Genomic DNA, 72,089 nt, shown 5'->3' on the forward strand with positions numbered 1-72,089 from the left:
TTTTTATGGATGTAATCTTTCCATATAGATTCATATGTGGGTTGAGGACCTTCTCTTTAAATGAATATAACGCCTTAATTTGATTTGCATTTTCTTCTTACGGTGAAATATTTTTTAATTAAAAATATATTATAAAAATTAATTGAATAAAGCTTTTTAAAAATTTGGAAAAAAAATTTTTAGAGAAGATAGATGAAATTTTATTAATTTAATAAAAATGGTGGTCTTCCACGATGAGAATAAATAGTAGTTTGAGAGAACAAAAAAAACTATATAGGAGAAAATATGGGGTAGTAAATAAAAAATTATTCACTGTATCTTAGATATACGAAATTGAAATCTGTTTTTATATTAAAATAAAGATTCATTTATAAAATATTAGGAGTGACTATCTCTAATAAAAGATATTAGTTAAAAATCAATTTAAAATGGTATATATCATGTTGACTCATAAACTCTTGTCTATGTCATCATATTGCACATTTGATCATATTTATTAATTAACTGAAAAATAAAAAAAAAGTTGTTTTTTAATTAATTAATGCAGTCATATGTACAATGTGATGGTTGCATAGACATTGACGTTAATGTTGAAGGAGTTTCTAAAGGCTTTGGCATTCTTTCATATAATCTTTTTTTTTTTTAATATTGAGGTACTTCAATATGACACAAAGTAGCAATCATGTAAGGTGGGATGATTTTCTTGAAAAAAATTATTTTGTTTTTTTATCAATATTTATGATCCATTAGGCATATTATAAAGAAAGAGACTATGGCACCACCTTTGTTTGGATTACAATATTTTTTTTGTTGGGAATTCATTCGAATGCTGATATTTTTGCTCGAAACAAAAGGTGTGGTGTATAAGGATGATCAAATCAATTACAAATTTTGAGTTGGGATTGATAAAAGCATTGAAATAAATGTTTAGAAATTAAATAAATAAACAAGATTACTCAACTTGAAAACTTGATATAGATCTATTATGTCAAATGTTTCAAATTGATTCATAAATGTTTAAAAAATTAAGAATTATCATATGATTATCTTAGGGGAAAAGAAATTTATTGTGTACTACCTAGGAATTTGAACCTTGCATACAAATTTGAACCTAGATCATAGAGATAAACTTAGTTGATAATTATGTTAAGAACGTGTTGATGTTAAACTCATAAGAGCTTGTTAAACAGGGAATATTCTTTTAATCAAATACATGTTACTAGTTCAACAATTGTGTGAAAAGATTGAAAATAATAACTAGATGATGTAGTGATGATGTAATAAATACCCTTATTTTGATAATTATTTGATGATGTGAAAATAATTAAGGTTTTTCCTTAAAACAACACCCTACCACTCAAGTTAATGAATATGTGCTTGAGTTGACAAAAAATGGCTAGATAAACCGTGTTTGTGAGGGTTCAATTTTTTATTTTATTTTAAAAGATATATGGTATTTTTTTGTCAATGTAGAACTAACTCGAGTCACTTATATATTCTATGAATTTAACCCAAGTAAAGGAATGGATAAGGATCAAGATGAACACCTAAGGATATGTGTAAATTGGATTGATTGGTTTAATGTTAGGGCTAAAGTGTAATAATGCATCTCTCGTTTGGGTCAAATCCTAATTTTATATGTACAAAATTTTGCACCAATTTTGCAACATTAAACAAGTAAATTGTTTATTATAGAGTACATTCTTCATGTGTATATATGTCATTTAAACATTCTATGAGCTACAATTCCCCTCCAAACCACATGCATTAATGTTATTAAACAAAAATTGTCACTATGGCCCAACAATTTTAGGTCAAATAATATCATACAAAAATTTAAAAATAGATATGTAAATCCCTATGTTATAGATTTTTAAAATATATTTTTTATTATATTTTGTTTGAATATTTTACATTTTCCTTTATTTAATAAATATATTTTGGTCCCCTACCTTACACACGGGTAATGTGGATAAGATTATAGAGTTGTGAGTCAAAGTTAGGGTTCTTCATGCTAAAAGTGTTAATTGGATTGTATGGGCATCATCATCATGGGTAGGTTGAAGTTTATGATGAGTTAAGTAATTATAACAAGCTTTGGAGGGGGGCCAACATAGAGAAATATATGTATGATTTGTTAGAAGAATCATGTTTGTAACTTGAATAAAATCAACCATGGAAAATAACATGTTTGATATTCTATAATAGAAGTTTGGTTTTCAACTTGGATAAGTACCATTTTCAAATAATATCTAATAACGATACTCCAATTTCAAAAGGACATAAAAATTTCTTAAGGCCTTCATATTCAAGATGTTTCCATTTACCAAGTATTTGAGGAGATGGTAAACTTGAGGAAGTAATTAGAAAATTAGTTTTATGTATAGATATTTGTTAAGCAAAGCCAACACAATATAGGTCTATAACTTCAAGCATCATTGTAGTTCATAAGTATCATTTTGGATAAAGAGCATACTATCATCATCAAAGTTTGGATTGATAACAATGGATTCATTAGGAAGGGAAACACAAATACTAAGTTGTAGAGTGAATGTATTGAAGTAGGTAGCTAAACACATCAATGGTTGCACATAGAGAAAGGGTGCAAGAGAACAACCTCTTTGATGAACAATTGTAATGAAAAAGAGTAGAGAGGTAACCATTATCTATTATATATGCATTAGCCTCATCCAATAAGTGTTGCACATAGAAATTGAACCTGTGACCAAACCCTAATCATCTAAGCAACTTATGAACAAACGTCACTTGATCCTTTCATAAACATTATTGAAGTTTACTTTGATTAATAAATCATCCTATACTAATTGTTGGGACTGCTTAATGATCTCCTAAGAACCAAGTTGATTATGATGCCTTATAATTGCTCATATCATTTGCTTGATCCTCCTGGTCAAAGCTTTTGTTATAATATTGTTTAAAAGGTGTATAATATGGTTGTAGGCCTTCCACTTCCACCTACACAAAGAGCTCTCATTCTTGCCTTTAAAAAGAAGGGTGATAAAAAATTCATTAATGTCAGAAGTAAAAAAAAATTCTCAATAACCTCCTCATACACAAGATCACCTTGCTACAATTAATTTCAAAGAACATTTGATTTAATGACAAAGTCTATATTATAAACATTTAGATAATACTATGTTCAACGCTTCTATAAAACTAAAACAAATAAAAATTACAATCAATAAAAAAAATAATATAATGATAAAATAGTCCAGATTCTAAACTTATACTAAAATGTCAACTTATTCTAAAAACACCATATCAAATCTAGAGATTTCAATCGCTTTTTCTATTTCAATCATGTCCAAAAAGAATGCTTAATATTTAAGAAAAATATATTTCATTTAAAAAAATTGCAAAGATTTATTCTACAAAAATCTAGAGATTTCACTAAATTGTTAACGATTTTCCTTGGCGAAAGTTACGGTGACATATTTTTCACTAATTATATCATCTCTACATTATAACATGCCCGAACAAAGTGATGTGACGTGTGCAACAAATTAAAATGGACAGGTGGCAATTCTCTAAAGTTTGCCCCTAATTCTTCCCACCTTCCCGAAAGGACAATACCTTGACAAAAAGAAGCTTCACATATTAACACATGTGTTTAGCTTAAAATACAAGCTACATGTGTCCCAATTCCGTAATTCACTATACTCTACATAATAATGATATAATGTTTATGAATGTTTGAAATTGGTTAAGGGACTGTTAAAGTATAATAGGAAAATATATAAAGATTGTAATTGAAATTTAAAATAAAATAAAAATAAAGTGTATGGAAATATAAGGTAAAAGTGGGTCAATTTGGGTTCTATAACAATAGACTAAATCATCTAATAATGGCGTTCAGTTCGGTAGCACTATGCTTCTCCAACCCGCAAGGGCTTTACCTCTGCTTGGCCTTTGGGTGGTGCAGGCCAATTTTGGGAGGCAGCAACAGTTGGTCTACGGATAGTGGTAGTGGTGGTTACCCTGATTCTTCTAAATGGCTCCCTTGACTGGATCTAGTCATGTCTCCTAAAAGAGCAAAAGATAAAGAGGAAGGAGAGGCTTGAAGAGGGGTGGACCTAACATGGCGTCACCCCAGACCCCACTAATGTAATGGGTAAACCGGATGACTAAGAACCCCCTCTGCCCCCCGTTGGCTACTTAATTATGTTGTTGTTTTGTGGGTTGGGCCCTTTGCTTATTTGTTTCTATTTCTTGCTCTCTGGGCTTTGCCCTTTTAGACTCTAATTTTTGGGCTTTGCCCATGTGATTTTGAGGGGTGACCTTGAGTCCCTCCACCCCCTTTTTGTGGATATGTGTACTATATTTTCTTATTAATAGATTCTAACCCACTTTTTCATAAATAGTAAAAAAAAAAGTGTCTGGAAACAAATTATATCTTTTAATATTTTATAACTTTATTATGGGTTGTTTTTCATTCAATTTTGAATAAGAAATGATGTTCATTAAAGAAACAATCTTCCAAATGTAGACTATTGTACAAGTACCATATTTTAATTTTGATTAATTTTATTAGAGTCAGTCTTATATAAGAAAGTGTGTAATAAATGAATGAAAGAGATGATCTTAGTTTGGATATTTTGAAATTAAAGTTAGGTGTATTGTTGTCATCATCACTCTTGGTGTTGTAATTTGGAAATGAGAAATTTAAGTGTGGCTTAAGAAAAAGGACCCTTAATGTATATATAAAAAGGCGATCTTGAAAAATTGACTTTTATCTATGATGAAATTAAGTTTGGAAGTACATGTTGAAGTAAAAAAATCATACCATTTATTATCTAAAGATTTACGTAAAGAGCCTATGTACAAAAAGATGCTAAAACATACGATTACCCAAAAAAAAGATGCTAAAACATATAATTGTCTATGTAGACCTTGTTTTAAGTAATTTAATTTAATCAAGATTAGAACTGATTCATATAATAGAAAACAAATGTAGTGTAGAGAAGATTAAGGAGTGTGAAAAAACACCTCCCAAAATAAATGTTACAAAAAATAAAAATACAACAAAAATTATAAACTAAAGACGATACTTAAAAATTTAAATAATATTTCTAACATTCTAAATAATATTATCTTTAAATAAAAAATAACAATTCACGAGTTTTATATACCATGCAATAAATAGAGAGAAAATAAAAATTATTAGACTATATACTCTTCTTCGTTTAGTCTTTAAATAAATATAAAAGTACTAATAATAATATATTTTATTGAATAAATTGTATCTATTATTAATAAAAAATAAAACAATACAACAATACAACACAATTGTAAGAGACATTTAACATTCAGTCATAATAGCGCTCTCTCTCTCTCTCTCTCTCTCTCTCTCTCTCTCTCTCTCTCGTGTGCACTCTAAATTTATTAAAATAGGTATAGATAAATGTTATTTACAAGCAATATTTTTTATTTTACCTAAAAATTGAATTCTTTTTGTTAAACAACTTTTTATTTTACCTCAAAAAATAGATTCTCCTCATTACACTTCCAGTATGATCATGATATTAAATTGGCATATCTCCTATATATACCCTACCTATGTCTTAGATGTCACCCATGCATATATATGACTAAATTAATGATCTTATATCTTAAATAAGAGTTGAGGTAACCTCAAGATAATTACTCATAACCTTATGTACATTATAGGATTAAAGGTGTACCATTCCACTATATGACTTTCATTATCAACTAATAATATAGAGTAGCTAAGGCATGCACATTTACCCGATGGATTGAACCGTCACTTATCAAAAACCTATCATTCATAAGATGTTACATATAAATGTCAACTAGGGACGTATTTCTTGAGGTGATATCAATATTGTATGCATAGTTGAGAAATTCTATGATTTCGTAGAAAACTGGGTATAGCAATTAAATAACTGAATTGAAAAGCAATAAATGAAAAATTATAATTTTTGCTACAAATATGGTAAAAATTTATTGTTGTAGGTTATCACTATAGATTCAACTACAAGTTCTACAATTGACACTAATTAGTGGTTGCTACATGTGATAATCATGAACTATTAAAGTAGCTAATTAAGAATCTAATGTAGATTGTTAAAGAATTGATTACTAACTCATAATAACATAGTTGCAACATACCTCAAGTGACTCTTACATGGAGTAGTTGCACTCTTTCAAATGGATGCACTATCAATCAGTCAGTTCCCTATTCACAATTAATTCAATTCTATCTAACATAAGATTTATTACTATTGTTTTTTTTTAATAAAGGGGTAAAAACTTTATTAATAATCAAAGACCGAGATTACACAAGAAAGCCAGAGCCACAAGGCTCCAGAAGAGAACAATATCTACCCAACCAGAAATCAACTAGCTTCATAACTATCCATATCCTCAACAAAGATCTTATGCAAGTCCTGGCAGTAATTAGGGAAAAGATGCTCCCAACCCTCAACTTTCCAAGCATCACCATGTTCTGGGGCCCACTTAGCCAAACAATCTGCATCTCTATTCCATTCACAAGGAATGTGGATGAAAGACACCTTCTCCATCATAGCACTAATTTGCAAAATCTGGTGCACAATCCCTGCCAACTGCCAATTAATCCCCCTCACCTTTTGCTCAATCAACAGATTAACAATAATCTATGAATCCGATTCACAAATAACCTTACGCCACCCCAACTCATATGCACACTCCAGGGCATAGAAAATTGCAAGTCCCTCCATAAAATTATTAGACTAGTGCCCTTTATGAATAGAAAAGAAGAAAACCACATCCCCCATACAATCCCTACCAACACCCCCAATCCCATCAAGACCTAGATTACCCCAAGAGGTGCCATCGATGTTAATCTTAATTGAATCATCCTAAGGGGGCAACCATCTTCCCACCCTTTGAACCTTCTTCTTAGCACGTCTACCTCTCCTGACACAAGATGAGATAGGAGACATCTCCTGCAAACTCAACCTACTCACAATATCAGCCTCTCCTCTATCCAGATGAAAATTCACCTCACATTTAGCTTCCAATGTCTCCTAGATCATGCCAATGATTCTATTCCATACTTGTTGAACTAACAATCTAACATCCCTAAAGATCCTCCTATTCCTCTCTAGCCAGATTTGCCAAAGTATGAAGATGGGCCCAATGTGCCAAATAGTCTGGAGAAAAGAGGACAAAATAGGAGGCATGCCCAAACTGCTCTGAAACTCCACCAAAGAATCTCTGTGAACATAGGGGTGCTTCCACACACCCCATCAGTAATGCCAGAGCAGCAATGAGAAAGGGCATCTGAAGAATAGGTGAGAGGAATCCTCCTCCCCTTAACCACACAAAACACAAATGGAAAGCACGTGGAACCCACGCTTACAAATATTGTCCCAAGTTAGATATCTATTCAAAGCCAAAGTCCAAGCAAAACAGTTACACTTCGGCCAAGAGAAATTGCTCCAAACATATTTCCAGTAGTGCACCTTCCTCCCCTCCAAGCGACGGAACAACAACTCCTGGTACCCATTGGCAACAGTAAAAACACCCTTAGGATTCAAGGACCAAGAAAGTCTATCCCTATCCTTAAAGGAACTACAATGTCTACTAGCCAAAATGCCATGAAGCTTAGTGCAGTTTTGCTCAATATCAACAACTGGCCATTCATTAGGAACCTTCCACCGCACCATCTTTAGTTGCCCACACCTATAAATAGACTTAAAGTCACTCACTCTAAACCATTTTGCCTCCAGGAACCTCTAGCAAAGATTCACTAAATTAGGAAACTGACAAATAATGGGGGGATAGTCATCCCAAGAATCGAACAAAAAAAGAACCTATTCCCCCCTCTTACAGATCAAAAAAATGCCTTCCTTTATCGGTGTAGCCCCTTTCTTGAGATTACTCCAAATCATAGAGCGTTTTCCCACAAGCGGATATCTTGGGATTTCCTCCTTCAAGATCCTCTGCATATACTTGAAAGACAAAATCCTATCCCAACCTCGATCCTATTCAACACACCACCTCTAGTACAATTTAGTCGCCAAAGCCTCCCCAAATAAAGAAGATTGCCTTAAGCCAAGCCCACCCAACTGCTTCGGGCTACACACCAAGTCCCATTTGACAAGACACCAGTTATAGGAGGACAAGTTGCCTGCCCATAAGAATTGCCTTGCCAAATAATCCAATTCCTTCATAAACCACTTTTGAGCCACTTGGAGCATACACCTATGAATCGGAAGAGCATGGACCACCAACTAGATCAGTTGAACTCGCCTAGCAAAGGATAACCATCTATGAGTCCAATGTTCAACCTTCACCCGAATTTTGTCTAGAATGCCTTGCCAAGAGTCCCTGGGAGGATTACTAGCAGAGATAGGAATACCCAGGTAAGTCAAGGAAAGAGAACCGACCTCGAATCTCAAGATATGAGAAATCCTCAACTGAATAGTTCCAGGTGTGTTGAAGAAGATAATGTAAGATTTATCCTCATTGATCAACTGTCCAAAGGCAACAAGATAGACATCCAATATTTTACGTAAATTCATAGCTTCTCTGATCCTAGCCAGCCCCATCAGGGTCGTATCATCCACAAACTTCAAATGGGACTGAGGAGGTGTGTCATTACCCCAACTCCAACCATGAATAATACCTAGTCCCACATTATACTTAATCAATCTCCCTAGACCCTCAACCAAAAGAATGAATAAGTACGGGGAAAGAGGGTCCCCCTGACGAAGACCCCTGGACACACCAAACAACTCATTATGATCTCCATTAATTAGCACAAAGAACGAGGTAAATAAAACACAACTCATAACCCATTCGATCCAGTCATCAACAAAACCAAAGGCCCTAAGAATCTTTTGGAGAAAGGATCATCAAACTCTATCATAAGCCTTTACCATGTCCAGCTTGATAAACATAGCTTTCCCCTTGGAAGCTACCATAGAAAGAATGGTCTAAGTAGTGATGACCACTACATCCAAGATTTGACACCCCTGCACAAACCCACTCTACTCTTCAGAAATGACCCCCCCAAGCCAATTCTTCAACCTTTTTGCTATCAGCTTAGAAATAATATCATAAATCACATTACAAAGAGAAGTAGGATGAAACTGGCCTAACCGGTCAGCCCCATCACACTTGGGAATTAGTGCAATGAAAGATGTATTCAAAGCCTGAAGCATCTGCTTACTCCTTTGGGACTCTTGGACCACCTCCAATAAGTCCAATTTGATAATATCCTAGAATTCTTGATAGAACTTGATCGACAACCCATCCGGTCCAAGACTCTTCACCTTCTTCATGTGAAAAACAATCCTCTCAAGTTTGTCCAACCAAATAGGTCCCGGAAGATGCTCATTCATCTACCTAGTAACCAGAGAAGGAATACAAGTAGGAACCTGATTTTCCTCTTCCGATTCCCCCTGAGAATCCTCACTAAAAAAGGTATTGGAAATACTGCATAGACTCCCTAGAAATCTCCAGCAAGGATAAACACTACTCACCTCTATCATTAAATAGAACAGGGATAAAATTGCCATGACTTCTTGCTTTCACTGAATTGAAAAAGAATGCAGTATTCTTATCCCCCGCTTGAAGCCAATCAATACGAGCTCTTTGTTTCTAGTATATTTCCTCCCTAAGCTCCCACTCCTCTAAATCCTTGATTGCCCTGACTTCCTCCCTAAGCAAGGCTTCTAATAATCCATGCTCTCTAATCTCACTAGTAATGTCATTCAACTCTAATTGAGCAGTTGTCTTAGCATGAAAAATATTACCAAAACACTGATGATTCCACCGTTTAAGCTGAAACTTAACAAATTGTAGCTGCTTAGCAAAAGTGTACATGGCAGTGCCAAAGGCTGGCCTCCCTTTCTTCCACCACTCTGCACCATGAACCTGTAAAGAAGAATCTTGTAGCCACATAATCTGGAATTTGAATGAAAGAGTGTGAGCGACCTGTGCAAAAGAGGATACCAATTTTATGCGCCAGTAGTCTGAACCTTTCCAATCTAAAATCTCGGAGCATGTGGACCATCCCCCACCAACCCAAAAACTAGAAACCAGAACGCGATCCAGCCTCTTAGAAATCCATTTCTCCCCTAGTCTCCTATTGTTCCAAGTGAACAGACCATTACCAGGCTTGATGTCAACAAGATTTAAGGTTGATATACTATCCCGAAGAAGGAAGGAAGAAGGCTCCAACTGCATAACACTATCCTTCTTCTCACTTAACTCTAAGATGACATTGAAATCACCCGCTATAATCCACAGATGAAAAGGAAAAAACCCACACATAAAAGTAATACGAGACCATAAATTATGCTTACCCTGAAGATCAGTGGGGGCATAAATGTTAGTAAGCAAGATATATTCCCTAGTCTTAAGACTGAAGGCAACCTTGGATAAAGAAGATCTGGAAGAAACCCACCATATAGGACGAACCCTCAAGGGGTTCCAAAGACAAGCCACACCTCTAGAGGAGCCAAATGCCCCAATACACTGACATTCGCCTCTCCCTCAAAGCTTAGGCACCATACCCAACATACTTTCCACAGATAATTTAGTTTCCTGTAAGAAAAGGACATCAGGAAAATGACTCCTAATCAATTCCCGAACAACTTTTTGTCTAGGGCCACTGTTCAAGCCCCTCACATTCCATGAAAGCATAATCATTTCAAGAGATTAGAAATATGAGAATCCAGAGTTTTTACTAACCCTGACTCAGCCAAGTTCTCCCCCATTAATTTGATCTTATCCAAGCCCTTCTTTCTGCCAACCTTTGAACTCTTCTCCGCTGCACCTTTCTTAATGTCTTTCTGAAGAAGACCCAGATGTAAAGAGATCTTATTACTTTTAACCCTAGCATAGTCCAATTTTTGTGTTGCATGAGAAACATCCCCACCAGCCATCTTCACTTTAGCACTAGAGATGGGACCCTTCTAAGCCAATACCTATTGATCCATCTCCATCTATTGACTGCCAACCTCCTGCAAACCTTGGGTAGGATCCAAGTTCACACTATCAGGCATCAACCCTACTGCACTAAGATCCAAAGGAATCATACCCGGATTCACCTCCTATTGGCTAAGATCATCCAAGGCTTCAAATCTATTAAAGGTATCCTCCTCCTAACTCTCCTGCAAAGACCTCTTTTGACCTCAATTTCTATTCTTTGTCTCAACTGGGACAAAACCATCAACACTCACAACCACACCAAACATGGAAGCTTTACCTTTATCATCCCCATCAAGGTTACGAGATGACTGTTGAGGCTGATGCTCAACCGATTTAGACCTAGGGCACTTGCGTTGCAAATTACCATACTCATGACATAGACGACACCGGAAAGGTAAAGTCTCATAATCAAGCTGTTGGGCCCAAGAGCAAGAGCCCACACACATATCTATAGTATCTAGCAAAGGCTTACTAAGATCAATTTCAACACAAATGCGAGCAAAAGTCATTACCTTTCTCCCCAAGCTTTGCATTGAAGATCCAACAGGCTTCCCAAGCAAGGAGGATAGCATTTGCAACACATCCTCCCGACAACATTCTACCAGAAAATGAGGTAATCAAACCTACACTGGGACCCGATTCGGAAGCTCCTCCAAAAGGGTTAAATCTCGCATGCCAAGGTTTGATGAACAACCCCACCTGGTTATAAAAATAAGGCCCTCTTTCAAACACCCAATTGCGATCATCCATGCAATTAAAAGTGACCATGAAGTAATTGTTTGCCAACAACATAACCTCCATTTCCCCTTCCAGGGCCCAAGTCCTTTCAGCCCAATTTTCCAAAAACTGTAAAGAAACTCTCATCCCCAAAAAATTGCAGCATAACGAGTGCTTTAAGAAATATTCAACATCTTTAGCAATCATCTCAAGTGGGATTACAAATTTCGGCCGCTCTTTGCATCTCTCAAGGTAGTCATTAATCTTCGAAATCTGAGCACCATTGCACATGCTTGCCCAAATAAACCCCGAAACTGGAACAAATAGATCATTAGCGAAGGTCTTGGTACCTTGGGATGGGGATTTCGAGCCCAACACCCCTCTGAAATCCATACCAGGTGAGTCCCCTGAGGCTTCTCCCCCTGCATTCAACATCTAACCCAATGGCAAAACCCACACCCAAAACCAAAGTGGGTGAGGAAGCCTCACACCCCAGCACACATCATACACCCACCCCTCTTAACCACCACCAAAGGAAAACTCGCCAAAGCCCCCCACACCCCACAGGCTTCCCACGAAATAGCTGCAAACACTAAATCCCTGTCGTGCCTTGAATAGATTCTCCACCCATGATCCACCGCACTAGTTGCTCAGCAAACCAATCGGCTCCCCCTGCACGAAGCCACAATCCTCTTCCATTTGTGCACTACCAAGCACAAACCACCCACGAGCTAGGGCTCAAATGCCCTAGCTCAAACCCTGCAACCTTCCCTCGCACGTGAAGCCATCCAAAATTTTTACCAATCAATCAATATGATTTATTACTATTGTTGTTGAGAAAAGAAAAATAAATTAAATGTTAGAAAATTAAATTTTACATTCTTATTGTTGATATTGTAATATATACTAACCATTTCAAACAAAGTAGGCTCATAGCTACAAGTGTTGACTCATTCAATCATAATAGTAATATGACTATTCTTTCAAGAAGGCATAAAATAGAAACATAGAGAAAAAATCCTAATATAATTCTCCTATATTAAATGAAGAAATTGATCTTGTAGGCACGAATAAAAAGTGTCAAAGACGTTCATAAAAAATTTTATTTACCATTATTTATACCAAGGAGTTCTCATTCTTATAGAAAATCTCTCATTAGTCGTAGAAATCTAATTTCAATGATTTGATTCCTATAGAAGTATCTTACTCAACTATAAGTGTCTACTCTTTTTACTATAATTCTACAATATTTTCATTGTAGGTACTAATTTGCATAGCTATAGGTCCTAATTCCATGGCTACAAGTCGTTGATGGCCTATAGATTGCATGCTTCTACTTCATTTTCTTTTCATGATGGATTAGTATCTTCAACAAAATATTTATTAATTAAAATTAACACAATTTACCATAACATAACATCACAAATTAGCATTATGTCTAGCGCTTCACAAATTAAACATACAATTCTGGAAATATTTGTGAATAGAATAGAAATGTCTAGAGATATCATTAGAATATAGGAAATAAATATTACTAAAAGTGGCAATTCCAAGTCTGAGTTGCCCTCTTCACCTTATCAACATCATAATTTCCTCACATAGTGCATATGATCTTCAAATATGCATCAACATTCACCAATTATGGAAGCTTTTCCATAAAATCTTCATTGTCATTTGTGAAATATTTGACCTATAAATTCTTCTATTTTGTGATTGTCCTAGTACTCAACTCCTTTGAGTATGTCTAAGAATATAATCTAGGCTTTAAGATGGGTCTTCCCTCTACATTCATCTTAAGTAGCACTATGTGTGTTAATATTTTGTGTTGATTAGCTTGTGACTTCATTTTGTTATGTCAAATTGCCTTGTTCTCATTTCAACTAGAGAGTAACTCTTGTTGGTGTGCAATGTGGTCCTCCATTGCACTAACCTTTTGGTGTCCCTTCAAAACAGATTTGAGGGAAGGTAGATGGTACCCTGTCACTAATCGGGTGACTTGTCAAGGATCTCTTTGGGAGGCAACCCTTTTGGCCTATTTGTTAAATATCTTGTAGATTTAGTAGAGTAGGGGTATTTAACTATTTAACTTCCAATGACAATAATTGAACCACACCTCTATCTGCCCTCTTTTTAAATATCTTTTGCATTTATTTTGAGTTTATCACATGTGGATATTTTGCATATAACTCCCTTCATTCAATTATTTTACCCTCTATGAGTAAAACCATATGAATAGCTCTTGGAAGTTCATCTTAATTATTCCTAAGGTAGTAATCCATTAGACTCCTAAAATAATGTTTTATCTATCTATGGTGATAGAAAACATGGGACAATCAAGCACGTAGTCTCCTATGTTGAGTTTGATATAATGATTTTTTTAAAGAACTAACTATACCTCCATATAAAATAATCACCTAAAATTATGGGGTTGGATAAATGAAATAAGTCAATTGTGTTTCTGAGTGATTATTGATGAATTTACATGTAGTCCATGAGTTAATCAATATTGTTACCTTATGTAATTCAAGGAAACCCCTTACATTGAGTGTTTGTTGGGCACCAATACTTGATGATGCATTACAAAATATGCTTGGAGATATTATAAATATTTGATAAATATTATTGTCGCTTCTTCATCCCTTTCTTCATCATCAATGTGATCAATATAGAACAACTTCTTCTCAACACATTTATTCCCTCTACTATATTTACCATCACATTTGAAACATAACTCTTTGGACCATTTTTCTTCAATTTATCGAGGAGTCAAACATGTAGATCAAAGGGATGATAGTGAAGGAGTCTTCCCATATTTGTTGCTTGAGAATGTATTCCTTATAGGAGGTAAAAATATTTCCTCTAGCCAATGTTCTACGATAAGTAATTTAAATAAGTAAACTAGTTTAATATTCACCTCATGTTGGATGTGATTTAGGTTGATCCCACCAAGAAATAAATCATTCAAATTTTCATTTATGATTGTTTTCACTAGCAATATCAATAGATGTTGAAACTACTAAATATAATCCTTGACATATCTTATTTGGTGTAATTTTCTTGATTCATTGAAGTAATACTTGGCCACATATATCATAATAGTGTGACTTAAATTCATTAGTAAAAAATTAACCAATTGACCATAAGACTCTTCTTCTCCTTATCAATACAAACACATATATACCAAATGTACTACTTTGTTTCAAGCATAAGGAATCCATTGTCACTTTTCTTCATTTTAAATTTTATATGCATTAAAAAATATCCATTTAATTTATCTAAGTTAGTGGGTCCTTACTATCAAACTTGCACATATCCACCTTTGGTGGCAAATATTTAGATCTCATATGAGTACTAGAATTTGGCCTAGATTTATTGAAACATCATGTTACTCCTTTGGTTAACATATAATGTCTTCCTTCATACTAGTGACTTCTCCCTTCACTTTATCAACCATTAACAATATTTCTTTAATTTTATTAGTTTCTTCACTTACATATTCCATAGATAGGGTATCCATATTCGTTACTAGTGAATCACCTTTATAAGAGTCTTTTTTGGAGTGTAGCAATTGTTGCCACTATGTAGTCTATGGTCATGTTATGTTAACAATTAACAATGAAAAATCTATCTTTTATCGTTGACCAAATCTATCAATGCATTCACCCCTCTATAATTTTTTTAAAATTTTATTTTCTACCTTAATAGTTAAATGTGTGGTAACCCTAATCTCATAATAAATCCCACAAATATCTTTCAAATGGCCTCAAATATAGACTACGTAATAGTTTTGATATATCTTTTGCCAACCCTCCAAAATTTAGAAACTAAGTTGTCAAATGGAGAGAGATATGCACTTCACAATTTGACCTCCTAAATTAAAAAAAAAAGAAAAAAGAAAATCACTTTGTTACCTCTAAGGTGTAACTATCATGCTTTGATACCACTTGTAATGAAAATAATTACACAATGGAAGTAAATATTAGGAAATGTGTTGCAAACACTTGATAATAATGAGAATATCAAGGGATAAACCTCCAAATATAACTAAGAATAACATAATTCTCCATATATGATGATGATAAACTAAAGCATTAACTCCTATATAAGCCCTGTGTATGCCTTATATTCTACCTATGCTAACATATCTACCTATATAAAGACTATATTAATAATCATATAGCTTAATTAAGAGTTTAGATAGCCACAACCTAACTACTCATAACCCTAATATGCACACACTATGATCAATGGTATAGCACAAAGATTGAGAAGCAAATCTTCCAAAGCAAATGTACATGATATAACCCAGGTTCACTAAATGAAGCCCCCGTACTTTCAACATTCTAATGTTTGTTGAACTTTCAACGTTCTAATGACTGCTAAAAATTTGATTAGGCTTGTCTACTCTTTTTATAACTACTTACTGATAACTTTCTTTGTAGAACTGCTTTATTCAATATAAAAAAATTCCTACACTTTTTTTTTTTTTTTTTGAGGAAGAAGAATAAAATACAATCTGGTTTAACAAAACAAGGCTGTAGCAGACCATAAAAAAGCTATAACGGTCCAAAATGCAGCAAAAACAAGGAAGCAAGCCAACTGTAGTTGCTCACTAAAAGGCTGCCCCAAACTTGACTAGACCAAACTAGACAAAGACAGTAACATCAGGAGCTACAACAGATTACAATCAATTTAACATTCAGTTATAATGCTCCAACAGGCAAAAGAAGATTATAGCAGATGTGGTTGGACATAGTCTCCAATTTTAGCTTGTTGAAAAAATCTCTTTGGAGATGATAGTTGGCCACGTATCAAAATTTCCCCAACCCAAGCCCTACGACCAAAATAGTCACGAGGACCACCAAGTGTCCAACTCTATGATGACATGTCAGCACGGCTTTGATTTAGCGGCTAAATCCCCACGTGATGGACTCGGACATCGAGGCTCCAGTCTTTTGCCACGTCTCCCATTAAATGCGTGCTCAACATAAAATCAAAAGGAGGAGGAGTTGAAAAAATAAACTTCGGGGGCCCCACATGAACGTGATTCGTTCGACCGACCAGGTTGCCCGATTGTGATAGGCTGTATCCCACTTTCGTAGCATCCACGTCACGGGTCCCACTTGAACTGTTTTAAAATGTGAGAAAATATATATGTTTTTACCCATAATATTTAAAGGTTCACACTATAATGAGGGCGATTCTGTAAACTTCTATACAATTCTCTTGAACATTAATGTATATTTATTATAGGGTAAGGTTTCTTCCTTTTGTCTTCATTTTATTGTTTGTAATGTTAAAAAGTATTTGTAGTAGATTTTTTTTGACATTATGTAAAAAAAACTTTCAATGTTTTGGATCATAATATATGAATCATTATTAGGATGGAAATTAGAGAGTCTTTACAGTAATGATTCAAACGTTGATGAGAAAATGTATACATATGGTAATTTCGAAATCTTCTACAAATCTCCACGGAGTATGTACAATAAAAATAGTCATGTTCGTAAATCATGTTAAAAATTAACTTATCATATGATAATACATAAGATGATTTATACTACATAACTTGATGTTGGTGTGTCAATCTATTCTTTTTTGACATTTTTGAGCAACTTGACAACAACATCATTAATGCTGGAAATTTCAAACAATAGCTTTCAGCTCTTAATTCGCCTACAAACAAATGTTGAATTTTTAGCAAAATTGAACTTACTGTTGAGAAGCTTTAGAGATACTTCTTGACTATTTTTAGATTGTTATGAGTTAAGAGGATTATAACTACATGATGTATTGTCAAAATTTTGAAGAGATATTTTATTGTCAATTTTTTTTATTTAATTCATTTTTCTTTAGAAGTAAGTTAAAAGTAATAGACTTATAAATAAAATAAATATGTGAATCATTATTCAAATATAATTTCTTTTTTCATATATATATATATATATATATATAAGTAAGTTAGATTCAACTCATGTGAATGTGAATGGGTCTTTGGTCTTTTAGGGAAGTTGAATGGTTTTAAATAATATCATTAGGGATGAAATCTTCATGAATGCAAGGTCTCGATCCCATAAGAGATGAAGTTGGGATTGTGTTGTATCTTTCACAAATGGATACCCTCAAATCTGAACTCTCAACCCCAAAAAAATCAATTTAAAAGTCTACTTCAATATTAAATAACAAAATAATCTTATTAATAATATAAAAAATTTAGTATACTTTTTTTTAGTGCTAAAAGGATTTGAATCCAACATCATCTAGATGCCTACAACATGAATTTGCCATTAAACCAAGTAAGGCAAGAGCACTTAGCATTACAGTTCACTCCTTGCTCACCCAACCCCGCAATTACTAACTATGAAGAAACCGAAATAATGATACCTAAAAGGCCATCAATGAATTTCACCATAATTGGCCCAATTGTGTACCTTTATTGGTACTATAGTGCAAGACTACTTGGGCATTTGCGCATATGTATTGGCAATTTTAAGTGCACTGTTATTGGGACATCTCTAAGTAGGTATTAGGAGGCACATTGAAATGTCTACATTTTTGTATCCTTATGCACATAACAAATTCCACAATGTGTGTTGTTACTACCCAGAAACCATAAAAATAGCTAGAAGTAGTTAAATCGCATTTAAAAACAATAAATTTTTTTTGAAAAATCCAATAATACACAAAATTAACTATAACAACAATAGATACGCTTTCTCCTAATAATATAGTTTTTTATATTTAAGAACCACTATACTTGTACAATTTCATCAACACTTCCACAACATTTAGAAATCATCAATGCCATCCTCATTCCATCTTATAATTTCTTCAAATAAAATCTAGGGTACACAACTTCTTTGAAAAAAGAAATCAGTGATGTATTTTTTATTATTCTTTTTGCTTTTTTTATTTTCTAGATTTGTACTTAGTCGCTTTGCCTTGAAGAATGATCTGGACCACTCATACATTGATTGCTTTAAAAGAAAGGATTTTGAATGCCATTGTATTGGACCCACGTGGGGAGAAAAATGATTGGTGATAAGTGACTGCCCTAAGGATAAGATTTGTGTGGCTCATATTCTCACACGTTACTTAATGCCACTGCCCACACTCTCACTTGACAACATTTTTTCAATATTTTAAGGGATTTTTTTTAAGTATTGTAAGGGAATTTTTTTAGCATTTTAAGCCTTACATTGTTAGGGACTATTTAAGAGCTGAATTATATATATACTTTTTTATGTTGGGGACTATTTATTATTTAGGAATAAAGAAGAGCCCAATTAATACAAATGTTGTTTGTATTTTACCTAGGATTCAACTTTCACAAAATGTGAAAGAGAAGGTATATTCTCAAGAGGAACCTTTGGTTCCCATCTATTGTTGCCTTGTCAAATCATAATGTTTCATTAAAATATAATTTTTGAATCTTTTATGTTTGAAGTACTACCTACCTAGCAATAAGGTTGTTTGAATTGAGTTGTATATACAACAAATTATTAGTCCATCTCGTTGAATTTAATTTAATGGCCTTCATCTATCTATAGATTAGACTTGACATATGCAATTTTAATTTATTTGGAATTGGCATATGAACAAATTATTTAATTTGTTCCTCCAATCCAATTCTAGATGAGCCTTGACTAGGGTTCATCTCCTTTTATGTCAATGAGTGTATAGTTTTGTTTCATTCATCTCATTGGCTTAGTTGTTCAAATATATATATATATATATATATATATATATATATATATATATATATATATATATATATATATATATATATATATACACATGTACATATACGTATATATGTATATATACATATATATATACATGTATATATATATATATATGATATATGATATATGTATGTATATGTATGTATATATATATACATATATACGTATATATATACATGTATATATATATACATGTATGTATGTATATGTATATATATACGTATATATGTTTATATATATATACATGTATATATGTATATATTTATATTTCTATATGTATATATATACATATATATATGTATATGTATATGTATATGTATATATATGTACATATACATATATATATGTACATATACATATATATATGTATATGTATATGTATATGTACATATATATACGTATATATGTATATATATACATGTATATATACATATACATGTATATATATATACATATATACGTATATGTATGTGTACATATACGTATATATGTATATATATATACATGTATATGTATATATACATGTATATATATACATATATACGTATATATATGTACATATACATATACATATACATATATATATGTATATGTACATATATATACATATACATATACATATAGAAATATAAATATATACATATATACATGTATATATATATAAACATATGTATATGTATATATACATGTATATGTGTATGTACATGTATATATGCATATACATATTAATATACATATACATATTAATATATATAGATATATATATATATATATATATATATATATATATATATATATATATATATATATGCTTTTTAATACTATGACTTTGAATTTGGCATATATATTATTGTATCTAGAGTAGAATATGTGGTATAGATGGTATATAGTTTATTATAATAAGTAGAATGTATGGTGTATAAATTATTATATATTAGCATGGGAAATAAGTGAATGGACGCACTAGTCAAGGCAAAACACTTTGCTGGTAAAATTAAGTTTTGACAAAGTTTTTGATAGGATGTGATGGAGTTTTATTTTAAAGATGCTCCAGTGGTTGGGTTTTGGACATAATATATGTAAGCATGTCCAGACGTTGTTTAATGACGGTAATGCCATGTTGATGATCAATAATTCAATATATGATCCATTTCCTCTTCACCGGTCAATTAGGCAAGGTTGCCCTTTATCACCATTCCTGTATGTTTTAGTTGTTGATGCTCTTGGTTTTATTCTACAAAGATACAATCATTTGGGCTTAATTAAAGGCATCATGTTTCCTAATTATATTACTATCATAAACTCACATTTTTTTGATGACAACTTGCTATTTATACATACTTCAGAACAAAAATTAATAATGTCTTGGAGGCCTTGGATTTGTATTGCTCGATTTCGAGCTCTAAGTTAGCCTATCATAAATATTGTGTTTTTAATGATCCAGCCTTATCTTGTGGCACATTGTATCCCTAAACAATGGAAACAAGTCAAACACGGATAGATTACATGGTACCTTGGTATTCCTTTTGGGCTAGGTATCTCCCTCCATGATATGTGGAATTGGTTTCTCAAAAAATTGAAGAGAAAAATCTTTAATTAGGGCAATAGGTATCTCTTCATAGCTAGTAAAATTCAAGTTGTTAATCGGATAATTTTGGCCTCTCATGTTTACTATTCCTCTTATTGGATGCCTTCTAGAAAAGGTTATGAGGAACTTAACAAAATCATTCGACATTTTTTGTGGACTAATTGGGATGGTAAAATGTGTTTCAGATCTTCATCATGGCTCCATTGCATTCAACCAAAACATAGAGGTGGGCTTGGGCTCTTGGATCCTAAGACTCAAGGGATATGCTTATCTGCTAAATGGATAAGGAGAGTTGTTTTAGGAGATTTGCAATGGAATGAACTGGTGCGGCATAAGATATCCACCGCTGATATGAACAATAAATGGCATCCAATGATTTGGTTGGATAAGATTTTTCTTGCTCTCTTTTTTCGTATTAGAGATTCTTTCCCTTTGCAATCTATTTGGAAAGCCTAGAAATTTGTTTCTGATTATTTAGATTGGAGGAAGAATTCCTTGCAACATCGTTTCAACTTTTCTATTTCATCTATTTGGTGGAATCGACCTGTGCATTATCACAGTCAACCATTAGCTGTGATTTTTTTTTAAAGGAGCTAATTATATTTTTAAGAAGGAGGTGAAGCAGTTTAGTGATATTTGGGATTTTGAGTCACATGATTGGATCAACTGGCAATGTGCTAAGAACTCTTTTAATTTAAATAACAAGTCTAAGGGGTTTTTAATTTTCATTAAGTCTCTAGTTCCGATGGAGCTTATGATGAAGTTATGTATGCCTTTACAATGTAGTGTCTTCAAGGATTGGTGATGGGCTGGAAAAATATCATTTTTCTTGCTTTCCCTTAAAATAGATTTATCTATATATCTTGCCAACAATGAGATTAAATGTGAGACATAATCATAAATGAAATTATAAATTTAAAGAATGAAAATGGAGGACCTTGAATGCTCAAATTTGGCATTCCAAGGCTGAGGCAAATGCTCAATTTTTGTCATGGAAAGTATTACACCTTAAACTTCCTGTTGGAGATAAGCTAAGATTTTTGAATTTTATTTCAACTAAGTGTCCTTTATCCCATCGTAGTGATAACTTAAAGCATATTTTTTGGGATAGTTTTATAGCTAAAAGGAAATGGAGCTTCATATTTGACCAATTCCCAACCATTTTCCAGCATGCTTTGAGATGGAAGGAAACCCTTTTTGTTATTGGTTTTCGTAAGAATGTGATTGTAGACTCTATGAGACAATGCATTTTGCTACACATATGGAAAAGAATATGTCAATCTATGTTTTCTAACCATATTTTGCATCAAGAAATAGATATTCTATTGTTTTACTTAGAAATAATGTTCCAACTCAGTTCCTTATGCTCACAACTAAAGTTTGGTCAAAGAAATGGTGGTAAACTCAATAGACAGTTGGATGAAATCAAATATCGATTCTTACAGCTTCATGGTGGAGAAATTAAATGTACCAAGCAAATTCAGGGGTTCCTCACTTGTTTCAAGTTTGATGCTATGATGATTCAATCTAAAGTTGTATATGGTTGTTTGTTCATGGTCAAGTGTCTCATTCATATTATGTTTTTAGGCATCATGTTTAGTGAGCTGATTGGTTCAACAAGGCAAAACTAATATTTTTATTGTTTCTATTTTTTGTGACTTCCTTGAATATTCTTGACCATGTTCAAGTGTCTCAGTTGTCATGTTTACTGAGTTGTTTGGTTCGACAGAGCAGTCTTATTTATATGCTTGAATGGTGAGCCAGTGGATATAGTCTTCGTCATAACTTTCTTTCTCTTTTTTGCAGTCTCTCCTTGGCCTGCTATTTCATTTTTTCTTTTCTTCTCTTTTCCTTCGATCAATATATATAAAAAAAAGTGTTCTAATTTAATTGTTTATTTTTTATTTTTGGAAGATTTTATGAAGGTTTAGAGAAACAACCACTTTCTTTGGTTAGTAAAAATTAGTCTAGAAATATGAATATAAAAATATTTATTTCACTGAAAAATAAGTAAAATCTTAAAGCATTTATTTATTATTAAGTAAAAAAATAGGTTATAAGAGAGATCGCATATTTATTTCCATTTTCATTTAATTTTATGTTTATTTTGAAGGAATAACTCAATACAATTACACATCAACATGTCACATGTTTTTGTGTTAACCTTGGTTCATTATCTAATCCTTATATAATCTCATTTTATATTCATTCATATTTTCATATATTCAACCCTCAACTTTATGCAACCCCTGACTACTAATGTGGTTATTCAATGTTGGGTTTAAGACCAAGTCAAACAACCATTAGACCCACTTGCTTGGCTTGAAGTTTGTTGGGAAATTATATGATGCATTATCCAACTTGACCATCAATTCGGTCTTCGACCATTATTGCTTAGGCCTTCAACTTGCTAAGTTGTCACTTACATTTTAGTTCACCAAAAGTCAAGTTTGCAGAAATGTTGATCTATTAAAAAGAAGAAAGAGTTTGCAAGTGTCATTTTTTCGGCCAAAATAGAAGTTCACAAATCTCTCGGTTCATCAAAAGGATAGCTCATTGAAATACATTCAAAATCAACTGACTCTTAAGTTTGTGAACCCCTTGGTTTGTTGAAGATGGAGTTTTTTGAAAATCTTTCATTGAAAGAATAGCTTAGTCCACCATGTTTTAGTGAACTCTCATGTTTTTGAACCACTTGGTTCATTAACGAAAGAATTAATTAGAGTTTCAATTCACCAAAAAAGAGGAGAAGAAGATAATTTCATTTGAAATGAAGTAAAATCATTATTAGTGGGTTCTTTAGTTCACAAACTCACAAAAATACTAAAAACCAATTTGCAAGAGGATGATTTCGCTTTGTAAAAATATTTTAAATAGAGAGATAAGGGATTACATGGTTACTAAGGATGTTGAAGTCCAATAGATCAGGGGAAAGTTGACTCTTGACCCTCGATTTGCAATTTGTTCACTCTATGAATTTTGCTAAGGTAATCAATCATCAATGATCAACTTTGAGGCATACCTTGTTTGTCACTTATTAGTATTTAATATGGGCAACCTCAACCCTCAACTAGTCGACTTGTATGCATTAAGTTTGATTTTTTTCTTATTTGAAAAAGGGTAATGTATTTGTCCAACCTAATAATGGTCATATTTGGAAAAAGGTGGTCTCCTTATGAGTTAATTGCATTGAATTTTGGTGCCCCAAAATGGGTATATAAAGTAGAAGTATTTTTTGCAAGTTGTGTGTGTGTGTACAAGTGTAATTATTTATCATTTGAACATAGAGCATGGGTAGATTGTTGGAGCAAAGATAAATGCTTGTCATTCATTGAAGAAACACTTTTAGAAAGTAGAAGAGGTTGGTACCTCCTAAACAAAGAGATTGGTGTCTCTTTTTTAGTGTGTGCTTAGTTGTGGGGACTAGTGTCTCTAGTAGGTTGGCGCTTGCAAAATTTAAAAGTGGGGACTAGTGTCTCCATTGGGTTGGTGCCTACAAATGTGGCGTGATATTTTTTTTTATCATTTTGTGTAACTAGATTTGAAAAATAGACCCAAGCAATCCTCCTCTATGGTTTTCTCCCAAAAGGGGTTCCACTTAAATTTGGTGCTCTCAATTATGTGAATCTTGTGCATTTGTTTTTATTGCTCATAATATGGTTGTTAGGTTTTAATAAAGTGAAAAGACTGTCTTATATTGATTTACTCCCCCTCTCAATATAAGTGGGTGCTCATCAATTATGTCCTCTTAAAACATGTCAAATTCTTGTCACATTGATCAAGAAAAAGTTCATTAACTCCTTTACATTGAGTTTTATAAGAGATTATTGTTTGGTATTGATAATCAATGTTTAATTATCATGAAAATTGGTGTTTAAAACCTTTTAAAAATTGTTGATGTATGGTTGATGATATTTTATTAATTATATGATTGTTTGTATAATACTTTTAGGATTTGATAACTACTAGTTGAATACACATATAGTTTTTGTCAAAGTAAATATTTTATATATATTATTTCTTCACTTAATTGCATTAATTCACTAAATAATATGTGGCTTAATTAGTAATTAACTATTGACATTTATTATTTAGTTAATTAATTACTATTTATCTCCATGCATAATGCAAACTAGGAAAGGCAAACTATGTTTAGAATTTTGATAGTTTCATGCATTAATTAGTTTATTATGCTTTTTGTTCATAGATGACTGATTCGTGCATTCTATTTTAACTCTCAATCTATCTTGTAAACTCTGCCATCTAGGGTTTCTATATTTAGAGTTATATTTCTATATAAGGATGTCATATCCTTCATTGTAACTTAAGTAATAAGCAATAAGCAATAAGCAATAAGCAATTTCAAAGCAATACATTCAATTATTGTTAATTGTATTCAATTATCTTTGATGTTCAATTCTTTCTTATTGTGTGATAGGTATTCTATCATAAGATAATTGGGCTAGTGGGATTCACATTTCACGAATTCTAACATGGTATCAGAGCTCTAGATCTGAAGATCCTTGTTCGCTTCTTTTGGAGATTATTTGCATGCACAACAAATTGTTCATATTGGGTTCATTTGGAGTGCACAATTAGTTCCAAAAGGCTCAAGAAAGTCAGGATCGCCTTTCGTTTCACTGAAATCCTATACAGACTCCTATAAGGGTTCAAAGTTTGAGGGTTTTCTCTGTTCTAGAGGGCACCTAAAAGTTCAGAGCGTTTTGGGTCCAAATGGACCTCGTCATTGGCTTCAAAAGGCCTTTCAGATGAATTTTGATATATAATCTGTACAGCTGTACCTACACTGCGTCAGAATTATTTTCCAAAATAAAAAATCAACTAGTTGGTAAAAAAAACAAAATTAATTGGGTTTTAAATTTAGAAAAAAAAAATAAATTCAAGTTGGTGCACATTGTTACAAAAAGATTATTTTTTTAATTAAAAAAAAAAATCAACCATTTGCAGCAAAAGTACATTGCATCAACGCTAAAATCAACATGACATCATCCTAATGTTAGTGGTACAGTCAACATGCATGGCCCTTTGAACCCTCTTTGTGCCCTAAAATTTTTTATTTTTATTTTTTGGTCACAACTTGAGCTTACAAAGGCTTTTTTTGGCATACCATATATTGTTGGAAATCTCTTTCCAAGAGCTATCTAGATATGAAGGTATTTTTTTTTTCTAATTTTTTTCATTTTGCAAGTTTTTTTGTCAGTTGAAGTCAGAAGTTGTTGTTTGCACTCTCAGGGGCATATCTTGTGCATCCGAACTCCGTTTTTCGCAAACAAGATATCGTCGGAATGATGATTCATATCTCTATGCAAATATCATGTCCATTTTTATAGACTACTTACCAGATAAATATCTCTTCCTTCCGAAGTCAATAGTGACTTTTTTTTTGGTCCTATTCTGCCCTTCCTATGACCCGAACTCCATATTTCTTGTCTTACATCTCTATTTTTTTTAGCATCACGGTGAATAGAATTGAGATTCAGTGTACCTATCATACCTCTCCCTTATCAGTATTGTGGGGGGCGGGGGGGGGTTCTACTATTTGTGCTAATGCTTCCACGATTTCACGTTGGAGTGTTCTATGTATTATGTATGTGTTCCTATGTACTAGGAGATGCAGTGCAGCCATTTACCCATGCATTTCGTGAGATGGAGCACTTACACTATCGAAACTCTTGCATTCCTATTTTGGGAGATTCTTTTTTCAACATCATATCAATCATTTTATGACAGTGGTTGCAACTTCTTCATGCTTGTGTTTTGTTTCTCTTTTGGATAGGAGTTTTGTTTCCATTCAAGGTTTTCTCCTTTGGTCCGTCTCTAAGAAACTTCCATGTTTGTTGATGGGTACCTCATTAGGCTTTAGGCCAGGACCCATCTTGCATTCATCTTTGCATGTTTTTTTCCTACATCTTTTTTGCCTCTCCTGGTTGTGCATTCAGGGGGGTTGTTGGAGTAAATAATTTATATATTAATTATTCACTTAATTGCATTAATTCACTAAATAATTTTTGCCTTAATTAGTAATTAAATATTGGCATTTATTGTTTAGTTAATTAACTAATTATGAATAATTAATTAATATTTATCTCCATGCACAATGCAAACTAGGAAAAGCAAACTATGTTTAGAATTTTGAGGGTTTCATGCATTAATTAGTCTATTATGCTTTTTGTGCATACATGATTGATTCATGCATTCTTTTTTAACTCTCAATATATCTTGTAAACTCCACCATTTAGGGTTTCTATCTTTAGAGTTAGATTTCTTTATAAGGATGTAATATCCTTCATTGTAACTTAAGCAATAAACAATAAACAATTTCAAAGCAATACATTCAATTATTGTTAATTGTCTTCAATTCTCTCTTATTGTGTGACAGGTATTCTATCAAAAGATAATTGGGCTTGTGGGATTCACATTTCACGAATTCTAATAGTTTCCTTAAGATCATTATTTATAAAAACTTGATCTTTAAATGTTTATATGGTAGTTGGTCTAATATATAGATGGGATAAGATATATATGGTTTACTTCACCCTTCAATGAACTGTGAAACTCAATTCTTAACCATTTAATTTTAGATTCTTCAATTTATCATGGTTTTGTATAGGTTGTTTGGAAATCTTTTCATCAAAGCTAAAATTTGGTGTTCAAGGTAACCTCTTTCAATAATTGGGCATGAATTTATTTGACAGAAATAGGAAAATCATCTGAATCCATATTGTTGAGAAGACCCCCCTCACCCATATTTTTACCTGCTTGGATTGGAAGGACCTTTACTATACCACAGTAGACCTCCTTTCCTTTTAGTTGCTTATCATAAACTATCTTGACTAGACATAAAAATACTAATAATGTTGTTCTAGAGATGGTTGTACATAATAAACTTGATGGGAATAAAAACTTTAAAGTGTGAAAGTTGTTATATTTCAATTGAATATATGTGTAACTATTGGAATGATTTTAAATAATTAGATAGGTACATGAGGTGTATTGTTGTGTTCTACATTATAGATGCGTTGTGTATTTTGATTCTTATGATACTAGCACATTGCTCTCTCTTATCAACTTCACTCATGAAAAGGTAGGGCCACCATTGAGTAGGATAAGTGTGTAGTGGAGTTTACTAAGGTTTCTTGGTTGGGAGATAAAGTTGCTCCATGGTGAATTCTCCTTCCTTTCAACATGATGTTTTACCTTGTTAGCTTCCTAAAAATTGAGATTCATTAATATTAAAAACTCTTGATGCATTTCATATATTCATTATTTATCTTTTAGAGATGGAATGTTATTCATGAGATTTAATTCTTGTACTTATCAATAATCCTAACAAATATAATCTAATAAAAAAAATGAATTATGGTCATTGATGTGATTTTTGAGTCTTATTATTTTTATTGTTATATAAATTTCGATACATTGTAAATTAGGAATCCTCTCTCATAATGAAATGGTGTCATGTCATGAGCATCTCACGGGGATGATGAAATCCATTGTACTATATATTGTAGGTTAGTTATAAGTAGTAAATGATGATGTCCCTTAATTAATCATAGTTACAATTATAATGTTGTTGGTTAAATATGACAACCTACATATAAAATTATCTCTTATGTTGAATGGTTCATTTATAAACACACCATCTATTAAGATATGCACATTTCAAATCAATTAATATATGACTAAACATTTTATTGTTCTTATGAAAAATTTTATAGTTAATTCTTATTTATCAATTATAAGTTGCATGTAAATAACATAGACTAAGATTTCGTAGCTTCACTTAATTTGATGAGTTAGTATGAATTTGATTCTTGTGCCATTTTGGAAAATGATAAAGGACTACTAAAAAATAATATATTGGTACATATTTCCTACTTTTGGTTGAAAGGTTCTTATAAAAAGCCTTAGTGGATAAAATTGTGTGACCTTCTTACATGCTGAAGCAGGAGTTAATTGTGTGACCTTCTTGTAAGTCTTTTTACTCTTCAATAGGGTCTCATTAAATTAGAGGCATGAGTTAATTTTCATGACTGACTTAACATCCATGGTAAGGAGTGATTAATTTGTTCCTTACTTTGATAAATTGATTGATCTTCCCATTTTTTATTCTTTGTTTTCTACATTTTTTTGAATAATAATTGTAGACATATAAAAATGACCATATTCCTAAATAAATATTTTATGTTCATTCCTCTATTTTAGTTAAATCTAATTTAACTAAATCACCCACATTCCTCTATTTAATTAAGTAAATTATTCAATTTATTTAGTTAAATTCACTTAAGCCCTTTATGTCATTTAATTTAATAAATCATTTTATTTAATTAAATCCCTTCTTCTAACTTTTTAACTAAATTTACATTTAATTAATAGTTTATACCCCAAATTGAATAAATCTAATTTATTCAATTTCCCAAATTGCAACCAAATTGAAATAAAGTAATTTATTTTAATTAATTCTATTTTCCCTCACCCACTTGCATTTTCCTACATCTCCCACTTGCATCCTAAACCCTATTCCTAATTTCTTCTAGAATCCATCTAATCCTAATCAATTACCCTAATCCCCTCCATTATCTCTTTTCCCTAAATTTGAGAAGGTCACTTCTCAAATTTGGAGTAAAGTCTTCAAAAGGCATTAAAGCCTTTATCCATTCAACAAGTTAATACCCCCAAATTTGGAAGGACTCTTACAAACCATTAATGGTTAACTAACCCTTAGTGGCATGGTTAGAGAATTTTTGACTAACTTAACCTCCATCTAACCCAAGGGTCTCATCAAGCATTTATTGCTTTGACCATGATTATTCCTTTAAACCTTTGCACAAGAGTTTACCTCTTGGGTAAAAGCTTTATCCAATGGATAACCCTAACCTAACCTTAACCCTTACCTCCTAAGGTAACCATGAGGTCTTCTCAAGCATTTAATGCTTCTTACCTCTCCTCTCAACCAGCCTTATGTTGACAATTGTCACCATTTCATTGGTGAAAATTGAAAACATGGATTGACAACTTTCAAACTTGACCCTTGATTAACTCTTTCAATCCTGACCATCCATTGCCCTATTTTTATTATAAATAGAGCTTTCATTCCTCCATTTTAAGGATCCATGCAAGATTTTAGTATCTCATTTATGCTCAATTTTATTAACACATCTAGCTTCTCTTTGTAATAGGAATTAATCTAATAAGCATTTTAGAGTATTTCCTTTATCATTAGCTTAACTCATAAACTAGTATATCATGTTAGGATAGTATTGCTACTAATCTTGTCATCTTATAATCTAGTTTATTGCATTTGTAGAATCATGCATAGATAGGATGCATTTTCATGACTAAATCAATCATAAGCATCCCTCGTTCTTGCATTTGTCATTCCTAAGCCACTTTGCTTAGTGATCTGAGAGCAAAGGCATTGGCTTGAGGGACCTTGTGAGATAGAGAACCATGGAACCATCCTTGGGAAGTTGATTCATTCTTCATGACTCCATAACTTGCACCAAGAAGTCCTATGGGTGTGTGGACAAGCCTCTTTGAGCTTCATTTTTCACATTTTAAGTTTCATCGCCCCGCTTTTCCCGCATACAATAATCATAAAGGGGTGATAATTTGATCAAAGTATTGTGGAAATTCTTGGCCATTCTTCTGTGAGATAGTTAATTCATTATGAGCTGGTGATAAGACACATATATTGGATAGAAAATCTACTAGTTAGTTTTCCTCATGGAAAGCATGCCTAAAGTTGATGGGATCAAAAGACCTTGAGTTTTTTTTACTTATCTTAAGATGTGTTTGACTTCTTTTCATTGTCATATTGCTAATTATGAAGGAGCCACGAGGTCAACTTATTAAAGCCTTTATACTCAAAATGAGAACTAGTTTACAATCTTGATAGAAGCTAAATCTCAATATTTTTAATTCATTTCTAGTGAAATGTACTTTATGCTATTCTTAACTTCATGTCTCAAATAACATTTCCAGCATTTTCTAAGATTGATTGTTCTTAGAGGTTATATAAAAAACTCTCTACACCAATCATAGACGATACTTAATATGATCTATTTTTCTGTATATTATCTAATGTAGGTTTGGTTTTCAGATCCACATCCCATATATTTAGTCCTCTAAGGTCCAATATTTCCACCATTAGACTTGAAATCTCATAGAATCTTGATTATGGACCAATTGTGAGGCTACTACTTTTACAACATGCTTCAATGCTAAGATGTTAGTTTGGGGATTCAAACTTGAGTTTCAATGGTGACAACCCAATAACTTAACCATTGAACACAACCCCTTTAACTATCTAATATATTCCATTTACACAAGAATTTTTTACTCCATTAACAATGAATAACATATTAATCTTATGACTACATTTAATTTAAATAATATTTAAAATTATTTATCTTTAAGAGAATAGTTTCATATATTAAACTAGTGTTTCATTTATAATGATATAAGAGAAAATAGATACAATTTATCATATACTTTTATATCTTAATATTTAATTTATATCATTTTATTGATAATGGATGCAAAAATCATTGATCTAATTCAATTTAGTGAAAAGACTGAGGAGTATATTCATTGTATTGAACAACTTAATTATACAACGCATGATCAACCATGAGAGATGATTGAGAACAAAAAGTCCTAAACCATTGTATCGTAAAGAAGAAATTATCAAATCATACAACTTTGCTAATAAAATTGATTATTCAATTCCAACCATAACACATAGCAAGGTGTGCAAACAAGCTTAACTAAACAACATACTATTATATACTAGAATATATCCATTCCTCTAGAATCACCTAAAACTTATCTATCATAATGTTGAGCCTTCACACAACAAAATTGATTTTAAAATAGACTTTATAAACTAAACATTCTCCTGATGAACCAACTACACTAACACATTTATTTTTAATAAAACCCTAAAAATTGTTAAAAGATCACATCCAACAGAAATAAGATAGGAAAATTTCAACCACTAATCATGGACTGCTACATATGTTCCATTTTTCTTTCATTACAACCATTGGCTAAAGAACATCCAATGTTAACATTAAAAAACAAAGGACCCCTCCTACATCTATAAAACCTTACAAAATATTAATCATGGATCCCACATAAAAGGATTATTTCCACCAGCCAGGTTGTATCTTTGTGGTTGGTCATATTCTCTAGGTCCCACACATTAAAATAAATATTAAAATTTCTCTTTTCCCACTTTAATGATAACCTTAATAAAGAAAAAATATTTATAAAGTGCCCATATAAACTTTTTAGTGTCTCTAGTGAACTCTAGTGAAATCATTTTTGTTCCTTTAAAAATGATCCATTTTTTTTTCTTTGAATTTTCACTTTGTTCGTTTGCTTTGTTTGGATTCCACCTACTTGCTTTGCCTCCAAGATTGTTCCCTAGTGGTCCATTTGTATTTGACATATTGAACTTATCCAATGTTATTCCTCCAAAATAATTCTCAATACAACTATGTATGGACCATTTTTTATTTCATGCCCACATAAATGATTGAGGCACATGGACTATGATGATGACACAACATATGTGACCCATATGAGTTAATATACTCAATCTTATACCATTAATTTTAAGGGAGCTTGATCTCATCAGTCATGGACTTTATAGTAATATTATATTTATGTTTTATGTTAAATTTAATTCAATTTAATGAGTTAAATTATAATTTTTTAATGAGAAACATTCTATTCAAAATAAATGACATAATTATTAGGAAAATGATTTTTAATATTATATTAATTTTTTATAAAAATCCACTGAAAACAAAATAGGGAAAAAGACTTGGCATGCAACTGTTGTTTGTATTGTAATTAAATCAATAGTTTATATAAGATTCCTTTTTGGCATGATCAATTAAAGTTCTTGAATATCACTTTGTCCCCTAACATGAGATGCAATTAATGTAATAATATTTTATTAAGAACATATTTTTGGTCATAGCAATCCCTCACTCTCATTTAATAATTTTAAATTTAATTGTATTTTGTATGTATCTTGAAATAAGAATAGCTTTCTTAAGCTAGAACAATATTTTATTCATTCATCCTATCTGATGAGATGAGAATTGATATGGGCGGTGTTGTTTTAATCTATCTTTAGAATTTGTTTAATCACTCCATCTTATTGTGCACTTTTGTTAAAACTTTTTTTTTTTTAAGTGTCGCCATGGAATATTTACTTCTATTGGTTCCCTACTAGTATGTTCCAAGCTCCATTGAATATTTAAAAGGTTTTAAATGTTAATATTTGTTTTGATTTTTTATTTGTAATTTAATTTAGGTTGTGAAGTTTTATTAAATTTTAATTATATAGTTTTTGAGTCAAAATTATTAGTTCATTTTAATTATAGTTTATATAAATATAAATTATGAGCCCCTCTAGTAGACATGTTTTTGGGAAGTCACCAACAAAAATCAAACATATTTTGCAAGAAGAGACAAAGACATCTCTAATCCTCATAAACCATGAGAGCTTGGAAAGAACCAAGTGAATGTTCAAAGAGATAAAAAAAAATGTTTTTGATCTCATAATAGGGAGAGCATTTAGATACAAAATATTCCCCCTTATCTAGTTATATCTAGCAAATATAATACTCCTAATGAATATGGTGGTTTGTCTCAATACAATGTTGATGGGAGTAAACCTTGAGTTGTGCATAGAGGAAACTTTAGGCTAAAAGGTAGCTAGAGTATAACATACCCTAAAGGGACATTAGTTCATCATTAAAGTAGAGATATTGATTTAAGTAGAGATGAAGTTTTGAATAGGGTGGCTCTATAAGTGTTCTATACGGATTAAAGGTATACTCTACAAATCTTAATATGAGAACCCTTGCTTATCGCCCCCTTGGAGAGATCGTGAATATTCACTAAAAAATGCTATGATGGCGGTCTTGCAATATTAATGTTCATGGGCCATAGGAAGGAGGATGCACTTGCATACCAACAAGATTCAAGGGCAAAAGTATAACCCTATGCCATACTTTTATAAAGGAATTGACCAACACAACAAAAAATTGTCAACTCCGACTACATAAAAGTGGCCCTTTGTTTTCAATTTTTTTTTTATGAATAGGCCTTCTCTATTAGATAATAATATTAAAGTACATATTCACAAAAAAAGGTTGGGGGATACAAGATCACCCTGTGAGAGTCACACGGCAAAAAGTCGGAGCCAAAAACAAAGCTATTCATAAAAAAAATCCCTCAAGCAGCCAAAGCAGTGGCAACCGAGGGTGGATGATCTTGATAATCTTTCTTGCCCCATACATTAGTGGGGTCAGGAGTCGGGTCTGACATGGACCAACCATTTTCTTGGTCTTTTTCTTCTTCTTCCTCCCACCTGGGAGGTGAAATAGCCAGAGCTCGGTGAGGAAATTTGGAGGTGGTGGCAGTAGGCCACCCATAACCATCACTAACAACAGGAGCCAAAGTAGCAGGAGTAGCAGAAGCCCACCCCGAGGCAGAGCCAAGACGCAAAGGAGAACCTGAGAGACGCCTCCACGTGTCATCTCTCCCACCAAAGGAGTGACAAGGAGCCTAGGACCGTGAGGTCTGAGAGCGTCGGATAGAGGAGCTTCGACCACGACGAGAGCCACAGAGTAGAGTGCAGTCGACATAAACAAAATCCGGCGGCACTCTGGAAACTGCACAAGGGGCATTGCCCCAATGCTAAAGGAGATCCTGTAAGTGGCCCACCTCAAGAGCCACTTTATCTGCTTGTACCTGAATCTGCATTAATACATTATTACAAATGCAAGCTTTAATATAAAGCAACACATTAATATCCAAATAACTGTGAGTAAAAATAACAACATTTCTATCTTTCCAAAGAGTAAATAAGATCTCCATTCTAAAAGCCTGCCATATCTGGGAAAACTTGAAGGGGATTCTAGGCTAATCTCCCAAAAGAGCCATATGCTAAGAAAAGGGTTCAGGCCGAAAAGGCTGTAAGAAATCACAGATCTACCTCCAATATTGTTGAGCTCTTCTACAAAACCAAAAAATGTTCATAAAAGTTTACGGGTGAAAGGGACACCGAGGATCAGGAACCCCCAAATGTTTAAGTCTGGAACCTAAAGGCAACCCTTGAAAAAGAACACACCAAGCAAAGTGTGAAATCTTGGGTTCAGTGGTGCCAAACCAAACAATAAGAAACCCGAGTCTCCAGGATTTCTGAGAAGACTGCAAATGCCATCGTTGATTAAGAATATGGACCATAGGCAAATGGGGCACCAACCAGAGATAACCCCATTTGGGTTTGTAGCTAGTGAAAGGAGTCCAAGGATACCACTTCCAATCCTCCCACCAAGGTCTGACAGACTAAATGCCAAGCTTATGTAACATATGTGAGGGTAAGGCCGAAACTAGAAGGTCATAAGTCCGTCGATTTGGTCTAGACAGACGAAACTGGACTTGGAGGTCATCCTATGACCAAAGACTCAGAAACTCTAGAAAATAGGTACTTAGGTGTTCGAATGTCGCATTTGTGAAAGCACATAACACTAACACCCTGGATTTTGGCTAGAGGTAACCCTTGCATTTGAAAAAGAGGCAACCACCAGAGGTTGTGTTGATTCATGGAAATCCCATCACGAAAACCATCACCTGCCCACCAAAGCCAAGGCTTAATAGGTTCCCAAGCACGCCAGATGCTTTTAACAACAAAAGTACCCTGGATATAAACTAGGTATTTAATAATGAGAAAGTTTTGAAAACCAATCCCCTTCCAAGCCGACTTATTGGTAGGAAACCCCAAAGAAATACAATGTCGAAGAAGATTTTTCCAAGCCTCATCGCCAGATAAGGCTCTGATAATCCATTTAGCACATAAAGCAAGCCCTTGTTTCTGGGTAGAAATAAGGTTGAGCCCTCTAGACTCCTTGGGAAGGCAACAATACTCCAAAGCGACTCTATGAAAAAGCTTGATGGTTGGAAACAGAGGCCCAAAGAAAAGCCCACAAAACTCTTTCCAACTTCATGTAAGCGGCCTTGGAAGGAGCCCAACATGAAGAGTACTAGACATGAGTGGCAACCAAAACCTTCAAACAAATTTGAAATTTTCTAGCTAGAGAGAGAGGCTTGGTTATCCAATAGGCTAATTTTTTCTCAATCCCAGCTAAAACAACATTCCAAAGATCCATAGGCAAAGCTTGAAAGGCAAAAGGAATGCCCAGAAAGAGAAATTTTTTTGCCATGATGAAGCCATTTTCAGCCATATTGAAGATTCCAAGGCAGGGTGGGAAGAAAAGACTGCCTATAACATTGCGTCTTGTGCCATTGAATGGTCGAGCCGGAGGCCAAGCAAAAAGTGTCAAGATATTGAAGAGCATCCTAAACATTATCTTCTTCCTCAATGAGAGTGAGAAAGGAGTCATCTACAAAATAACCATTGACAAGTTGACCAACAAAGATGGTGTTAGAAAGTAAGTACCCAAAAATTTTGCCGCAAGAACATAGAAAGTAGGAGCCAGAGGATAGCCCTGGAGACTGGATCTCAAAATACCAAAAGCCTCAGACTAACGACCACTGATGGTGATATAGGCTATGGCATCTTTGAATAACATCTGGACAGATTGGATGAATCTAGGGCTGAAGCCAAGAGCTTTGAGCATCGCCAAAATAAATGGCCACTCAATGCAATCATACGCTTTATCAAAGTCAATCTTAAGGAATATTGCTCATTGTTTGGAGCATCGGACCCAATCCATCCCTTCCCAAACAACAATTATATTATCTAGAATAAACATGGACTTGACAAATCCAGTCTCCTCCGGACAAACAATCAAGGGAAGGAGATGACAAATCTTGAGAGCCAATGAATTGGCAATGATCTTATATGAGATATTGAGCAAGGTAATAAGCCTCCAATTGCAAATGTCCTCTGGATCCCCAGCCTTAGGGATAAATTTAATGTTACCCTGGTTAAGAATTTTTCCCAAGGACTGGGAATGAAAAGATTCAAGATATACCTTATGTAGGTCAAGACCAACACAAGGCCAAAGGGCTTTGTAGAACTCACAAGGGAAACCATAACACCCAGGGGCTTTATCATCCACCATAGAAAAATGGATTCCTTGAGATCATCAATTCAATAAGAGATCACAAAAGGTTTGCAGAGACTTGAAAAATCCTTTTGGGAACAACAATTAAGCAATCTTGCAAAGCTTGGGCTCTACCTGGAGAGTTTCCCTGCACTGTGAACACCTCATAATGACGGACAAAAGCTTGTAGAATATCAAGAAGCTCGGTGAGAACAACATGACCCTTTTTTCATCTTCTTAATCCCTACATAGGCATGACGAGCGTGCAAAGCGAGGAAAAATTATTTGGAGGCCCTATCACCCACCTTGAGCCAATGTAACCTGGCTTTGATTTGAGCTCCTATGACAGAGTAATTATCTACAACTTGTTTCTGATGAAGGAGCTAGGCTAACTAAAGTTGCAGGTTAGAATCAAAAGGATTCAAGGTCAGAGCTTTTGTGGCAGCACAAAGATCTTTGGTGGTCGCATCATACGAGCGCTTGTTGTACATGGCAAGTTATCTACCATAAATGTGCCAAAACCTTGCAGAGTGGTTAATGGCATCATTCCACCACACAATCCAACTGGTGTGATGATTAGGCCTTGGTTCCAAATTCCAAACCCTTTGAATGTGGGCCATTGTGGCCTGTTGATGTAGGAGAGACGTGCTGAGGTAGAACTGCATCCTAGAAGGATGCGACCTAGTTGGTTGCCATTCAATGCTAAACTTTATGGGGAAGTGATCGGATAGCATCACATCAACAAGAGGAGCGACAGACAGATCTTGATCTTCAGAAAAAGAAAAAAAAGATTGCACAGTTATCATAGCATGATCAAGCCTTTTAAATATTTTGCCTAAGCCAGCTCTGAAATTAGACCAAGTGTGTCAGACCCCACCAAGGCAGCGTCGATTGGTTTTGGGGTCAAAAAGACCCAACTTATTACGCATATAGTACCGATCTTCCCTCTCGCCAGCTGTCCATCAAAAAGGCAAAATATCATCCTTGTCGGTCACCACCTCAACCATATTGAAGTCACCACACATGACCCAAGTTGCAGGTGGCAGAGTATCAACAATCCAACACCATAAGTATAATCTATCAACCACATCATTGGGAGCATAAACATTAGCAATCCCAATGGAATGATTATCAATTGACAACAAAACCCATACAACGCTCTGCATGGGATCAAAACCGTGAGAAATAACCGCAGAAAGCCAACGAGGTGAAAGGAGAGTAGCAACTCCACCTTGACCAACCTCATGTAGGGGAAGAAAAAATAAGGCTATCCAGCCAAATAAAATGGCATGCAACAGTAAGCATGAAACCAACAATTTTAACTTCTTGAAGGCAGAGAACATCCAGGCCTAAAACACGTTTATGAACATCTCTAACAGAATAATTTTTGGTTTGGTCTATGAGACCTCGAACATTCCATGAGATGTAATTAATAAAAAATCTTGCATGTCATCCTCGTCCCCAAGAGAGGAGAAGCTATTGCGCAAAAAATCTGAACTAAGACCGATAAGAGAGTCTGCACCAAAAATAACTCTTCTTTTCTTTGAACCACCATGTGCAATCTCAACATGCCCAAATGGGCTGCGAGAGTGGCACCAAGAGTGTGGAGCAGAATACGCAGATGCATCCTAAGGAGTGTGAACCCAAGGGGGTTGAGTGGCACCCTCAGAAGAATCTTTCCCCTACTGACAAGTGTTTGAAACCAAAGTGGACGATGTAGAGACCACCTAGGCAGGCGATGCATGCGTAGGAGGCTTTGTCATTAGCTGAGAACTTGAAATGACATTTGGCTTTGGGGCAGAAGCCAAAGAGTTCTTGCCTATGCGAACCACAATGGTCCATTCATCCTTCTTAGCTCCCTCCATAGGTTGAGAGTCGGTCTCCTTAACAGAGGGTTTTATTTTCTGAATAGCCAAGGGACAATCCTTGATTTTGTGCTCCGTCGACTGGCACCGATAGCAAGTGTTGGGAAGGTTCAACTAAAGCACCTTATGGGTGAAGGTATTTCCATCCACTTGAATATCAACAGTCTCTTTCAGGTCACGGGAAAGGTCGACCTCAACGCAGACCCTCTTTTGAGGGCGAGTGTTAAAAAATCGGTCTTGCATGAAAGGCCAACAAGGCAAAAGAAGACCAGAGAACTCAACCCAGATCGAGACTCTCAACTTTTTATCATCTAAGATAGAAAAGTCTTGAGACCAACACTAAAAAACCAAAAGGGAAGACCAAACGATCCATGGCCCATGAGAGAGGATAGCTTCAACATGGGAAGGGTTTGAGAAGTGAAACAAAAAGAAGCCCTTGGTGAGGCTTTGGATGCCATCAAGCTGGACTCCATGAGGAGACCAGGCTTTGGCGACCCAATCACAAAACATCATTTTAGGAGGGATCCTACCCACAAAATAACCTATCAAAGTGCATTTTTCAAGCCACTCATAGGCATTATCAAAATCTTGAACAGGAAGCACAACATTAGGCAAGAACATACCTCATGAAATACTTTCAGAACAAATTTGTGAGGGCATTTTCTCTAAGGCACCATGAGGGTCCGTCACAACAACTCCAGCATCGACATCGATTGCTAGGCTAAAGTTGGTCAGAGCCATTATAAAAACAAGAATCTCACATTAAATGCGGTCTAAAAAAAGCAGTACACAACCTCAACCCTAGCAGAGCTCATTCCTCCTTACTTGTACCACATGAAATTTTTTTATTTCACTTGTTTTGAATTTGAAAATGATATAAACTAATGAAATGTATAACTCTTGATGGAATGTATCCTTGTAGTTTTTAAAAAAACTAAAAATTCGTTTGATGTGTTTTTATTAAATTTAAGAGAAAAATTGCATTATTGAAAATTAAAAAAAAAAATGAGGTCTAGTTAACATCGCAAAATAAATACCAAACAATGTTATTTTTCCATGATTTTTATTTTTCCAAATAAATAACTTCAATTTCTAGTGCATGGAAAAATAATTCAATTTTTGATGGATATATTTCTCGCAATAAAATTTTTAAGCCAAACTTGCAAGAATTTGATAGTTTCTATTTAATGTCAATTTTTGCCTTTTTTAAAATTATTTTCAAAACATAAATTATACTCTTTTAGAGAGAGTTCTCCACTCTAATGAAACATATATTTTTCAAAAATTTAGAATATGTTTTGATATTATATATTTATTTTATAACCAACCTCAAATTTTATTACAACAACCTATTTGCAATATATAAAATATATATATTAAAATTAATTAAAATATTAAAAAAATATTTGGATTGCAGTCTCTGAGCTCTACAAAAGGGTATTTAAAAAAAATTAAATCCATTTTGACTAAATAAGTATTCAATTAAAGCAAAAAGTTTCAAAAAATTCTAAACAATGATGAGGTGGTTGTTACAAGTGCGGTTGTCATTGCACCAAAGATCGACCTGTTAATGCCCAATACAACCACTAGACTTACAGAATCCACAGGAGGCGGTTAAACCATGTCACAAACCCGAGCGTTGCACTGAACATCACAAGGAGACCAAGAGCGCACACCTTTTGTTACAAGTGCGGTTATCATTGCACCAAAAGATCGAGTTGTTAATGCCCAATAGAACCACTAGACTTATAGAATCCACAAGAAGCAGTTAAACCATGTCACAAACCACAAACCCGAGCATTGCACTGCACATCACAAGGAGACCAAGGGCGCACACCTTGCAATAGTGGTTGCCAATTAGGCAACCACATAGATAGTTTTGGGCAAAACCATTTCAAGTGAAACAATTTCACCTAGAACTATACAAGTAAATTTTGCACTAGCCAAAACTTTATAAAAGAAAACAATTGAATTTGGGTTTCAGTCAAAACCTTTCGGCTCAAAACCTTGTGGGCCATATACAGGCCATTGTTTTGTGTGAATTGCTTCCAACCATAACCTCTCAGACTAAATATATTGTTGAAGTAATTAGGACAATTATATAATTGTTTAATTAATTAGATCCTTTAAATATTTTTCATTTGAGCTAAACTTAGGTGCTTTTTATCATGTAGAGTTTACTTTTCTAGCTTTAGTAAAAGTTGTAGTTGAGCTTTATTTATCTCCTCATGCTTTTTCTTTAGTTCTCCTAAATTTAGTTTAAAATATCTTTGTGCTCTCTATATAAGAACATCATTATGCATTGTAATTTAAACTTAGAATCTTTTTTGTTGAGGAATATGGTATATTTTTCTTGCTACTATCGCTTGTGGAAGCTGTTGTAGTTTTTTGTTTGATCTTTCAAGCTTATCTTGCAAAATTCAATATAGTATTAGAGCTCAATATTAAATTCAACATGGTATCTGAGCATGGATTCAATAAACCCTTTCTCAAGCTTTGAAGGTTTATTTTCTCAAAAGCATTACAGTGTCCCCAAATCTGCCTTCTTGTGTGGATTTAGAAGTGGATCATTTTTATTAGCTTTTGGACAAAAATGGGCACAAAAAAATAATTCATTTTTAAGAAACTTTCTATTTTTTAAAACTCTCTATTTTATGGAAAAAAATCTATTTTTGGAATGTTTCTATTTTCAAAAATTTATGCATTTAGAAACCCTCCAAGCTTTCTAAGACACAATTGGCACACATTTAGAATCTGATACAACCACCTACATCATCAAATTGGTTTAAACTCCTTGATCACATTTCCCATGATCAATCATAGCCATCAGTTCTTCAATCTTGTCCAGGTTCAATGCATCTTTTGATCTGAAAACATTTTACCCTGCCTTGGAACTTGCATAATAGTCTTGGAACTTATGCCAGGATATTGCGGTTCAATCTGAGCTGTAGATCTTCATGTCAACTTTCCATTGCCTTAGATTCGCTAACAAACTTCTTCCATAGCTTACCAATCATTGATCTGCTCTAGCTCATCAGCTTCTTTCATTAAATACCACATGCAAACATTTATGCATTCTGTTATAGCTCAGTTACAACTCGGTAACAACTCGGTGAATACTAAACTTCACTCGATAGACATTCCGCCTTCATTAACCGAGAGCGATAACCTTAGGGTTTACCGACTAGGTTCCTTAAGGTTTACCGACTAGGTTCTTTGCCTGATAACATAGTATAGTATTAACCTTTACATTTTACAACATATGTATGATGTTAAAACAATCTAAAACATCATGATCTCATCATTGTCTGACTCGGTAGTAGTTTCCCATTGAATACCTTATTCATCCCTTTATTCATCATATTCTTTCCTGTGTCTTTTATCGAATTCTTTATAATCTTCATATCATACTTCTCAAGATATGGCAACATCAGACTGAATTAGAAAATCAATTTCTTGACATCAATGACAAAATAAAAATATCAAGATAGTAAAACATCTTTAATCAGTTATATCCTTAATCATCAACAACCTTCTCAATATCCTTAATAAATGCCAACAATCTTTCATTGTCTGTTATAATGCAATATTGCCAACAATCTCCCCCTTTGGCATTGATGGCAAAACCAATTGATTTGACCTTAATAGATTCGGATTGCTGCAAATTTGAAATGCTGAAATACTCTCCCCCATACATTAGACTTCTCCCATTTTCTCAATCTTCTTTCCAATCTGTAGTCTGCTCAGTTTTCTCTTAATCTTCTCCCGATAGGTCTTCTCCCCCTTCATAGGTATTCTCTCCCTTTGACGACAATGCCAAAAAGAAAAGAACTAAAACATAATTTGTTTCTGTAAGATGTGATTTCCTACTATTTTGTATCAACTGAGTCTTGGTCAGAGCATTTGTCTTCAATTCCTGTTCCCTGTAATATTCTCTGTATTATTTCCAATATTAATTCCAGTACACTTTTATAAAACATCCTAAAGTGTATAACTCCAGCATCAACTCCCAACAGATATTCGATAGAGTCATCAGATTGATGCTTTCACCGAACTCGGTCAGTGAGTAGAAGATAAGGGTAGGACCCCTAACTTACTTCTAAGATATTCAAAAGTGTCCTTTGGTAGTGGCTTGGTGAAGATATCTGCTATTTGCTCCTTTGTGCTAACATATTCCAACACCACTTTCTTCTCTTGAGCTTCTTCTCTAAGTTAATGATATTTGATAGATATGTGCTTTGTCTTAGAGTGCATAACAGGATTTTTTGAAATATTAATGGCACTAGTATTGTCACAGAATATAGTTACTGGCTCGGTAACTTTCTCATTTATACCTTCCAACAGTTGTTTGATCCATGCAATGTTGGTACAATTCAATGCTGCAGCAACATATTCAGCTTCTGCTATTGACTATGAAACACATCCTTGTTTCTTTCTAAGCCAACTTACTAGTCTTTCTCCTAAAAAGAAAGCTCCACCACTTGTGCTTTTTCTGTCATCAATGTTGCCTGCCCAATCAGCATCAGTATAAACTTTTAAATCAAAATAATTTCCTTTCTGATATACTAAGCCATAATCCTCTGTGCCTTTCAAGTATCTAAAAATCCTTTTGATTGCTGTCATGTGTGTTTCCTTAGGATCTGCAGAGAATCTTGCAACTATACCTACTGCATGTGCTATGTCTGGTCTGCTACGAACAACATATTGTAGTTTTCCAATCATGGATCGATAGAGTGTCTCATCAACACATGCAGATTCATCATTCTTTGATAATTTACAGTTGGTAGTCATAGGAGTACTTATTGGTTTTGAATCATCCATTCCAAATTTCTTCAAAATTTCATTTATGTTTTTGGATTGAGTAATGAAAATCTCATTTTTCATTTGCAGTATCTGTAAACCTATAAAATACTTTATCTCACCGATTAATGACATCTCAAATTCTTTGCTCATTTCATTTCCAAGTTCTTGCATAAAGAGTCATTTCCACAAAATATAATATCATCAACAAATATGGCTGAGATCAGTATTCCATTTTCATCATTCTTCATGTACATGTTGTTATCATTTGTCCTTATAAAACCAATCTTAATCAAATAAGAGTGCAATCTTTCATACCATGCTCTTGGTGCTTGTTTCAAATCATATAAAGCTTTGTTCAACTTACATACCTGATCTTTATTATTGTCTTCAACAAATCCTTCAGGTTGTTCAATGAAAACTTCTTCTAATATTCCATTTAGAAATACAGATTTGATATCCATTTGATATACCTTGAAGTTCTTGAAAGCAGCATAGGCCAACAATGTTCTTATTCCTTCAAGTCTTGCAACAGGTACAAAAGTTTCACCATAATCAATTCCTTCTTCTTGTGCATAACCTTTGCAAACTAATCTTGCTTTGTTTTGAATGACCTCCCCTTTTTCATTTAGCTTATTTCTGAAAATCCCCTTTGTATCGATTACATTTTTGTCCTTCGGTCTTGGGATTAGTGTCCATGTGTCATTCTTCTTGATTTGATCAATCTCTTCTGTCATAGCATTTACCCAATCTTCACTGTTAAATGCCTCTTTTACTATTCTCGGTTCAAATTCAGATATCAAACATGTGTTCTGTCTCAGTTTGTTCCTTGTCACCACTGGATCATCATTATCTCCTATAATCTGACTTGGTGCATGATGTCTTCTGACATACTTGGCTAATACAGGCTCGGTAGGCTCTGTATGATCTTCTTCATCACTCGGTAACTGGATATTTTCTTCATCAATTTTCTCGGTAGGACTTCTCGGTTGCACATAGACAAATTCATCATAGTCTTTTGGTTCTTTGGAACTTCCTTCATCATTTCTTTTTGCAAATTCATCAATTTTCACATCTGCACTTTCTACTATTTTGTTAGATGATTTGATCAGACATTTAAATGCTTTGCTTCTAGAAGAATATTTTAGAAATGTTCCTTCTTCACTTTTCTGATCAAACTTGCCATTTCTATCATCTTTATGAACATAGCATCTACTTCCAAAGATTTTAAAATAACTAACATTAGGTTTCTTATCATACCAAATCTCATATGGTGTCTTCAAAGTACCTTTCTTCAATTGAACTCAGTTCAAGGTGTAAACAGCTGTGCTTATTGCTTCTCTCCAAAATGCTTGTGGCACCTTCTTCTCAATCATTAGTGTTCTAGCACAATCCACAATAGATTTGTTTCTTCTTTCAGCTTTTCCATTCTGCTGTGGAGTTCTCAGTGTAGAGACTTGTCTTTTAATACCATGATCATTGCATGATAAGTTGAATTCATCAGATGTGAACTCTCCTCCTCTATCTAATCTAAGATATTTCAGTTGTCTTCCTATTTCATTTTCAACTCTTGCCTTGTACCATTTAAACATTTGAAAAGCTTCTGATTTTTCTTTTAAAAACATTACTGACATCATCCTTGAATAGTCATCCACAAATAATATGAAATACTTATCACCATAATAAGTTTGAACTTTCATAGGACCACAAAGATCAGTGTGCACTAGATCTAAAATTCCGTTAGAAGTGTAAGACTTACTTGTAAAGCTTGATCTTGTCATCTTACCCATCTGGCATCCTCGGCACATAGCATTCTCAGGTTTTTCAAGACTTGGTAGACCTCTTACTCTATGATTCTTACTTATCTTGATCAGGTTATCAAAATTTACATGACAAAACCTCTTATGCCATAGCCAAGTATCATCAATCTTTGCGTGCAAAAACTTATTCCGAGTTGAGTCAAGGTGAAATGTATTACCTTTTGTTTGTGTCTCAGTAGCAGCTAACTTTCCATTCTTGTCATGAACCTTGACAATTCCTTTCTGAAATTCTATTTGGTAACCTGTGTTGTTTAGCTGTGCTACACTCAACAAATTGCATTTCAAACCTTCAACCCAATAGACGTCATTGCATCTTGCATTATCAAGAAGTGTTATAGATCGTTTACCTCTTACTGACATGGTGCATCATTACCAAATCTAACATAGCCTCCATCATAATCTCCTGTCATATGATGTGAGCATCCACTATCTATAATCCAAGAACCATTAGTGTTTATGTGAGATATTAGGGCCTTTTCTTCATACCTTTCTTCATCTGATCCATCCTTGATAGCCACATAAACAACTTCCTCTGTATCAGTCTCATCTGATTTATCACCGTTAGATTCCTCATCAGCTATTAAGCATGTCTTTCTATCTCTTCTTCTGAAGTCTCGATGTCCTCTGTAATGGTTATCTTTCTATCTGTCATCTCGGTAATCTCTCTTTTCAGTAAAATCTTTGTCAAGATAGTTAGAAGCCATATGTCCAATCTTATCACAATTGAAACATTTCAAAGGTAGTTTTCCTTTATACTTACCTTTGCCTTTCGGTAACCTTTTGGCCAATAGTGCTTCAAACTCTTCTTGCTTTCTGATTTCTTCATACAGTTTGTGTACTTCTTCCATGTTCTTCCGAAATATTTCACTTGCTCCACTGTGATCTCCTTCAGAGTACTTATACTTTCTTTCATTGTAATCATTAGATTCATCAAGATGAAAAGAACTAAATGCAGATTCAACTTTATTTATCGAAGATCCACTGTTATCAAAATTACTTAACTCAAATGCATGTAGCTTACCAATAGTAGCATCCAAGGAAACTGGCATATTAGGTACAAACCTCAATTCATTGATTGTTGAGACTCAGATTAAATAAGCTAGTAGAAGGGTTCTTAACAACTTACTTGTTATATCTTTTTCTTCAATAGTTCCATCTGCTCCTTTGATTTGATTGACAATCTCCTTTAGTCTTGTACTGTACTGAGTTATGTTCTCACCTTCATTCATCCTCGTAGATTCAAGTTGTCCTCTTAAACTGTCTACTTTTTCTCTTTGAACATGTTCATCTCCTCCATATACTGACATGAGCTTATTCCACATTGCCTTTGCATCATTGCAGCCTTCTAGATCATTAAACTCTGAATCGATCAATGCAGATGTTATTTCAATTGTTGCTTGAATATGTTCTTGCTTTGCCTTTATCTCTTCCATAGTCAATGGATAGGTGCTCGGTGTGACAAAATCATTCTCCAGATAGTATACAGCATATTCTCCAACTCCTCATAGATGTAGCTTCATCCTTTTCTTCCATGTAGAGAAACTTGACTTGTTCAGCTTCGGTGCATCCCTCTTATACATCTGTGGATCTTTAACTCAAGTGCCTTTAAAATTTCCTTTCGGAGTCCAAAGCTTTGATACCAATTGATAGTTCTGATACTTAATATAAGTACAGATCTAATAGCCAATAAGATGAGAGGGGGGGGGTTGAATCATACAAACTTAATCATCCATAAAAATATCAGATTCAACCTCGGTAACATATATATCAATCATATAACCAAAACTGTCAAACATGCAAACTCAAAAGCATATGAACAATATAAACCTCATAACACCAAATTTAACGTGGAAACCCAAATAGGAAAAAACCACTGTGGGATTTCGGACCCACTAAGAAATATACTCTTTTAGAGTATGCTCGGTTTAAAGCAAATCCTGTTAAAGATTACAAACACATTGCTAGATGTGCCCGGTTAAGGGATTTCCCTCAGATCTGTTAGGATCTTCACTTTGTTAGAAGTGACCTTGTCAAAGGATTTCAAACACTCAATCAGAATGTCACCTTGCTAGAGGATTTACATATAAGACTGTTAAGTCCACTCGGTTAACAGATTTTTTGTCACTTTCACAAAATAACAGTAATAAAAATTTATCTGCAACTTCACATCTAAAATGCTAAAGCAGATTCTTATTTGTTCAATACAATCTAGACATAGAACTAATCTTGTCTATCTGTTGGGCTTCTATACTCTGTTATTCTAATAGGTCTTCAAGCTTCTGTGCTCGATAATCACTATGTAGCATCCCTGTGCATACACTTGCCCGCATACATTGTTTATCAACAGTTTCCTATTTATAAACAATTAGGTAACTGCTTTAAACTCCTTGATCACATTTCCCATGATCAATCATAGCCATCAGATCTTCAATCTTGTCTAGGTTCAATGCATCTTTTGATCTGAAAATGTTTTACCCTACCTTGGAACTTGTGCCAGAGTATTGCGGTTCAATCTGAGCTGTAGACCTTCATGCCGACTTTCCATTGCCTTAGATTCGTTAACAAACTTCTTCCACGGCTTACCAATCATTGATCTGCTCTATCTCATCAACTTCTTTCATTAAATACCGCATGCAAACATTTAATGCATTATGTTATAGCTTAGTTACAACTCGGTAACAACTCAGTGAATACTAAACTTCACTCGGTAGACATTCCGCCTTCATTAACCGATAGCGATAACCTTAGGGTTTACCGACTAGGTTCTTTGCCTGATAACATAGTATAGTATTAACCTTTACATTTTACAACATATGTATGATGTTAAAAGAATCTAAAACATCATGATCTCATCATTGTTTGACTCGGTTGCCCATTGAATACCTTATTCATCCCTTTATTCATCATATTCTTTCATGTGTCTTTTACCAACTTCTTTATAATCTTCATATCATACTTCTTAAGATATGGCAACATCATACTGAATTAGAAAATCAATTTCTTGACATCAATGACAAAATAATAATATCAAGATAGTAAAACATCTTTAATTAGTTATATCCATAATCATCAACAACCTTCTCAATATCCTTAAGAAATGCCAACAATCTTTCATTGTCTATTATAATGCAATATTGCCAACAATTGGATGACTTTATCTTGGGCTGTTCTACATGAATTTCTATCACTTCACCTAATTTGGATATTTTGAGCATTCTTTTCATGCACTTATTTATTTTTAGACACACTGAGACAAAGTACCACTTTTGTGTATGGTTTTGGGGAATTTGCGCATTATGTTGTGCCTTATTTTGTAATGCATTGTATTACAAAGTACAATGGGGGGTTGTTTAATAAATTTTATTTTTCCATCAAAATTTAATTTGGTGAGTGCCCTCCACAATGACATCAAACCCTAGTGATTCTTGTCCCAAGCATATGTGCATCAATTGCATAACTTTTTTGTTTTGCAGGTACTTTCTTGTGCACGCTCATGGATATTCTCCTTCATGCACTATTTGGTGACACATAGTTTCAATGGACCTATCATGTCGCTCCCTTGTCAACATTATGGGAGGTTTCTATTGTTGGTGCTAATGTTGAACCTGAGTTTCTCTTTGCAGTGAACTACACATTCAATATGTATTCCTATTTACTAACCTAGTGCAATGGTTGTATTTTGGTGAGATGAAGGTTTTATTAATATAGACACTCTTGCATTCTATTTTTTTGGAGGTGACCTTCCATCTTCTATTGATCAATGTTCTTCAAACAATTGGTGTTTGTATTTTCAACTAGCAATTTACTCTAGCATGGTTGATTAGTGTTGTTGGGATCACTCGTGCAAATTCATGTGCCATCTCTACCTTCAATTACTAGATTTTTTTTCTTTGTTTGAAATCTAATTGTTCAAGTAGTATCGTTGGGGACACTCATGCAGGTTCTTGTCTTCTTAATTATGATCATCATCTTGGTTTTAGAGGAGGTTCTTCATTTTGCACTATAACAATGATCATTCAATGATTATCTGCAACTTCTTTCTACTTTGAGGAAGTGCTTCATGTTTTTATTCTTCTAGGACATTTTCTTGTATGCTTCCTAGTCCTTCGTTCCTTTTGTAGTTCATGTTTTTCTTGCATTAGATCTCTCTCGTTTGGAGAGAGGTTTATTCCCACATATTTTTTCTCCTTTTCTCCACTTAGAGAGATCTATTTTTTGTACTTGATTACCTAATCAAGCCTTTGTTGTCGAAACTCATCTATGCATGCATTTTGCATTCATCTTAATCTTTTTAGCTACTCCCTAAATTTATCTTAAGGGGGGTGTTGGAGTAATTACAACAATTATCTAATTGTTTAATTAATTAGGTATGTTAATTACTTTTTCATTTAAGATAAATTTATATTCTTTTTATCATCGATATTTTATTTTTCTAGCTTTAGTTAAAGTTGTCGTTGACCTTTATTTAGCTCCTCATGTTTTTTATTTAGTTCTCCTAAATTTAGGTTAAGGCATCCTTGTGCTCTCTATATAAGCACATCATTATGCATTGTAATTTAATCTTGGAATATTTTCTTTTGAGGAATATGACATATTGTTCTTGCTACTCTCATTTGTGGAAGGCATTCTTGTTTGTTGTTTGATCTTACAGGCTTGTCTTGAAAAATTCAACAAATATTTCAATAGAAATTGATTAATTGACATAAAGTGTGACAAAGGTTTGTTCTTTCACCCTGAAGCCAATGATATTTGAATGCCATAAATGATCTAATATCAATACAAGGATACTTGATATGACCAATCTAGGACACAGGCATTAATCTTAGCTTATGTTTCATATTCACCACATTGAATAAAATTAAAGTAAAAAGAGGAGTTTTATCAAATTCTATAATGATGATGGTTCAAGGAACCGATCTGTTAGCATGAATATATTTAGATAACATGATAACCAACACTTTATCTAACATTGATCCATTTCTTTCAAGATGTGCGACCCTATTATCACAACCATACAAGAAAGTAGGCATAATCAATTATTGAAATAGACAAATCTTTATTTTAATATCTTAGAACAAAACTTGAAAGCAATTTTTTAAGGGTTGTAAGGCTAAAATTTCTCTTCTCTAATCTTATATTAACATATAGACTTAAGCTAATGTGTGACAGAAATCATGTTGGTGTGAATATGGATATTACCTAGTTGGTTTGCCTCCTTAGTCCTATTCACACTAGTTTAGTTAAGTTTGCTTAGGGTACACATAGGATAATTATCATAATATTATGATATCTTATATCTCACATTTTCCTATGCATCCAAGGGGTTCTCTTTACAATCTTCAATCCACATGTACATTTCGTTTACATTCTTGATTGGAATACAATTTATTCTTGTCATATTGATCCCTCATTTCATTGTGCTTTCTATTAGGCCTCTAGATCTTGGATGGATATATTCATTGCCAAATATTACATGATATTATCAAAGCATGTTAAGTGTCTTTGGTTAGTTATTTTTGGAGATATTGAGTGTAAATCCTAAATAGTTGAGTATAATATTCTATTGCATCAAAAGATAACATAGAGATTCAAAAAAACTTTAGAGAAATAATTTTTTTGGGGGGGTTCCTTTTTGTGGTTTTGTGTTGTAAGTTCATATTGGAGCATGTTAGTGCTAATCTAATCTCACCATTGAGTTTAAGGTTTACAAGAAAGTTAGTTTATCCTTTTGATTTATCTAAATTATACATGTAAGTCCTTATATAAAAGGGTGTGAAGTTGGGAGGTGGTTGCTAGATCCATAAGGTAACTACAATTTTAGAGTATATTGGGTGAAATATAGCCCTTCTATCATTTTTACAAAGTCCAAGAACCCAGAGATATTGATTCATAAAAAAAATGAAAACTTTTTCTCAAAGCCATTAGGAAAATTTATCTTCTTGATTCTAGATATATCTACATAGAATATTTTATAAAATATTTATTGGCATCACCATCATGCATTCTTGCACAAGTAGTATGGTTAAATTTTAAGAAATTATTTTTTTATTAATTTTTTAGAACACATATATACACACACATAGTCCACATATTGTATTGTATCTATGCAGGGTGTTGTTACATTCTCAAGCTTTCCATGCAGTAGCATAGTAGGTGTAGCTAGCAGTCCCAACAACCACGCAATTGATGACCCATCAACAATAATAGTTGCAACCTCTAACAACAATTAAAATCACTATTAAATCATTGAAACCATTTGATGCTAGTTTAAAGCCCACCAAATAATATTTATTGTATTATTCTCCCAAAAAATCACTTAATGGGACCATCAAACAACAAGAAACCAACAAGACGATTTTAAGATGTAAAAATGTAGTTTTCTATTTTTAAGTGATTTTAAAAAAGATAGACAATGATCTAAGAATAATTCATCCATCACATGGAATATATTGGGAAAAATTATTTTTTTGATTGCTAATGTCAATATGACACATCATGATATCAACAAGTCAACCCTCCAATCCAACCCCCTCTTTAATTGTAATTTTTCTTTTGTAGTTGAATTCTAGAAGGCCATAACTTAATCATCTAATATTAATTTTTCAAGAAATGTTTTTGTTTGAGCTAATTTTAATTCTCTATGTAATAGGTCAATAAAAATAATTCTTAATTTTGGTGTTTGATTTTATAAAAATTGTACATTCTAGGGTTTTCTAAACATTTTGGAAACTTTAGGTGCTCTATCGAAGCTTCTACAATAGCCTTTTTAGTACATTGTTTTTTAAAAGTGCATGTTTTTTTCCTATAGTTTGTATGGTGTGCTTAGATTGATCTCATTTTATAAAAAAATGTACATTCATTTATGTGGCCGAATTTCGTAGCTATGATATACTAAGACCAAAACCAATTCATTGTTAGTAAATTTGGGTGGGTGTGGGGGGGGGGGGAGATAATCTAATGGTTAATTCATATGTATTAATCTCATATTTTACCATTTGAGGAGGTCTCATGAGTTTTTCTATTCATCCTTCCATGATAATCTTAGATAAGGATAATTATGAATCTTGGAAAAAATGCATCTAAACATATCTTAGATGGCTTAAAATTTTACCTTATCTTCATGGATACCTACTTGAACTAGAACCATCTTTAAAAAATCAATTTGGAGTAATAATAATGGTCATATCATAAGATTATTTGGTATAACTATTGATTTTGACATTTTTGGGCGACCTCATACTTTTTACTAATATTTGGGAGATATTTGGAAACCCTTATATCTAGTCATTTTGAAATGATGTTTTTCTTTAGAGGAGCTTAAATATCTTTAATATTTTTAACAATAAAATGATACAAAGACTTTTCTTCTTGTTTCTCCTCCTCCTATTGACATCACATCTTCATCCATTATTTCTTTTGACAAAACTAGTGTTGCTATATCCATGGCTCCTAGTGCTTTAGTTTAGTATGACACTCAATATCTTTCAAATATAGCTACTTGGGATGAGAACTCGGTTTCTTTTGTGAGTCCTATCATGCAAACTAGGAGAACACTATTGAGGATATTCATATTATCTTCAATGTTAGCTCTATGGATTTTCATCATCTTATTTAGATGTTGTGGGTGAACATTTAGACCCTCATGTTCTTTCTCTAGATGATTATTTTTCATAGGTTGGCATTAGGTTGGAGAGTCTTGAGTGACATTTATAGGAGCCACTTTCATATTTGGATCATATTCTACATTAATCTCTACTAAATTTTGGATATTCATCTTCATCAATATGATACGGAACATCTAACTTGGTAGTGGTACCTTTAAACATCTACATGGAGACACATACAAAATTTAAGAGACTTCAAATATTTTGAGTTTTATTCCTTAAAAGTTCTTTTAGGAATGGCAAGGCATCATGCATACACCTTTGGTTTTGTTTCTTCCTAAGGGGAGAAATATTGTTCAACAATTGTGGACCATCCTCTATATCCAGTTTCAAGAATCTAGCATTAACATAATGTCTAGCAAGGGGAGGTGTATATTCTCTCTTCTTCTCCTCTTATGGGGGGTATTTTTTCCACAAGGGATTTTTCTTCATCTTCTAGAGAATAATTTTATTATAGACTCTTTTGGAAAGAGTTTTGTTCCACTAGGTTCTTATTTTTTTCATTTGAGAGCATTTTCCTTTGTGCATGGGTACCTAACATGGACTAATTTATCTAATTTGGTCATGACTAGTGGGTCTTACAAGAATAACAAGTGATGCAACACAGAGAATTTTATTTTTAAGTTTTTAACCTGCTTTAGAAGTTACATATATATATATATTCAAATTTTATACTCATAATTGGTCGTGTATTCATGTCCTTTCACTCTCTCTCACTCTCTCCATTAATCCTTGTGTAAGGTATGCAACCCTTAATTGAATCTCACAAATAAATAATTTCACATTACCATATTAAATTAAATTAACCAAATGTTACATCATTATTTTATCGGTAATTGTTTTATATTATTAATAGTAAAAAAAGAAATTAGCATAATTTGTTACAAGTTTGAGAGTCGAATTCACATATTCGCCTTATGCCCTATACACCATAATCTAAATACTATGCTATACAAAATGGTCTCTATAACTTTCTATATCATATAATAATTTTTTTTTAAAAACTTATCAATTCCAGAGCACTATTCTTTCTCCACAATGCACTTCCCACGTTACTCTATTGCCTTCATATCCACCATATCACTCATCCCCTTGCTCAAGGTTTTGCATAGTTGAATACGGGCCACCTTGCAGAAGATATTCCTTCCTAGGCCATTCATACATTGCAGAGGTCATCTCAACTTTCAAGAAGTATCATAGTCGCCCAGGCAGTAGAAACAATTAATGCATATTTCATACTCTATTTGTAAATTCATTAAATTCACACAGGCCAACTTGGATATGTGTTTGATCAAAGCACTTTAAAAATATTATAAATTGGATCTTGAAAAAGAGGTCCCCTTCTTTTCCATACATGACACCCTAACCCAAAAGGTAAGATTTCCTATACATACAAATATATGCAATTATATTTTCCTTTCCATGCAATATGATAAGCATTATGAGACTATTTAAATCCATTTACTTTCCTACTATGAAATCTGTAATGTGGAAAAATAATTCTAGGGTTTCCACCCAAGGAATGAAAACTGCTAGATTTTTTTCACTTAGGGACATTACATTCAAAAGAGGATGGGGAATTCACTAGATCCAATCATGAACCAGATCAGGACAAAATACTAAGTGAATTTGGATTGAATAAGTGTATTCCTCTTTTGTAAGTTGAAATGTTGAAATTAGGAAAAATGTTGAAAAATGAAGGTAACAACATGTAAATAGTAAGCTACGGATACAAGATTGAGATGGGCACTTGGAATTAAGCAATGCAAGCCGAGTTAGACTTGCTCCCCGAAACTACTCAAAAAATGTGATGACCATGGCGCATCACATCGGTTCTTTGAAATTTTCACACGCTAAAGGAAAATGATTTGTCTTTGTGAATAAAGCTTAATCTGAAGAGTACAACTTCGTACCTATTTCCTGTGCATAGAAAGAAAGGAAAATGTGTTGGGAATAGGTCAAACCCCTGTTTTGGAATAAACTTAGAAATTGAAATTGATGCTCTGCAAAAAGGATTAGAAAATCTGTTTGATGGCAACACACACAAGAGCACAAGAAACAAACGTTAGTGTTAGCAACAAAAGATTATCCTAAACAGGCATATCAAGAGAGATATTAAGCATGAAATAGAAAGCATATAAACATAGAATAAAATAGCTAATCAAGATGCTCATAGTTGCTCCTCCCTTGTTCCTCTCCTCTCCAAGTCCCAAATGAGTGTAGCTCTCAGCTTTTAACACTAGCCATGGATGCCATATGGAGATTCAAGATGGTTGAATATGATAAGCAAATACTATGCAAGAGTAGATAGTGATGCTATGAAAAAGCTCTATGCTAATGCCAGTATAACAACAATACTCTAAATGCTTTTTTTTTGCTTGAGGAGAAGGGTTCTATTTATAGAAGAAATGGGGAAAGGAAGGGTTAAGATTGAATGGTTTAATCAAGGGCCAAGTTTGAAAGTTGGGGATCCATGTGCACAATTGGCACCAATAAAATGTTGACAAGCGTCAACATAGGATTGGGTTGAGAGAAGAGGTTGGAGGCATTAAAGGCCTGAGAAGACCTCATGGTTATCTAGAGGCTAAGGGTCAAGTCCAAATTAAGATTACCCACTGGATTAAGAGTTAATCCAAGGATAAACCTTTGTGCAAATGTTTAAGAGATAATCATGGTCAAAGCATTAATGGCCTGATGAGACCTTTGGGTTGGGTAGAGGTTGAGTCAAAAAAAATGTTTTAACCATGTGGGAGGGTTTGAGGTAACCATTAATGGTTATTGGAGACTTTGGGGATTAAGTGGTTGAAGGTTGAAAGCCTTCAATGGTTATCAAAGACTTTGAGCCATTTAGTGGTTGAAGGTTGAAAGCCTTTAATGGTTATCAAAGACTTTGAGGGTTTGAGAAGTGACTTCCCTTTTGCTTAGGAATGTGACAAAGTTTAGAGAAGGGGTTAGGTTATTTAGAAGTGATTAGAAAATTCTAGAAGAGGATTAGATTTGCAAGTGGATTTTGTAGGAAAATGCAAGTGGAAGAAATTTTGGTATTTTCAATTAAAATAAAATCATTTATTTCAATTAAATGGTGTAATTTGCATTTGGATAAATATTCAAATAAATATTAATTTATTTAAATGAGAAAAATGAAGATAAAGCATTAAAATGCTTGAAGACTTTGAGGGAAACCATTAAAGGCTTGAAGACTTTAAGGAAAACCATTAAAGTCTTAAGAAGACTATAGAAGGAAGCCATCAAGTTTGAAGACTTTAAAGCCATCAATTTTGAATACTTTAAGGGAAACCATTAAAGGTTTCAAGTGGGTGAGGATAAATAGGATTTTAAATAAATAATTTATTTAAAATAGTTGTGCAACTTGTTTTTGTAGGAAAATACAAGTGGGTGGAGGATAAAGGTGATTTAAATAAATTATTTATTTAAAATAATTGTGCAACTTGCATTTGTAGGAAAATGCAATTGGGTAGAGGATAAAGGTGATTTAAATAAATGTTAATTTATTTAAATGTGAGAGGTGGGATTTTGGGGGATTTAAATAAATATTAATTTATTTAAATGTGAGAGAAGATTTAATTAAATAAATATGATTTATTTATTTAATTAATGGTCTGAATTTGGTTAAGTGAATTAAATCAAATAAATTGAATAATTTATTTAATTAATAGGAGAAGAGGGTTAAGATGAATTAATTAAATATATTAATTTAATTAATTATTGATTGATGGTTAAATAATCAAATAAATACTAAGTATTCATTTAATTAAGTGGACATATTTATGTGACTACAGAAATAATTGAAATGACAAAAGAAAGAATCTCCTTTTGAGGGAGATGTTGAATTATGACTGAAAATTGAATTATGATACCTCCTTGTGAAGTTTTGCTTGCCTCCACATGGAATTAGGGTTTATGAAGTCTTCCACAAAATAGGATGAATAATGTCTCAATCAATGCTTGAAACTTGACTTTACTGCCGCTCCTAAGCTTGAAGGAAGGTTGGCAATACTCAATTTATTGAATGCTTGATCTCATGTGTGCTCTTCTTCTCAACAGATGTTCAAATGAGAGGGGAAATCCTCTTTATATACTTGCTTGTCAGGAAAATCGGGTAATTTTTTGACATGAGCCGACACGGAGAGGGCGATCCCCAAAATTTGAAATGTTGCATTGGGTTTTGAGGGGCCCCAAATTAGGGAGGGCCATGACATGGTGCCATGGTCCCAGTAAGGACCATGGCATGTTGCCATGGTCCTACCCTATTTTAGGGTAGGCATAAGGTGCATGTTGAGGTGAAATTTGAGTTAAATAGTATTCATGATGTGCATGAGCATGATCAGGTCTTCAATCAAGCCAAGGGGTGCAAACACTAAGGTGAAGACCAAAATGCAGTCGAAATTGCCAAAGTTGCAATTTTAGGACGCTACAAAATCATGCTAAATTTATATTTAAGATTTATTTATTTGACTATTTTTCTTCTTGTAATATGCTAAGAAATGATATACTCTCTCAAATCAAACACTAAAGTTCACTAGAACCTGATATTTATTATTATTCTTATAAATTGAAGTATATAGATATTTATTGTAGTGGCTTCGTGCATCATTCTATCATTGTAATATAAAATTCCTAGGAGAATAATAAATTAAAGATATACAAATTAAACATATCATGGACCGGTCATCATTTTTTGTAGAAAGAAATGGCTTGATTAGAGGTCTACCATAAAATCAAATAGCTTTCTCATCTTTATCTCTAACTTACTTTTAACAAGAGTCTCTTTTAAGAATATTATAATCAATAAAAATAAAATAAAATATTATAATCAATAGCGTTGATCACTAAAATTTCTTTAAGGAATACAACCTTATGGGAAAATCAATGATGGGGGACCTACACATTTTCACTAAGTGACCTTCGGGATTTTTGAATTCAGCTCTTCATTCATTGAGGGGGAGAAAAGGGAAAGGAATTGAATGCATTCAAATGTATCAAATGGAATATGCATATAAACTAAGCTTATTCAAACAAGAACATGCAAACCTCAAAACTAACAAGTATGTTGATATGATGATGATTGGTTGGATGTGGTTGTTGATTGATTCAGTAGCATGATTACATGAAAAGGATGATTGAGTGATGAAATGGACATTATAAGGATATCATATGAAGAGATGATTAAAATGAGAGAAGAGACCTCCATTTATAGATTTTTCATGATGAAAATCAATGGCCAAGATTCAATCTCAAAATGGAGGGTTAATATTTAATTGAGTGTGATCCCAAATTTGAAGGCTTAGCCTTGTGACAAGTGTCACAAGGAAAAGTGAGGTGCAAGGTTAAGTGTGCTCACACATGTGTGAGAACACATGAGAAAACTCATGAAAGGGGCATGTCTATGACATGTAAGAGATATGTTGACTTGGAAAGTTACATGTGTAAAACGTAGAGGGCTTGTGAAAGTGACATGTCTATGACAAGTGTAAGAGGTAGGGTGGCTATGAGTGACCTTTCATGCTCACACATGTGAGCAAGAGGAGGGTAGGGACACTTGTCACATGATGACAAGTTTAGATCTTGATCCATGTAGATGGATTCAATAGCTAGGATTGAGTGGTCAAGGATTGAAGTGAGGTGGTATTAAATAATAAGAAAAATGATAATGTATATTAATTAGCCTAATCAATTAATTAAGTAGGAATTAATTAATTGGTGTAGTAGGAGGATTTGCATGATAATGTTAGATATAATTAAATAAATGTAAATTTATTTAATTAAGGGTAAAGGATAAACTTAATTAAATAAATGCAAATTTATTCAATTAAGGGAGAAGGCTAAATTTAATTAAATGTGGTGGGTTAAGATAAAGGATTAATTAAATAAATAATAAATATCTATTTAATTGGATAGAATGGGATAAGGACAATTGTAGTTGGGTATGGACAAATTTAGATGTCTACATTTTGCCCCTCTTTTATATAGCATCATGAAATGATGTTATATCAAAGAAGAATAAAATATAGCGGATATAAAAGGATAAGGACTAGTTCATGCATCCTTCTGCTTGCATTCATTTTCATCAGCATTGTCATATCCATAATAAAGTCTTCGTACATACATAGGTTTCGCAGGTGATTTCTCACCATGGTTTGGATCATTGTATATACCATAATAAAGTTTGTTTTGTAGACTGGGGGCAACATCCTGAACCTAGCTAGGGGCAAAATTTCCATGGGCTTAATCAAATGGGTAGAACAACAATTAGGCAACACTTGTCAAGCAAAAACTAAGACACATCCAACGTTGAACACAAGATGAAATTATCTACCATCAACTATCAAATTTCAGTATGAGCCTAACAAACACATATCAATGGATGATATCTTTTGACTAATGGATTTAACACTTTATCAACAATGGTTCAACTTTTATATCTTGATTTTTCGCTATCATGATTTCTGAGTGACTTCAGGATGTCTCTGACTAGAGGAACAAGGAAGGAACATGATATTTTCTTGTCTACTATCTGTAAATTAATCATTAATATATGCAAATTTGTCTCAGGACATGATCATCGAAGTATCATCAAAGACATTTTGGATTTGCATATAGAAATGGTTAATATTGCATGTTTTACACAAGCAACACTCAGGTCATCTTGGTTCAATTATACCTCGATTCTTGTGCTCACTTGTAATATCAAAACTTAGGAAATTAGTGCTCAGGTCATCATGGTTCAATTATACCATCGATGTTTGCACTCACTTCCCACATTTTAAAGGCTTGATGATGACAAAAAGCAATGACCAAGTGACTGATCCAATCGCAACATTGTATTTCAATTTCATTTGCATATTTAAAGTAGATTGCATTTTATTTTGCATGGGATCACAAAAGATCATATGTTCCAAAGGCCAAACGCTTCAACATGTGTTATCTCTCTTATTAAGTGATTGAGTATATTGGACATTAACAAAATTAATCAATTCATTCATCTGACATGACAAGTTAGTTCATTTCATCACATGTAAGCATTGCATAATAAGACATCATTCGTATAGATCATTCCATCATTCATTTAAAATCAATCATTCATGGCATGAATATCAATCATGTAAAGTGGCATCATCATTGCATTGCATTGCATCCACCTCATATCAGTATGCATAGATGAAATCATAAAAGCATCATGTAAATAGGAAACATTTCATTACACATGACTCACATAGTACATATAGCATCATCTTGCATCATCATATAGGAAGCATGCATCCATCATATAGGGTCAATAATCATATAGCAAGTAGAATGCATCCATAATCTTATAAATCATATAAAGCAAATAGAATTGACTGCATATCATCAGACATAATCAAGGTCTAATGTACAATGATATCAAAAAAATGTCAGAGATGCATCGCAAAAATATATCGCAGGAAACATCAATATCTCATCAATGGTGTATACAAAATCAGATCAATGATCAATCTCTCATATCAATGTCAACTAAGAAGATGACCAAAATTTTCTCTAGATGTTGTCAGTTCTTTATCCAATCAATTGCTTCGATCAATTGATCTGGTATTCTACCCACTCACTAGATATTTCCATCAATCTCTTTGAGCACCCATCAGTGATGCTCATTCATCATGAGGTCACACATCTAGTCTATCCAATCTTGAGTTTACATCATTGATGCTCATCAATCATGAAGTCAATCAAACTCATCCTATCATATCATCAAATCTTTGAGTTTATATCATTGATCCTCATCGATCTTGAGGTCAATCAAACTCTATCAATCATCAAATCAAGCAAAACATCAAAGTAATCAAAGAACTGACACTTTCATCAACCAAAGTTGCAGGAAGCAAATAAATTTTATCAAGAAATCAATTTCACAAAAATCCAAACAATTCAATCACTAATTTTCTCAATTGATCTCCCGAGGGGGAATCCTCACATCGTAACCTATCAATCAATGTTTGGGGCATCATATCGAAACCAAACCTGCATCGAAATCAAGATCGAATCTGCATCCTATTGAGATCAATATCAACAACATCATCAAATTGATTTTTCTTTGAACCAACGTGTCGTCACACATCTCTTCAAAGAGGGGCAAAATGTATACACCTAAAAATGGTCTGAAGATAATTAATTAAGTAAGCAGTTTTTTAATTAATCCCCCTTCCCAATTAATTGAAATCACAAGAAATTTAATTAATTTCCCTATTCATTTACTAGTAAATAAATCTAATTGATTTATTTATATACTTCATTCAATAACCCCCTTTTGATTAATTAATTACCATCATTTTATTCAATTCTTCTAATTCCTAATTAAGATTAACAAATTCTTAATTTGTTGAGATTAATTACCATTTTTCTAATATTTGAATTTTTAAATTCAAATATGAGCACATGGCTCCTAACTTCCAACCACCTAGCCTAACCACCCCCTAACCTAACCCATTCTATCTAATTATGGGTTTAACTAACCCTATCGTCTCTTGCACATCCTAACCTCTTTTATCCTAACCTCTTATGGGTTGGATATTCTCCCCTTGAGACACATGGAAATTTTTCCACATGTCTCTTCCTTTTGACACTTGCCCTATCATGAGCAAGGTTCCTTGACACTTGTCACCACAAAGATACAAAGTGTCCCTTCCTCCAAACTCTTCTCCAACTTCCCCAATATTAGCCCTTGATATCTTCAGATCAGATCTGGACCGTCAATTCTTGCCACCTCATCTTTGGCCTTGGAATTCTTATAAATACCCCTCATTTTGGAGCAATAAATATCCCTTGCATCCTAGATTTTAGCATCATTACTATAGGCATTTTTATCTCAATCATCTAGCATAATTAGCATTTTAGATTAATCATGCATACAATCATGCTTCTCATATCATTTTATATTAATCTAGCTTAATTTTCTTAATCTTCCATTCATATAGTTTGCATTCATATAGATTAAATCCTTCACCTTGGTGTAGTCTAGTCACTAGTAGTGCTTAAACAAATCTGAGAGCAAATCTATGCTCACATCTTTTAGGAGGCAATAGGTCAATTTGTTATGGTTTTTACATTTATTGATTTTAATCAACTAACCATGCATGTAATGATTTATTGAGTGTTTGTGTTTCAGGTACAGATTCCAAATTTCACACACACTTTGATCTTGAATTGGGATAAGATCATGTGATGGAGTGGAAGGGATGATTGGATCTTGAGATGGAAACAGAGCATTGGATGGGGGGATTTTTTTTTTTTGATATGGAGAGGACTCTATGCTAGCATTGTTTCTAACAATCTCTTAGAATGTTTGGAGTTGCAGGGGTGGTGTGATGTAAGAGGATATGGGTTCCTCAAATTGGGTAGATGGGGGGATGGTGGTATCATGAAGCTTAGGGGATTGAGGGTTGTCTTTATGTGGAGTGAATGAAGGTGAATGGAGGACTTGGGGAGATTGGTCAACTTTGATTTGAGGTGTGAATTTTGTCTCCTTTCCTAGTATTCCTTGGATAAGATTATGAATAAAAGACTTGGAGGATGAGGATGATGTGGATTTTGGAGGATGAGGATTATGGATTAGAGAATTAGGATTATGGGTGGGAGAACTATGGTGTAAAGGATTTGGATGGTGAGTGGATATGATGGAGGTGTTATAAAAAGATGGGGATTGGAATGTATATGGGGGAGAAGATGAAGGTATACATATTGGATGGGAGGGGTATGTGGATGAGGGATAATATGAAGACATGGGTGGAGAATAAGATGGATTTACCTTGTCAAAGGGAGAGGAAGGATAAGGAATATGAGATGGATCATTCGGATTGAATATAATTTAGTGAAAAGGGCAAGATTCAATGGTTAATATGCAAACAAATTAATCAAAACACAAAACAAACCATTAAACCTCACTATTTTACCTTCTCCTTCGGATGGGGCTTGATGAAGTGGAAGATGCGCCATTGTGCTCCACTTGTTTGAATTTTCCCTTCTTGATTGATGTGGAATGCTCTCCAATTGCACAACAAATGATTAAGTGGTGAAATGATGAATGCCAAATATATGGACAAAGTGGATTTTTATGAATTCTAAGTGATTATGGGTGCTCAATTGACTATATTATGGATGCACAAATGAGAATTATAAATCTCTTAGGCTAGCATAAGATTACTTGAGCATGAAGTGTCAAATGAAGGGGAGGAGACCCCAATTTATAGATTGGAGGGGAGAGGAATGAATGGGTAAGATTGAAGATGAATCAAGGGTGAAGATTGAAGGAGAGAGGGCACATGGATTGAAGGGACATGGTGTGGAGACCAAGAGATTTGCCATAAAGTCATTTCTTGTTTCCACACTCCACAAGGTGCATGGGGAAAATATCCTCAAGTACCTTGGAGGAATAAAAGGAATCAAAAATTCCTTGGATAGAGGACAAGGGAATTAAAAATTCCCAAATAATGGATTGCATGGGGAAAGGAAATAGAAAAAGGAATTGAAAATTCCGTGGGAAGGCGAGAAACATGGGAGAATGTGAGATTTTTGAAATCCTTGAAATGACCCAATTAGGTGCATTTAAGGTTGGAAGGTGATGACGGGACAATAGGACTTAGCCATTTATGGCTATTGGTTGACTTGGTGGCTAATCATGGAGATTAGCCACTAGAAAATGATTAAGGAGGTGATTAGGTGGGATAATAGAAGATTAGAAGACAAGTGGGATTTGTAGGAGGATTTGACAAGAGGAGAGAGAATGAGTGGAGGAATTTAAAATTAGGAAATAATGATAATGAGACTTCTAGAAGAATTAATTAGGCTAAGTGAGGATTAGAGGAAGTGATTTGTAGGAATCACATGACTTAATTAATTGTCATTAATTAACTAAAAGGGGATTTAAAAGAATTAAATAATTGAGGAACTTTAGAGGAATAAGGAATAATCAATTTATTTAATAAATCAATTATTGGACTATAGTAACAAGACTAATTTAATTTAATTTAATTAATTATGAGAGGAATAAGAAGTGACATAGTTAAATTAACTAATTATGTAGAAAGGATAAATTAATTAAAATATTTAATTTAATTAATTTTAGATGTCTATAGGAAGAAACATAAAAATAAAAACCTATTTTAAAGTGATGCACTGAATTGATTTTAGTATACTAAGGAGCATGAAGAACTTCACATACATGTTATTCTTAGGCCCGTTCAACAATATACATGCCCATAACAATGATCAAGATATAATCAAAATCCTTTTAACATAAAGTAATATACACCACGCATCCACCAAATAGCAAGTGTAAAAAATAGTTTAATCGATAGAGTATAAAGCATATATTTCTAAAGTTATGTCAAAATTTCAAAGATGCACAGAAAACTATCAATGCACACTAAACAACAGTAATCATAAAGGCCGCAGGCACAATTTGATTATCCTTTTCTTCATAAATACAAACACAAATTAAAGTCCAAATTCCTATATAGAATATTTGTCTATATTTTTCTCACATAATAGTTATGAACCATTTGCAAGGAAAAAATAGCTATTCTTATAGACCAGAACCTAACAACCCTTAGTTGGGAAAAATAGAAAAACATCATCCAAAGACATTGCTGGTAGCTCCTCTGCATTTGGCAACATGCAAAACCTTGCAAATGAAACCACTTTTGACTTCTAGTGAAATTGTATTTGTTGTTCAATTATTTGAATCAAAAGGATTCCCCCGCCAATTCACCTGCAACTAAAAATGTGAAACCCTTTGGGCCACCACTATGGAAGACATGTGGTAGCAAGAGGGAGAGAGGGTTGGGCTCTATGAACTGCAACCTTAGGACTTCCCAGGGATCCACCACGCATCATGACATTCTCCTTTGAAAACTGTGGGCCCAACCCTCTTGGTGTAAAACAAACACCATAAAACAAAATGTCTGACGTAAGGAGTGTGTGGCTTAATCAACAAGGCAAAGAAAGGGTGCTAGGAATGAACGTAGTGCTAACATGTGTTAGGGGTGAGCCAACCTCTTTAAAACATGACGTGGACAAAATAAAGTACACATCTTTTTTGTGATTTTTGAGATAATCCTGCATGTAGGGCATCGATACCCAAAAATTTTGGTTACAACCATATTTATGCATATGTAGGTAAAATTTGGTCGAGGACCTATTGCAAAGGGACCCAATCATTCTCTAAGATTTGATCTTGAGATTTGAGGATTTGATAACTATGATCAAGGAAAATAATCTCATGAAAAGGGAGTTCACCCAACTCATTATTAACTAATCCGAGTAGAGTATAAAGTCAAGCCAAAGGATGCAATAGTTATTCAACCTCTGTAGCCACAGGGGGAACACTTAGATGTTGGAGGAAAGTATGCTCTTGTTGTAGTGGCTCAATCAAGGTCACGATCTACTCAACTTTCAAAACTGAACCATTAGGGGGAAAAGGAGAGGGTAAGCCGAGACCTACAAAACATTCAAAACATTCTTTGGCATTCGATACCAAGGATTTGAGTGAGCTTAAAGTGGACGCAGGTTGTTTGCTTCTTGGTGACGACTTATGAAACCGTTATCCTTTCTAACCATGTTATTATGATCATTCACCCCTCTGGTTCCTCCCTGAAAATGATAAACAACCACTTGATCAATTTCTGGGCATCAAGGACCTTGGCTGCGGTAGACTGTGTGACTTCATCGATGATAACACTCGCCTCGGTGCATAAAGATTTCTCATCAGTTAGGAATTTCAGGGATGGTTGCAAAACAGGGCAGAATTGTTTTACTTTTTTCCAATGCGAATATATAACTCTTGAATGAAAGGTATGAAATCTGCTAGAGAAACAGGCAGAACATGAACATGTTTTGATAAGAGAGAAATTTCTTCCTCCTTTGCCTGCATATCTACATACAACTCGAGATAAGATTTTGCTTTGCCACAGACGTTTGATGTTCCAATGTAATGACCTTTGTACTCTTTTCCTACAAATAGCCTTCCATCCAGACCATGTTATTGCATTCACTATTCAAGACCCGCTTTAGATCCTAGAGTTATTTATCTAATTGGGCTTGCCTATTCTTCCATTATTATGTTGCATGTTCTCTTTGTTATTTCTCCTCAGAAAGGAGTGTCTCTATTTGAGTCAAATCCCAGAAGAGTCTATCTTTATCCCAACTCACATCCTGCAACTGGATCTGGATCTGAGTTTTGTTCGGGGAGTCCGCTTGGAGTTGCAGGAACTCCTATTCGTTATCATGGAACTTCTTGTTCAATTCATTATTTTCTACTTTCTCGGCCTACAACTGAACCATCACAACATTTAAAGTACTTTGCAGCTTTTCTCTTTCAACCCACTCCTTCTTGACATCGGCTTGAAGGTGATATATCTCAACATTCTTATCTTTCTCTTCCACTTCGCTGCCTCTTTGGTTGACATTAGTCTGCCCAGGGACCTTATTACCCAACTTATTGAAGTACTTTTCCCTGGAAAGTATTTGGGTGGGTTGGAAGAAGTAATTGAATATGTAGTCCCTTACATGAGCATCCCATTGATGTCGAACTTGAGGCACTTTGTTGACAACATCGAGGTGGTTCCATGACTTCTATTCATCTGTGGCTTTAAGACTATGAATTTGGCGTTACACCGCGACTGAGTGTAGCGAGCTGCTGCTTTCTTGTTGTGACTGTATCTCCTAGTTGACTCGGATGGGATCACCTGCTATTCTGACTTCCATGACTATATCTTCCCAAGGATCCTAACTACAGATGATCCTCGCGTTCTCTAAGTAATCATGCATTTATCAGATTTAGATTTGGATTACGTAGGGGGAACAAATGATGATGAGAAAGACAAAGATGAAGAAGAAGAAGAATATGCTCCTCCAGTGATACAACTACTTCTCATGTTTTTTTTTTCTTTTTGCTTATCTGCAACAAGGCCTAAGAGCCTATTTTTGTCATGTAAAAATGTAAAAACCACACTACATAATATAATATGATAATTGCTTTTGTATCACTATGGTTCCTTCATTTCTAAAAAATGCTTGCTATTCATGTTTTCTATTCTTGTTTATTTTTGCCTGCATCATGACTTTAACTTAAAAACTTTTAAGAGCTAAAAAGAAATCAGACTTAGGACAAAAAGGTCTTCTGGTGAAACAGAGAACACACTATTTACAATATTTACACAAGAAGAGTGTCTAAGTTTTAATTGAATACTCTAAGATGGATCTCATTGACTTGGATCTCCAATACTTCACCTTGTGAGTTTTATAGCACAAAAGCATTAAGTCCCTTGCATTCAAAAATGCAGAAAGGGCCCTCCCACAAATTGCCAAACTTTGCATGTTGTCTTGGCTTAGCACCTCATTCGTTGTATTTCAGGACAAGATCTCTACACTGAAAACCAAGGTTGGAACTCTTCTTGTCAAACCACTTTTTGATAATTTGCTAACAATTTTGGAGAGACTCAAAAGCTATTTCCCTTTCTTCTTGTAACACCAAGAGTTTCGCCAATCTCACCTTTGTGGGTTCATTTTCCTCTAACTCTAGGGATTTCAAAAGTTGCAAGGTTGGAGTCTCTAATGAGATTGGGAAATGAATGTCCTTCCCGTACATGATATTATATGGGGAATTCTTCAGCACCTATTTGGGGGTCACTCAATCCACCCAAAGTGTACTCTTGAAATGGCAATGTCGTTCTCTTTTATATTATGTCCCAATTCTTTTAATGAGACAGATTAATTTTTTTTTAGTAGACTCGACCAAACCATTCCTTGCGGGTAGTAGTTCGAGGAACTTTTTAGATAAATGCCACGGCTGAGGGCGAACTAGGTAACCCTGGAACTCGTAAATGCTCTAGCATTATCTGATATTATAGTCCTTGGTGAACCAAACCTTGAAACCATTTCCTCTAAGAAGCTCAATATTCCAGCTTCATTTGCATTCTTTAGTGGAACTGCCTCTGTCCAGCGTGTTAAATAGTCTGTCGTTGTGAGGACCCATTTGTGGCCAATGGAGGATAGCGGGTTGATCATTCCTATGAATTCTAATCCCCATTCAGAAAATGGTTGGTCCACTACTATAGGCTTGATGGGCATAGCTACATTTCTACATTTCCCTGCGTAGAACTGGCACTCCTTGCACTTCCGCATAAGAGCATGCGCGTCCTTGAATAGTAGAGGCCACTAGTAGCCTACATGGGTGATTTTAATTGCAGTTGTCTGAGCTAAGAAATGATCTCCCGTGGGGCCGCTATGAAATTCACGCAGAATCCTCTTAGCGTACTGCTTGTCCACACAATGGAGTAGAGCTTCATCGATATTTCTCTTCAATAAGACTCCTTCAAGCAATCGGTAGCCACTATTATGTAGTATGTATAATCTTTTCTTTTCAAGGGGGAGTTCATAGGAAAAATTTTGTTTTACATGAAGTGCTTCCGATCAATAATCCAACTCCTCTCATATGTGTCTGTCTGTGTCAACACCATTTCATCTCGTGTCACCACTGGTGTCCTAGGTTCCTGAGCTACGTATTCACAAAGACCCTTTCCTTAGATTACCTTGGTAGGTCTTGCATCAATGTCATATTCAAGAATCTTGGTAATCCAATTAGCTCTCTTCTGTGTGATTTCTCCTTCCATTATGTATTCACGGACCGTGAGGTGAGCCACGTAGATAATTATTTTATTATAGGCAATAAAATGTCTAAACTTCTTTAGGCCTTTTACTATGAAAAATGCTTGTTTTTCAACAAAGTTGTACTTGACCTCATACTCCTTTAGCATTTTTGAGTAAAAGGTGATTGAGTGTTCACTGTTAGATTCTACATCTTTCTAAGTTAACACGATATCAATACTGAAATTACTGGCATAAACATACATTAGGAAAACTTTGGACATATCTGGGTTAGCTAAGACATGGGCAGATGACCTGGTCTCTTTAATCTTTTCGAAAGATTCTTTGGATTTTGGGGTCCATTTGAAATGCAAATCCTTCTTTATCATAAGAGTGATAGGTCTTACCATTCCAGCGAAGTCAGAAATGAATCGGCTAACGAAATTGATCTTTCTTAGGAAGGGTTGGACACCTTTTGTGTTCACCGGGAAGGGAAGTTCTTTGATGGCTTTCACATGGTCTGGGTCAATTGACACTCCCTCTTTAGACACCACATGTCCTAGAAACTTTCCTTGAGGTACTTTGAAGATACATTTCTTGGGGTTCAGAGAGACACCAATCTCCAGGCATTTTTGGAAAACTAGCTCTAAATGATCAAAATGATCTTCTTTATATTTTGAAAACATTGTCAAGTCATCTAGGTAAATAAGAATAATTTTATTAATCATCTCCTAGAAGGCTATATCTATGGCTCTTTTGAAAGTAGCACCGACATTAGACAACCCAAATCGCATCTTTTGATAGGTGAACGTTCCCCATTCAATGGTGAACATGGTTTTATGCTAGTCCTTCGGTTTGACAAGGACTTGGCTATATCTAGAGAAGTCGTCAAGCATAGAGTACATCTCAAACCCAACTACTATATGCAAGATATGCTCCATTGGAGGCAGGGAATATTGGTCCTTCAAAGATACTCTATTCAGGTCCCAAAAATTCACACAAAGTTGAATTTATCCATTCTTTTTCCGAACCGGAACCAGGTTAGAAACCCAAGTGCTATGCTTAATCAAATAGATGATCCGAGAGTGAATTAATGTTCTTAACTCCTGTGACATCAAGGATTATATCTTTGGATTAACCAAACATTGTTTCTGCCAGATAGATTTCGCCCCTTCAGTTAGTTCAATTGTATGTCGAATTATCCCTGGATTGTAGCCTTTTAGCTTGTCATATGACCATGCAATTACACCCATGTATTCATCACAAAAATGAACTAGCCCGTCTCTATCTTGTTGAGGGACATTCCTTCCTACCTTGAGCTTTCGACCATCTCCGACTTGAAGTTCGGTGTACTCCTCTTTATTTGTTGCAAATTTCCTTTTGTCATTTCTGGAATATTCACAATCAAAAAGATTTTCTAGTGTAATCAAACCTTTCGGGAGTTTCTTTGTCTTTAACTGGATCACCTGGTCATCATATCCCTCAGCCACCTTGGGTTGTAATTGATCCATAAATTCCCCACACTGTTGGATGAACATGGCTATATGTTCGTCACTTTTAAATGCTTGCTTGTGTACGTCATTGTCTAGTACAATAGACAATCACTAGAACTAAATTCTTATTCTCTAACAATTCTAAGGCGGGTTCAAACTGGGATCCTATTGTGGCCATACGGTCAACAACTTTATTTTTCTTTTGGGGTACTCTCTGAATGTTAAGAGCCTCAAAGCTCTTAATCAAGTCCCAAATTCTATGGCGGTGTGAATGCATGCTGACATGTTTTGCAACTAATATTCCCTGGACCTGATGAATCACTAGCTCTGAATCCCCCAAGACTCTCAAGTGCTCTACAAGACTCAAACCATTAACTAATCCTGTGTACTTTGCTTCATTGTTAGAACAGGCAAATTGGAGATGGAAAGACCTTCGAGCCTACTCTCTAGAAGGGGAAGTGAGGCACATGCTTGGTCCAAATTCGGTTTTACATCTTGCTTCATCAAAGTGAAGGGTCTAGAGTTTAGAGGTCAAGTCTTCCATTTCATTTTCTATATCATGCAGGTCTTTTGACACTTTAGGAATTGGTTGGTCTTCCTCAAAGATTACATACGTCCCAATTCGAGTGGCATGATAATTCCCATAGGAGTTTGCATCTATGAACTTATTAAGAAAGATCTCCTGGTTTGCAGGCCGATCTCCAGTTATTTCCTCATTTTCTAATAATTCTACACATGTCATCTCTTCTCCTGAAATAGACGCGTGAGTAGCTTCAAAATTAATCATAGCTTCATCAGCTATGTGTTCTAAATGAAGAGGTTAAAACAATATTTTCAAATTAGCCTCGTGCTTAGTTTTGAGGATAAGATGAGACCAATCTAATGAGAGATATCCCCTGACTTTTGCGGTGAATTCTTGGGATAGACAAAGGCCGAAAATAGGGGGAATATGAATGATTGCCACTTCTTGGGTTACTGTGATACTAGGACAAGAAAATAAGGAGATCATAAGGCTTTTTATTATACGTATAGTCTAGACTCTATTACCAGCTAACTGCATAACTCCCCTATTCACGAGTTCATATCTCAAATTCAGAACCTCCGCTATTTGCTTGGGAAAAACAGTGGTTCTAGCACCGGAATCAATCATTGAGCTATGGAGTAACTTATCCCCAACGATAAGAGTCAAGAAGAAAGGATTGGGTTTCAACTTACCTTCCCTCATGTTAGTAGTAGCTTTGAGGCTTTCATTAGTAAGTACCATCGGTGCTCCTCACTAGTCCCTTGACTCAATTCCATTGCTCTTTGCACATGATTCGTTTGAAATTGGACTTACTGAAAGCTTTTCTATTTCACCAAGTGCCAACCATAAACGGTGTTTCTATTATGGAATGGTGAGGATACGCCATAAGGATACATTTGTAGGAGCTTTCTTCAATTGTTCTATTATGTCAAGAATTGTAGGAATGGGGGCTTTTGAGTCCCGAGCCTTGTAAGGTATACAATCTTTAGCTCTTTGAGAACTGGAAACCACAATGGGCTATTGTGTCGACTTCTCTGCACTTGCTTTCTGTTGTTGTATCACAAACTCTCCTATAAACCGACGCTTGGAGCGGAGATTATAATCAGACTACACTTGAGGCATCTTGGTAGATTGTGTAGAAGCATCATTTGTAAG

This window comes from Cryptomeria japonica, chromosome 11, assembly GCF_030272615.1.
Source record: "Cryptomeria japonica chromosome 11, Sugi_1.0, whole genome shotgun sequence".
NCBI classification, from domain to species: domain Eukaryota; kingdom Viridiplantae; phylum Streptophyta; class Pinopsida; order Cupressales; family Cupressaceae; genus Cryptomeria; species Cryptomeria japonica.